The 71342-nt window shown below is 37.3% G+C and overlaps 6 protein-coding genes and 1 pseudogene across 10 annotated transcripts in view; 1 reads left to right on the top strand and 6 right to left on the bottom strand.

The window, feature by feature from the left end:
* Positions 1-4061: 4061 nt before the first annotated feature.
* On the bottom strand, positions 4062-10061 carry LOC116171503 (multidrug resistance-associated protein 4-like). The gene is made up of 11 exons (XM_031488374.1): positions 9031-10061; positions 8839-8930; positions 8157-8402; positions 7677-8107; positions 7463-7619; positions 6120-7415; positions 5582-6066; positions 5300-5530; positions 4674-5246; positions 4247-4623; positions 4062-4197 (listed from the first exon to the last, which is right to left on the bottom strand). The coding sequence occupies exons 2-11, from the start codon at positions 8913-8915 to the stop codon at positions 4162-4164; spliced, it is 3909 nt and encodes a 1302-aa protein (XP_031344234.1). The 5' UTR covers positions 8916-8930; positions 9031-10061; the 3' UTR covers positions 4062-4161.
* A 4697-nt stretch (positions 10062-14758) lies between these two features.
* LOC116171504 lies at positions 14759-22092 on the bottom strand (annotated as a pseudogene).
* Positions 22093-23492: 1400 nt separating this feature from the next.
* LOC116172359 (probable multidrug resistance-associated protein lethal(2)03659) lies at positions 23493-28746 on the bottom strand. Its single transcript, XM_031489566.1, has 11 exons — positions 28350-28746; positions 28175-28281; positions 27875-28120; positions 27394-27824; positions 26887-27043; positions 25562-26830; positions 25042-25514; positions 24762-24992; positions 24144-24713; positions 23720-24096; positions 23493-23671 (listed from the first exon to the last, which is right to left on the bottom strand). Exons 2-11 carry the CDS (start codon positions 28249-28251, stop codon positions 23642-23644), a joined length of 3861 nt encoding a protein of 1286 aa, XP_031345426.1. The 5' UTR covers positions 28252-28281; positions 28350-28746; the 3' UTR covers positions 23493-23641.
* A 1821-nt stretch (positions 28747-30567) lies between these two features.
* Positions 30568-35331, bottom strand: LOC116172009 (probable multidrug resistance-associated protein lethal(2)03659). Its single transcript, XM_031489092.1, has 10 exons — positions 35208-35331; positions 34619-34864; positions 34140-34570; positions 33935-34091; positions 32592-33860; positions 32074-32543; positions 31795-32025; positions 31165-31743; positions 30737-31113; positions 30568-30683 (listed from the first exon to the last, which is right to left on the bottom strand). The coding sequence occupies exons 1-10, from the start codon at positions 35282-35284 to the stop codon at positions 30645-30647; spliced, it is 3876 nt and encodes a 1291-aa protein (XP_031344952.1). The 5' UTR covers positions 35285-35331; the 3' UTR covers positions 30568-30644.
* Positions 35332-38885: 3554 nt separating this feature from the next.
* Positions 38886-58405, bottom strand: LOC116171375 (multidrug resistance-associated protein 4-like). Of its 3 annotated transcripts, XM_031488168.1 has the most exons (12): positions 48805-48821; positions 48526-48749; positions 48381-48471; positions 47635-47865; positions 47156-47586; positions 44212-44368; positions 42915-44159; positions 40373-40836; positions 40095-40325; positions 39479-40051; positions 39052-39428; positions 38886-39003 (listed from the first exon to the last, which is right to left on the bottom strand). In XM_031488168.1, the coding sequence occupies exons 3-12, from the start codon at positions 48455-48457 to the stop codon at positions 38953-38955; spliced, it is 3837 nt and encodes a 1278-aa protein (XP_031344028.1). In that variant the 5' UTR covers positions 48458-48471; positions 48526-48749; positions 48805-48821; the 3' UTR covers positions 38886-38952. The 3 variants fall into 3 exon arrangements, with proteins under 3 accessions (XP_031344028.1, XP_031344026.1, XP_031344027.1); XM_031488166.1 differs by lacking the exons at positions 48526-48749; positions 48805-48821 and adding an exon at positions 58323-58405; XM_031488167.1 differs by lacking the exons at positions 48526-48749; positions 48805-48821 and adding an exon at positions 49361-49485.
* Positions 58406-58407: 2 nt separating this feature from the next.
* LOC116171376 (multidrug resistance-associated protein 4-like) lies at positions 58408-68140 on the top strand. 3 transcript variants are annotated; one of them, XM_031488169.1, is made up of 12 exons: positions 58408-58496; positions 58547-58607; positions 58659-58768; positions 63567-63812; positions 63866-64281; positions 64578-64734; positions 64782-66017; positions 66069-66556; positions 66610-66840; positions 66890-67459; positions 67514-67884; positions 67933-68140. In XM_031488169.1, the coding sequence occupies exons 3-12, from the start codon at positions 58692-58694 to the stop codon at positions 67969-67971; spliced, it is 3831 nt and encodes a 1276-aa protein (XP_031344029.1). In that variant the 5' UTR covers positions 58408-58496; positions 58547-58607; positions 58659-58691; the 3' UTR covers positions 67972-68140. The 3 variants fall into 3 exon arrangements, with proteins under 3 accessions (XP_031344029.1, XP_031344030.1, XP_031344031.1); XM_031488170.1 differs by having other exon boundaries at positions 58487-58607; XM_031488171.1 differs by lacking the exons at positions 58408-58496; positions 58547-58607; positions 58659-58768 and having other exon boundaries at positions 63574-63817.
* Positions 68141-71297: 3157 nt separating this feature from the next.
* LOC116171576 (probable multidrug resistance-associated protein lethal(2)03659) overlaps positions 71298-71342 on the bottom strand; it is a 10206-nt gene continuing 10161 nt past the window's right edge. Inside the window, exon 10 of the mRNA XM_031488496.1 lies at positions 71298-71342. This exon is cut by the window's right edge and continues 74 nt beyond it. The gene's annotated coding sequence lies outside the window, so the exon portion shown is untranslated.

Here is a 71342-nt window from a genome sequence, read left to right as displayed (position 1 = left end):
GTTGATAATTTACGAGTACCTATAAGGCAACGTTAATATAACATCTAGCATCTAGTATAGTGGAAGCCATATTTATATATTGAAAGTTAAATCCCAAGTCATTTATTAAGGTTTTCATGTCAATAACAATAAAGTACCAACACTAAATATTTAATTCTATTTGAATATAATTTACCGATTGCCGTTTTAGTTTTCTCAAAGTCTACGGCACTATAAATCCGAAGATATATTACGTAAGCAGGTAAGTGTAAATTACATAAATAATACTTGTTATTTTGTGACTATTGTTTAAACAAATTCCTCTATTGTTAGTAAAAATACCCACAATTAAAATTACTTAACGTCACAACATGAACGATTTATGGTTACACGTTCTGGCATTAATCTTTGGAATTTACCAATTTTTAAAAATATGCAAGTATTAGTACCAAGAGTAAACGATGAAACTCCCGGAACTCTCTACATCCAAAATGTGTCAGAAAAATATCATAATTCCGCTACTGCAAAGCAAAACTTTCAGATTTGGCGTATTGCCTATTTAGAAAGCGCGTTCATATCTTGAACTTTTTGAAAATTTGTTAGTTTGATCACAGCCACCCCATAGAGCACGTTCATGGTCAACCGATAACCGCCCCTTAAAAACCCGGTCCACGCGAAAAAGACAAATACGAGGCCCGAGAGTGATTAGAGTGGATTGCACTCGATTGGAAAATTAAAAGCTTTATGAATTGAGGAAATTAAGTTAATTACTCGATGTCAATGGCTATTTTCAGTATAAGCATTTAGATGAGATGTCGTTTAGTGAGGTGCAGTAGGTACCTATTTTGGTATTTTGAAAATAACAGATGTAACACACTCCTAAAGTTTAAAAAAATCCGTTTGAAACATGCAAATTCATACCTTTTTCCGGAATTAGCACGTAACAATAAGAACTCGACAATCACAACGATAGCATTTAACTGAATCATCTATTCATTTAACAACTACATTGATGTGTATACACTTGTGACGTACTCGATGACGAGTAAAACAAAGTAAAATTTCCGGCCATGCAATTTTATCAATTTTATGTTATCATTGAACAAAAATAGTGTTTTATTCAATGTTTTATTCAATTATGTTATATAACTTGTCACGAATCGTTGTATATTTTGTATTTTAATTGCAAAAAGCAGGGCCGCCGTTAGCCTCGACGGGCCCCGGGAATATTTTTTGACCGGGCCCCTATAATTGAAATTTTTGTTGTCCATCACCCTTAACTAGAAACTAGACATTTTCAATCTTGACTACCTAGATTTGAAACGAGAACATTTGAATAATTTTCATACAGACACAGTAATTTTCATAATTTATTATGAATTGTTAGAATTCAAATAACCATATTACAATTTGACTCTGCGGATTTTCTTATTAGCAAAAATTAATATCACTCGCTCAAAATTAATTTCTCTAGCAAGTTGAGCTTCAAGAGCTAATGTACCGAGATTGATCTAACGATCTTGACCCATAGTCGATCTCAAACGGTTTTTTACCTAGCGAGCCTTCTGCCACTGTGCCGTAATTAGGAAATTTTGTTCAATGTTATGGTTTTTTAAATTTTCTGCTGTGCATTTTTTTATGTTCTACTCTCTCATATTCCGAATTCTATAAAAGTACAATTAAAAATGTGGCCTGTAGAAACCATAATTTCAAGCAGTTCCAAGATTGGTTCAAAGTTACAGCCCTTTGAATTTTTTTTCGAAATTGGTTTCTAGTCTATAACTTTTGATTGAGAAGTCTGATCGAAAAAGTACGAATTGTTTTGGATTCTACGCACCAAAATTAATAAGAAGTGTCTTCCTGAGAAATTTTGGTGCAGTCGATTTTTGGTAAAAAGGAAGGTTATACACTGCCTTTTTTTGAGTCCCGAAAAAAAAATTGCCTCAGATCGACCCGGAAAAAAATTTTTCTTATAGAACGCGGCCTGTAGAATCCATAATTTCAAACAGTTCCAAGATTGGGCTACTAGTTCAAAAGTTACAGCCCTTTGAATTTTCTTTCGAAATTGGTTTTCTAGTCTATAACTTTTGATTGAGAAGTCTGATCGAAAAAGTACGAATTGTTTTGGATTCTACGCACCAAAATTAATAAGAAAAAGTGTTTTCCGGAGAAATTTTGGTGCAGTCGATTTTTGGTAAAAAAGGAAGGTTATACACTGCCTTTTTTTGAGGCCCGAAGAAAAAATTGTCTCAGATCGACCCGGGAAAAAAATTTTCTTATAGAATGTGGCCTGTAGAATCCATAATTTCAAACAGTTCCAAGATTGGGCTACTAGTTCAAAAGTTACAGTCCTTTGAATTTTCTTTCGAAATTGGTTTCTAGTCTACAACTTTTGATTGAGAAGTCTGATCGAAAAAGTACGAATTGTTTTGGATTCTACGCACCAAAATTAATAAGAAAAAGTGTTTTCCTGAGAAATTTTGGTGTAGTCGATTTTTGGTAAAAAAGGAAGGTTATACACTGCCTTTTTTTGAGCCCCGAAAAAAAAATTGTCTCAGATCGACCCGGAAAAAATTTTCTTATAGAATGTGGCCTGTAGAATCCATAATTTCAAACAGTTCCAAGATTGGGCTACTAGTTCAAAAGTTACAGCCCTTTGAATTTTTTTTTCGAAATTGGTTTCTAGTCTATAACTTTTGATTGAGAAGTCTGATCGAAAAAGTACGAATTGATTTGGATTCTACGCACCCAAATTAATCAGAAAAAGTGTTTTTCCGAGAAATTTTGGTGTAGTCGATTTTTTGGTAAAAAAGGAAGGTTTATACACTGCCTTTTTTTGAGTCCCGAAAAAAAAATTGTCTCAGATCGACCCGGAAAAAAAATTTTCTTATAGAATGTGGCCTGTAGAATCCATAATTTCAAACAGTTTCAAGATTGGGCTACTAGTTCAAAAGTTACAGCCCTTTGAATTTTCTTTCGAAATTGGTTTCTAGTCTATAACTTTTGATTGAGAAGTCTAATCGAAAAAGTACGAAATGTTTTGGATTCTACGCCCCAAAATTAATAAGAAAAAGTGTTTTCCCGAGAAATTTTGGTGTAGTCGATTTTTGGTAAAAAAGGAAGGTTATACACTGCTTTTTTTTGAGCCCCGAAAAAAAAATTGTCTCAGATCGACCCGGAAAAAAAATTTTCTTATAGAATGTGGCCTGTAGAATCCATAATTTCAAACAGTTCCAAGATTGGGCTACTAGTTCAAAAGTTACAGCCCTTTGAATTTTTTTTCGAAATTGGTTTCTAGTCTATAACTTTTGATTGAGAAGTCTGATCGAAAAAGTACGAATTGTTTTGGATTCTAGTTGTAAGTTACGCAATTGAAGATCCATCCATCGATTTAAAAGAGAACGGATGAACCGATTATCCTGAAATTTTGCAGGTGTATTCTTGCGTACAAAAATGATAAGAAAAAGTGTTCTTCCAGTTCGCCTTTGTATCAATACACGTCAGCTATAATTTCTTACTAGAAATTGAAATTAATCTGAAATTTGGTAAAAATACACGTTTTGTGTATTAACTATAGGTACAGATTTCTGTGCTATCTATAGCCACAATATTTAAATCTGTGCTATAGCCAAAGATCCTACTGCGCACACTTCACACTTGACTTTTTTAGGAACAGCGAAAGAATTTGAGAGACTGTTTGTCTGGCATTTAATAGCACTAACATAGCACTAACGCCGTGTGCGTTCGTTATTTCGATAAATAAAAGTTGGGTGTGAAGTTGGGCCCTCCCCGTACTCATATTATGTATCACCACTAATGATAGGCTTTGAGCACCAACGTAGTAAGTAGCACTAACTGTCGACACAATTTTGTCAAATTATTTCATGTGGGCGAGGCCAATTTCACATGAGTCAAGTTCAATTCTTTTAAGGAAACTTTTACAAGTTCAATTGACACAAATGTTTCACCATTTATGCTATTGAACTATAATCCGATGAGAGTTACTATATACCGGGAAGGTAGGTAAATGGTAATCTATTTTTGCAAAATCAGATTCGTGCTGGTATAAATAGTTATAAATAAAAAAGACATAGCTATATGTAATAACTTAGACATACGACTTAACACAGGTATTTGCGATTATCCGACACTACACTAAAAACAGTCTTCGTTACCTTGCAATTAATTTGATTCGTTGGTTAAAGTCCTTTCATAACTCTAAAAATTGCGTGTCTTAATATTTGAAGCATTAATTTACGTAACATACCTCTTTGGCCACTTTGGTTAGAGTTTCCGTCATTGCCGGTCCAGTTTGCAAAACCATACCGTAAAATATCCCCTTTTCATTCTGCAACAGTGTGTAGGGGTGATCAAATTGAACCGCAGTTCCGGCATCCATCACTAGAATCTTATCAGAATCCATGACGGTGTTTAATCGATGAGCTATTGTAAGTACAGTACATTGGGAAAATTGCTTTCTTATCGTTTTCTGTATAAGTGCGTCGGTTTGAGGATCAACATTTGCGGTTGCTTCGTCTAATATCAGCACCTTGTTATTTCTCAAAATGGCTCTTGCTAAGCAGATTAGCTGCCGCTGACCTACGCTGTAATTGGAACCACCTTCGGTCACAACGGAATTTAAACCTAAAATTCACATGATAAGGTGTGATTCTTCCACCACGTATTATATGTACCTAAATTAAGCTCTGCAATCGCACTCTTCAGTTCCACATCTTCCAGCGCCTTCCATAAGGCCTCATCCGAGTACTCGTCAAATGGGTCCAAATTTTTTCTCATATTACCCGAAAAGAGCACGGGTTCCTGAGGGATAATCGATATTTTTGCCCTTAAATCGTGCAGTTTCATTTTTCCTATGTCAATACCGTCAATCAAAATCTGTCCTTCGGTATTAGTAAGTTGAAACAGGGCGTTAATAAGTGAAGACTTTCCCGCTCCAGTCCTACCAACTATCCCAACCTTTTCCAAGGGTTTGATATGGAAGGATAAGTGTTTAAGCACCGGTGGGTCCTCGAGGAAGTAATTCAAATATACGTCGACAAATTTCACTTCGCCTTTTTCGGGCCAGGACTCCGGCAGCTTCTCACTTTTAACCGTTCTCTCGTGCTCTATTTTGTTGTATTCTAACACTCGCTCTACTGCTGTCATTTGGTTTTCCATTTCGGCCGATTGTCTAATGGTCCATTGAAAAATTCCCACTAATCCCAAAGATTGAGTGATCGCCAAACCGACGTTTCCTCCGGAAATGGCTGTAAAACGCATGTTTGATTATTTTGAAGGGGTATAATATGAAGGTACGCACAGTCGTCCATAATCAGAAAGCTGAACGTTACTAAACAGATGTAAATCACACAGATCAGGTCCAACCAGTAAGCGAAGGCTCGAGATGTCGATATAAAGAGAAACCATGCCACACTGTGTAAGTCTTGAAGGTTATCGAATTCCTCAATCAAAGTAGATTCTGCCCTAATGGAACGGATGGTTGTTAGTCCTTGAAGTGTAGCATTCAGGTGACCAAAAACCGGACTTCTAGCTGTAACATTTAGTAAATATCGCGGGCCCTATAAACGAGTGCGATACTTACTGATACCTTCTAAGCGTTTTACACTTCTACTTATGGTCAAATATAACTTCCTAATAAAGTAAAATATGACCCCTATTACTACAGTGGGTATCAAAAGCCAAGGATTAACCGACGAGATAATACCAATAATTCCCAACACCATTAGGGAAAGCTGAACATAATCAAGCATCGCAGTTGGTAGTAATTCGTCAATAGCGCCCATATCCTTTGCGAAACGATTGAGAATCCGTCCAGAAGGGTTTGTATTGAAGAACCTCATTGTCCCCCTAATAATACTATTGAACATGTTATCGTGTAAATTAACCGAAGATCTCATACAGGCGGTAAAGTAAGACATAGAACGTGTCAGTGTTAAAACGACTGTCGCAACCGTTATACCACTATAGGTGTATACATAGGTTTCGGTGGAAAAGCTCCAGAAGTCGTCAGGCTCGCGTGTCTGCGAAGTCGTGGCATTAGTTAAACGACCTTCTTCCGCCGTTACCCTAAAATGACATCTTATTCACGTAACATTTAAAAAGGGAATAGAAGGGCTTACCATTTTGATATGAAAACGTCTCCGAAGCTGGACGACAGTTGTGTAGCTAGGAATAAACCAATAACGCATATAATAAAGAACCAGTTTGCACCAGCACTGATGTAAGATTTGTAAATATCCAAAGAAACTGTTCCTTTAGTAATTTCTTCGGTGCGTGTTGCGAAATCTTGGTTTTCGGTCGATATGACGCTCATGATTGAATTTGATCTATTTATAAAAGCCGGACGTGCCAGTTCTTCTGTTTCCTCTTCTTTCTCATCATCACGTTTTAGTAGCTTGGCAAAATCTAAACCGGACTCTTGCAGTTCGTCAAAAGTTCCTTGTGCCTTCACGGTTCCATTTTCGAGAATAATTATACTATCGACATCTTTCAGAAATTGCAATTGATGGGTTACGAGAAGCACGGTCTTCCCTTTCAAGTATCCATTGATGCATTTATCGAATAAGTCTTTTCCAACATGCGTGTCGACCGCTGAAAGTGGATCGTCTAACAAGTAAATGTCTGCCTCTTCATAAATAGCTCGAGCCAGATTTATTCTCGCACGTTGTCCACCGCTTAGAGACACCCCCCGGTCACCTACTACCGTTTTGTCGCCGTTTGCAAGAAGTGTAAAGTCGCGTATTAGAGAGCACTTATTCACGACATGCTTGTAACGAAATTTATGGTAAGTTTTGTTGAACAGTATATTTTGACGGACGCTTCCCGTGAAAATCCAAGGCTCTTGAGATGCATAACTAACTCTTCCGTCCACCTTTAGGCTCCCTTTCCTTAAAGGCAGCTCCTTTAAGATCAACTGCAGTAAGCTGCTTTTACCACTTCCAACTGGTCCAATTACAGCAACAACAGAACCTGGTTTTATTTTGATGTTGAGATTTTCAAACGTACTTTCGCTGTATGAATCGTTCCATTTCGCTTCACCGTTACACACCTCGATTGCATAATTGGATTCATCCTCAGTTGAAAATTCGTTCGCGTTTCCGTTCTGTTTGGCTTTTTTGCTTACATGTAAAGGCGTTGGTGGTTTTTCGTCACGTACCAAAAACTCATTGAGACGTTTAATTGAGACTTTAGCCTCGGACACTTGGGCCACAGCTTGCGCGAAAAGGTTACACATATTTAAACGTATGACGTTATAAAAGGCGGTGAGCACGAAAACCTTCTTTGCTGTTATTTGTTCCCCAAAGTATATGTAAGCCAAAATTGTAACGAAGAGACATACTTGGCTCGAAAATATGAAGAACGACATAATGATACCACGCAGAAAGGAAACTCCTCGTATAAATTTGATTTCCGCCCTGAAAAGTCTGTGTCATTACCGTCTTATTAAATATTGTAGCCGTACCTGCGAGCCAGCGCGACGAATTTGGCAAATGGTTTCTCCCATGTGTACATTTTAATGACCTGTATACCAGAAACGACCTCATTCATTAAACGTACCCTTTCATCGGTCTTATAGGCAGTTTTGTACCTAAATTTTGCAATAAGTCTCGCTAAACAATCTGTAAATATCAAACAATATTAATTAAAACACTTATATGACGTCAATAGTTACTTACACTGTAAAGGTACAAACAGCAACAAAACGACGACACCTATTACAGCCGAAATGCCAACCTCTTGGTACATAAAGTAAGTTGCTACTATAACTTGTAGTGGGGCCACTACCAGGTATTGGGCGAAGATGATTGAAGTATCAAATCTGTTAACGTCATTCGACAATAAGTTTACCATTTGGCCAATAGTAGTCTCCCCAAGAGCGGATTGGCTCAATTTTAACGCTTTTCGATAAAGCAGCGAGCAACAGGCGACCCTCATTTTCATCCCGATATGGAAAAGCGCCGTCATGTACGGCGTAGTTATCAAGACTTGCAGCAGTGAACATGCTACGACTCCGCCAGCAAATCCATAGGCTTCGGTTTTTGTCATGGAGGTTTGCCCGGGCTTATAGTAATCAACCAATTGTCCCAGCAGTAAGGGTTGTAGTGTTCTAAAGCGGCCATCTTTAATAATCCGACGATATCGTTCGTACTACTCACCTGCCCGCAAATTCCATCACAAGGCAAAATATAAAAAGGAGCACAAAGTCAAACCCAAACATTTTGATTAGCACTCGCTTGAGGGAGGGTTGTTTCTTCGACTTTAAGGCGTATGCTTGCTCCTTTAACCATATTGCTTCGATTTTATCACCAAGTAGCTTTGATTTATGCTTTGAGTAAGTTTGATGCAAGTCGGATACTTCCAGGTCTCTCTTGCGTCCCTTGAGGAATGTTGGTATTGTATACCTGTGATAAGTTAAGAAATGGTAACATCAATGCTTCAAGTTATGTGCGTTATTATCGAGTACTCATGGAAGCTAGATTGATAACCAATTTAGCAGAAGAAAACAACGGTAGTTTACAATTAGAATATAGAAAGGTTTATGGTTTAAACAATCTTATCGACTAAGTATATCAAAAATAGAGATGAGTTACTATAGGGATAGTGGCGATGAGATGCGAGTATCCAATTTCTGCAAGTCACAGCTCAGATAACTCATGCTCCCAATGAAATGTAACTCAGTTCCAAGAAGATCAAATGGGCTACCTAAACTGGCAAAAAAATTATCTTCAACGCCAGCGCCCGATCTTTCCAATTTTTGACATTGCTATCACATGTTACAACTTAAGTGGATTATTATAACATCGACTAAAATTTACCCAAACCATATTAAATACTCACCACATAGTCGCAATTGAAAAAATGCTCGCATCTTCTCTTGGATTTGGTTGAACTGTTTTATAAAGACCCAAATCCATATTACAGGACACTACCTACAACATTTTCAAGTTAATGTATTTGGCAAACTATGAGGAATATTTGAGCTTTGGTATATCAAAGATGAACATTACGCTGATCTTTTTGTTTTCTTACCTAAAGTTGGGTTTTGCTTTTTCTATTCACTATTTAAATTTCCTTTGACTACTTACGTATAACAATTACAAGGTGTAATTATAAAATGTGAGAAGTTTCGATATGGCTTATCGCAAATGAATAGTGGCCTTTGATTGCAATTATCACATTTTTGCGCGATATCGACTGGGAAAGTATTTAAGGGAATCTGATGTTATCAGTGCAGAGCTTGGAGATTAAAGATAGTGATGCCAGTATCTCGTGCAAATTATGCTTGGCAATAATTATAGCGATCAATTTATATAGTTGTCACTCAGAATCCAATGGTAATATCGTTGAAAATGTCGCTAACTGGTGGTTTTTCGGCCACCATAGGCGGTACGAAACTTAGTTCCTTGCCTGGTTAATACTCGTATCAGCTATCATATGGTGAAAACTCTTGAAAACGTACTTTACTAAAGTAAGCTCTTATACAACATGTAGTTCGCTAGTTTTACTTATATTTGTAGTGCTTAAATATACAGTTTCATTTAAATATTTTCATAAATAAAAAAGTTAGCATTGTAAATGCGATAACCCAAATTTTTGACTAAAAAATACCCAGGGTAATCGTGCCAAAAATATCTGTAGGCGCGGGGTCCTTACACCAAGCCCTTTCAAATGGGCCATATCGGTTCAGTCGTGTAGAAGTAGTACGTGTAGCAGACGAACGGATAGACGGACGGACGACAATGTGCAGCCAACATCGATTTTTCACCTTGAGCAAAAAACTCTAAAAAACATTTTATGCAAATGTCAAGCATTGATTGTTGCGCATCTATAGAAGTTGTTTTTGAATGTAGAGGCTGTCCCATTTTTACGGTGTACACAAATTACTTTGTTTAAAATAGAACACTCTGTATATTTTTAGTTGTTTCAATGTCATTGTTAACCTGTACATTGTATGTACTTTTTTTTATTAATGTTGCTTTGATGAATAGATGAATAAATTTGAACAATAATGCAATTACAGTCATCACACATTTTAGATGTCAGTCATTTTTATTTCTTCTAGAAGTCGACGCAGATGTGGTAGCAGCGATCGAATGATTTCTTATCATTATTTTATATAAACATGAATAGTAAATTTTTTTTTGAAACTTGTATTCGCCCTATTAAGGTAAATAGGGTTTTTTTTATTATAAAAAAAATAAAAACTTGTATTCGGAAATGGCATTATTTAAGTATAACCGAACATCAACCGAGGGTTAAACCATTCATTTCAGTAGGGAGTGGAAAGGGTTAACCTGGAACGAGAGGATTAAAAAATGTAAATGTACTCTCTGAGTAACACATCAATCAGCACTACAACGTTAAAATATTCATCCCTTCCAGTAGTGAGTACGAGATGGATGGGTTTTGATTTCAAAATATTAGAAAGCGCAATCTCGCAAGGATTCAAATATACTACTACTAGGGCTTCAAAGATGAATTATTATGCATCCCCTTTGATAGGGGTGCAGGCTGGGGGGATGTATGACACGATATGTTCAAGATATTTTGTCATACGACGCTTAGTTATAGAGATTAAGTATACAATTTCGTTAACATACAAATTTCAGAATTCTTCCAAATATAAGCAACGTTGAAGCTTTTTAAATAAAAAGTTTGCAATATTGCTTTCTAAGGTGAGCCATTAAAATGCTATAATTGAAAAACTAAGGAACCAACCAGTTTGAGGGGTGGTACGGAGGAAACACAAGGGGTGGGGGGTCGAAAACTTGGATTCTCAACCACCAGATTACTGTCTTTGACATACAACAAAAATTGGAATTACTCTTAGAAGTTCAAAGTCTCTTTTCCCTTAATAAGCAGGAGTCGTTTGCGAAGCTGGATCTGGTCCATTATAGATATGGAATTTTATGGGAGCATTTATTTTTCAGTAAATGTTTCCGACCATTAAACTATTTAGTGAAGTATGTAGATGCGGGTAAGGATAGCTACCCAGTACCCACCCCTACAGATCTAAAACAAAAAATATAGTGATTAATTTCAATTGACATCAGTGTCCCTCTAGTGCTACAAATATTAGGAGGAGCTTGTGTTGTAAAAAACTCACATCACGCTTATTTTTAAAAATATAATCCTTAATTTGACAAACTAACATTTTCGTACTGTTCAAGAATAGTACATTATACAATTATATCAAGGTAGAGAAGTACAGTATTATTGCCTGAGCACCAAGATTACATCCCGAGGCGCTTGTGCCGAGGGGTGTATGGTGCGAAGGCAATAATATACTTCTCTACCGTGGTATATACTATTTTTTTCACTACTAGCACTTGAAGTTCTCTAAATTAACATATTATATTGGTAAGAAAGTGAACGGTTGGACAGAATTTTTTGTTTATTAATTTAACATGTCAATCAAGTACGTTGAAGTACAAGTCAAACAGGCCGTATTTTGTTCTGTCATTGAGATACTTTCAAAGAGTAATTTCGTTTGATTTTTATCAAAATGTGATAATTTTAGGTATGTAATTTCTCTGGAAATGGCGGATGGTGGCAATTATTCATTTTAGAGAACTTGTCTAAACGTTTATTGAGCGAAATTTCGGGTTGTGTTTTCTAAAACTGACAATGTGACAGTTCTCATTATTAACTACTAGTTAATAATGTCCACAATATTAACCACTTTGAACAAATGCCGAGAAAGCCTACTTTACAAGTGGAAAAAAGTTTAATAATCATGTCATCAGACGCTAGTAGTGAAAAAAATATATAATTTCCACTTTCACTTCCCTTTTTTATTGTGTTTGTGGTTTTCTGACAAAAGCACCATTGAAAACTCAATATAACACTAAAATTAAAGAATTGGTTTATTTATACTACATCTGCGTTATTATAGCATTGGTTTTTTGAATGTGCAAATCATTATCGCAGTATTGATTACAGAAATGGAGGTTTTGGAGTTTCCAACAATATAGAAAATGACAAGTTCTGTGAGTGTGGCAAGTGTTCTGGTTCTGGACACTTTCACACGTATACACTAAGATCGTGAGCAACGCATCTTAGTGGTGACCACATATCCTCGGAAAAGCTCTTTGCCCGATAAATAAAGAAGTACCTATACTTTTTCATTTTGCGAAATGTAGGTTGCCATTTTTTATGGAAACAGATATAGGTACCTATACGAAGTTATCTATTTTATAAGAACGGAACCGGATATACCTAAATGCTTTGATTTCCAAGAGACTGCATTTAAAGTTACACGTTGCTAAACAAACACGCAATAAGCCATATACTTACCGATTCAAGAGTAATACATTTTGTTAGCACTTTTCAATTAACTAAAAGCTCGCTATGAGTCAACTAATTATAGCTACCTACTTATTAGTAGAGGCTAAACGTATTGTTTTGAAAATCTTTTACGATTTTAAAATAACCCTCACATATTGGGTAGGTTACCTATTCGACCTCGGTTGTATTTTCGTTTCGTTAACATAATTAATAGACAGCCATTATATAAAAATATTTAATTATTATTTAGATATCCCCAAAGTATGGGCGAGAATGTGTCATTAAATTAAATTATAATTAGCCATCCAATTAAAATCCTGCAATATCTGAATATTGATCTGTTGATAGTTTCAAAATGTAGGCACATAATGACGTGAAAATGTGTACCTCTCAGTTAACCCTATGTACTTTTGGACAGAAATAAATTGAAGAATATGTTCGCAGGGATTGTGCATTTCTTCGACATGCTAATGTACTATTCGATTTTACAAAGATTTCGGTGGTGGCACCAGGACCGTATTCAGAGACTCTGAGTGAGGGGGGTGTATATACACTGTTAAAAGTTTTTCGGTGTAAAGCTGAAAATGCAAAGTGTATATTGTTTTCGTGTAAAATGCTACACGAAATCTGGTAAGATTTACACCTTCTTACTGTGAGACGATTGGTAAAAGGCAATTGTGTAGAATTTCTATAAGACTTACACCGTAACTTGTAAAGGTACTCAATGTGGTGTAATTTTTTCGTCAGTGTAAAAAATACGCGGATTCTTCGTTAGATTAACACCAGATTGTGCAAATAGACTCAATATTGTGCAATTATCTCAACTTTGAGTTAGTCACCATTATTACTTCAGTCGGTTGTTCACATCTCTTGTATGACGCCATTGTACCTATACATTCAAATAAGGCAGCAAGTGCAGTATACCTTAGAAGCAGTTAAGTATCTGTATAAGATTTCAATTTTGAATAAATTTTATTGTGCGGTGGTGAAAGTAATATGAACGCAATTAAATTTAACTACAAAAACATTGTGAAGTGGTTAATGGAGGACAGTAGGTACATATGATGTAGTTGCGGCTAAAGGTAATATTATACACCATTTAATTAATTGAAGTTTCATAAAATCTTGCTTTTTAAAAAATACTGTGCAGTTTAGTTGATGTGATGGTACATACAGTGAGTTTTTTTTAAATGCGAACATAGGAGTTTGCATGCAATGTAATTTCCCTATGTTCGATTTAAAAAAAACACATCAATCTATTAGATGTGCGCGGTTCACATTCCCAAAACGCGCAATTTGTGTGACTATGAACAGCAACTCATAGTCTTTATGATGAAGAGCACTCGGTAAGATTCTTTTAATTAAGCCATGTGAGGCCATAGCAACTTTAGGATAAATTTTTCTTAAACTTACGATAACTTGACTTCACATGGCACGCGCTGACATCACAATTCATTGTGAACCAACCTTCAATTATTTGTAGGTCATGTGCACCTGGTATTCTACTAATTTGATCTATTCAATACATAAATGAAGAAAATAAGAAAATAAATACCGAAAACAATTACAATAAATGTTCGAAGTGTCCTCCTTGACATTCTAAGCAATAACTTAACCGATTTCGTAATTAAATTGGACGGCGGTATTTTTAAAAATGTGACAGCTGTCAATTGTATCTACAACTCATTTGAACTACTCAATAGATTGATGTGTTTTTTTTTAAATCGAACATAGGGAAATTACATTGCATACAAACTCCTATGTTCGCATTTAAAAAAAATTCACTGTATATAAATTAGTTATATGTATTTCGGTTGTTTTATATTGTCTATGTATATGTACTATATATATACATATTTGTTTAAATAAATAAGTTTATTTAAAAAGTTCTAGTAGCAAACGTTTTCGCTCACTTCCCTCCACCCTCCTCTATATTCAGAAGAAAGAAACACTGGAGTGCGGGTATAGTAACACGACAATTCGTAGAAATTTCTACACCGCAAATGGTTACCTTGACCGTGATTTTAACGAAAACTGTGTGTAAAGTTTACACATCTTCGTGTGAAAATACCTACTCCAACACGGGGTAAAATTTTACCACTATCATTTGGTAGACTTTACCAAAATGGATATGGTACAGTCTACCATTCCTCGTGTGGTCGTATATCGACCACTTTCCGTGTTGATTTTTACACGAAACTTTTTACAGTGTACTAAAAATGCCACCTTCAATCAATTCAAAATATACACGTACAATATTAAACGATGGCATTTTAACCCTACCCATTGTGACACTATTTTTTCCAAATGTATATTATCTACTATATTATCTTTTTCTGATTTCAGTACCAACAAGGCAGTTGCAATCATCGCCCGTCTCAATGTCTACGTCCTAATATTCGCTCCCTATTGTCCACGTCGCAATGTCTGCGTCCTAATATTCGCTCCCCATTGTCCACGTCGCAATGTCTGCGTCCTAATGTTTGCGGTCCAATGTACGCATCCTACTGTCTCGGCGTCTTGCGTCCCAATGCCATAGCACCAACGTGGCGTTGACAATACAATTTTTCCGTCTGTCGCTATTTTAGTTTGTTAAATTCAACCTTCAGTTAATAATTAATAGATACGTATCGTTAATTATTTATTTACTCAGTGTCACACCGCAACATTACCTATCTTGGCCATTATTTATTAGCGATATTAATACTTAGATGCAGGGGCGGGGGGTTTTAATTTATTGCATGGAGGCAAGAGTCAATTTTCGTGAATAATAGGGATCGTAAATTAGGATCTACTTAATTTTTAAGTACCTAATGCTACAACGAAGAAAGTCGGTGAGTCATGCCATGCTATCCACACCGGCGTTCTGCAAAAATAGTCCATGCGGCGATGGACGTTCATAAGTGTCTGCGTCTCTGTCCATCTCTATCTCGGTGCCTTATTCGATTAGGACGCTGATTGTGAATATGGGTTTAAAAGAAGTAATATAATTTGCATGGCGGCAATGGACCCTTAAGATCACCTTGCATGGGGGCTTCGGCCCCGTTGCCCCCCATAAGTCGCCGCCTCTGCTTAGATGTAATTAATTTCCAGTCTAACGGTACTTCCGTTACATTGAAGAAGCGTAGATCGGGCAACCCTCTTCGTAGGTGCTCTGAAACTTTTTGTCGCAGCATGGTTATTAACTACTGCGATCATATCGTAATATTTAAACTTTAATCTGACAGAATAATAATGTACACCTGATAAGAGTTTCGATGGGTCATTTAATGGCCCCCAATACTGTTTGCTATCTACAGGCAGGTTGACAATCGGGCACCGAGCTAATTTATTTAATGGACCTGTAGGTATCAGACCTCGTTACCATGCCTCCAATCAAGTCTCTTACAACCATTTTCCTGTCTAACTAAGACGTTCTTCGTAGCTCTACAATTTGTGCTGTAAATGACCAAGATATTCCACTTTACCAGTTTACCTTTTCGGCAATTTTTGTTAGTCTATCAGACATTGTAGTTCCAGTTTGTAAAACCGTGCCACGAAAAATGCCATTTTTATTTTGCAATAACGCGTAAGGATGATCAAATTCCACCACGGTACCTGCGTCCATTACCAGCACTTTATCCGAGTCCATAATCGTGTGCAACCGATGGGCAATTGTCAGCACGGTGCATTGAGAAAATTGTCTCCTAATTGTTGTCTGTATCACGGCATCAGTTAGAGGGTCGACATTTGCTGTAGCTTCGTCCAATATTAGTATTTCATTGTTTCTCAAGATGGCACGTGCTAAACAAATCAATTGCCGTTGACCTACACTGTAATTAGAACCGCCCTCCTGTACGGCAGAGTTTAAACCTAGAATTGAATTTTTTTCAGCGGGAACCGAGAAGAATCGCAGTTACCTAAACTTTGCTCGCGAACTGTTTCCGTCAACTGGACGGCAGCAAGAGCTTTCCACAGGGCATCATCAGGATACTCGTCAAATGGGTCTAGGTTAGTTCTCATTGTGCCGGAGAACAGTACGGGTTCCTGCGGAATAATCGACATTCTTGACCTCAAATCTTTTAAACTGATTTCTTTAATGTTGACCGCACCGATTGAAATCAATCCACTGGTATCGGTGAGTTGAAAAAGCGCATTTATTAGTGAGGATTTTCCCGCACCCGTTCGTCCAACCACCCCAACCTTTTCCATTGGTTTTATGCAGAACGATAAATTTGTAAGTACTGGAGGATCGTGAAGAAAATAGTACAGGAAGGCATCTGAAAATGTTATTGCGCACTTGTTCGGCCAATCTTTCGGTGGATGCGTATCCAAGGTGCTTTCTTGTTCGATTTTATTGTAATTAAGGATTCGTTCTACAGATGTCATTTGATTTTCTGTTTCCGCCGATTGCCGTATTGTAAATTGGAATAAGCCTACTAGTGTAATAGACTGCGTAATTGCTAATCCTACGTTTCCCCCAGAGGGTGCTACCGGCCACTTGTTAGATTCGATTAAGCGAATAAAATGTACTTACAGTCGTCAAAAGCAAAGAAACTGAATGTTACTATGCCGATGTAGATGACACATATGATGTCTAACCAGTAAGCAAATGCATAAGTTGTCGATATGAGTAAGTACCACGCTGAACTGTGCAAGTCCTGAAGTTTATCGAATTCAGCGGTTAAAGTGGGTTCTGCTTCAAAAGCTCGAATTGTTGTAAGTCCTTGTAGTGATGCATTAAGATGTCCGAACACAGGGCTTCTCGCTGAAACGTTTCTTTCGAAATTTCTTCAATTAGTTTATGGTACTTACTGACTCCTTCCAAGCGCTTAATGCTACGGCTCGTGGCCAAATAAAACCGTCTAAGACAATATAAAACGGCAGCTATGGGTGCAGTTGGAACTAAAAGCCAGGGATTTACGGATGCAATCACAGAAACTATAGCACAACACGATAGAGAAAGTTGAACATAATCTAAAAACGCATCTGGCAGCAGTTCATCCATCGCTCCCATATCCTTGGAGAAACGATTTAGAATTCTTCCAGAAGGAGTTGTGTTAAAAAATCTCAACGTTGCATGAATGACGTTGTTAAACATGCTGTCGTGCAATTTAACGGAGGATCTCATACAAACAGTAAAAAACAATAGAGATCTAGCTAGCGATAGAGTGATGAGTGTACTTATTGTCCCAGTGTAGATATAAATGTAGGTGTCGGTTGAGAGGTTGTCCCAAAATCTTGGTTGATATTTTGCGTTGGTGATATTTGCAAAACGGTATGGTTCTACCGTGACCCTAACATAACTCCGAGATTAGATCATATTTCTTTTTGAAACTTACCAGCGCGATAACAATACATCTCCAAAACTGGAGATCAATTGTGTCGCAATAAACAGTGCAGCTATGCAGAGTAAAAAGAACCAATGTGCACCAGCAGTTATGTAGCATATATAAGTATCTAAAGACACTGTCCCTTTCGTGGTTTCTTCGCTATTTTCTAGCGTTTGATTGTTCTCGACTGAAAGGTACGACTCGTGAGATTCACTTACAAATGACGTTTCTTCTTCTGCTTTCGTTGTGCTTTCTTGGTTATGTAGAAGTTTAGCGAAGTCTAAGCCAGATTCCTGAAGTTGGGCATAGGTGCCTTGGGCTTTAACAGTACCATCTTCAATAATAATAATATTGTCAACTTCTTTTAAAAACTGTACTTGGTGAGTCACGAGAATTACGGTGTTGTCTCTCATGTATCCGCAAATGCATCTTTCGAACAATTCTCTCCCAACATGGGTATCAACAGCTGATAGTGGGTCGTCTAACAAATAAATGTCAGCATGCCTATAAACTGCTCTTGCTAAGTTGATTCTAGCACGTTGCCCACCGCTGAGTGACACTCCACGGTCCCCCACGATTGTACTATCACCGTTGGAGAGTAGCTCAAAATCGCGAGACAAGGAGCATACACTTACCACTTCTTTGTACCGAACTTTGTTAAATGGTTGGTCGAACAGAATATTTTGACGGACACTTCCAGAAAAAATCCAAGCCTCTTGCGCGGCTAAGCTTACAGTTCCGACTACTTTCAGTCTACCTTCAGTTAAAGGTAGTTCTTTCAATATCAAGTTGAGTAAACTGCTCTTTCCACTGCCAACAGGTCCAATTATAGCGACGGTTGATCCGCGCTTTACTCTAACGTTGAGGTCCACGAAAATATTGCTACTCATCAACTCACTCCACTTCGCAATTGCGTGACTAATTATAATTTGATCTTTACTAGTATTTATTTCGGCTTCATTGCATATGGTTTGTGATTTTTCATCATTTAGCAGAAAATCATTGAGACGACGAAGAGAAACATTTACCTCCGATACTTGTTCGACCGCACGCACAAAGAAACTGCACATGGTTAGACGAATGACGTTATAAAATGCATTTAGTACAAACACCTTTTCGGCTGTTATATGTTTGCCAAATAGAACATATGACAGAAACGTTATAAATAAAGCAAATGGGGTTCCAAACACAAAGAACGAGTTAATTACACCTCGTAAAAGCGAAATACTACGAATAAGTCCAATTTCGTTCCTAAAATGTATAAGCTTGTGAAAAAGCGTGCAAAAGTTGTGACTTAGTTACCTTCGAGCCAACGAGACTAATTTGGTGAACGGCTTTTCCCATGTGTAGGTACATCTTGATAACTTGTATTCCAGAGATAACCTCGTTCATCAAACGAATCCTTTCGTCAGTTTTGTACGCCATCTTAAAGCGGAACTTCGCAATGAGTTTTGCCAGAGTAACTGCAAACCAAACAAATGATTATTTATCTTTTATTATTTATACAACTGAAAATAAACTTATACAATCGTCAATCTTTTCCCCTAATGGGTTAAGAATGGGGGTGCTCCGGGAGCGGGTTAATTACTTGTCTCCTTATATAGGATGAGGGTACACAAAGAGCGGGAGGTCAGGTCAGACTCATTATATGCATGGGGGCACAGAAGAGTTATCTGCTTATGGAAAGGGAGGCTGTTGTAAATATAATTACCCGAAACGTAATGAGATCCTGTCGCGATCGATTCTTTGTGAGCTATTTTACAAACGCTTTTCTTTCTTTCAATAAAAATGGATAACTTTTCTTCTCTTCTCCTAAAATATCAGTGTTTCCGTATCTATCATTTAAAGTGGTCATGACCGCTTTGTAGTTTTCTGCTGTTGGCGGAAAGCCCAAAAACCAATTCCTTGGCTGGTCCTGACACAGTATTTACCAAGAACAAAGAGCCTACCAACCAAGTCAGTTCTTTATGGTCCGGCAAAAATTCTCAGTTACAATTTAGGCAACTTGATCCTTTTACTTTTTTCGTGAATTCTAGAAGGCTACTTTGGAAAGTTCTCTCTTGATATCTCTGAGCCCCTAGGGTTTTTTTTCTTCCAGTTCGTCTTCCGTAGCTCTTTTGTGCTCCCATGCATAAGCAGATAGCTTTTCTGTGCCTCCATGTATACAGAGTGACAATTTGAAAACTTACCACCCCCCATTTCTTAGTGAATAAACGAGATATGTAAAAAAATCAAAATCCGTTTCGGTAATTCGGAGGGGGAATCACAATGACATAGTTGGCGACGCACCCCCTCACACCCCCTGCGTCCTAGCCAACCCAACTTTTAAATCTTAAATAGTGACCCCCCATGTGTGATACGTCGTTGGAAAGCTCTGAAAAAATGCTTTCCAACCATACCAAATAGCATTACATTTAGGTTAGTAATTATCGTGCAAATCAAAAAATAAACTAATATGGTACATTTGAAATCTGTCGTATTTAAAACGCAACCGGTGAACATAGACGAACCAAGACAGAGATTAATTCAAGAATGTCGAAATATTTGCAAAACCGACATTTGAAAAGGTTCGACAAGAGTTTGAGAATAGATTATAACTGGCGATCAAAAATGAGTTGCTGTCGAGTCGGCTTTGGAAATTCAAGTTAAATACGATTTTCCATGTAAACAAAAATTTCAAAGGGCGACTCGACAGCAACTCTTTTTGATCGCATAGTAATACTGACCAATAACGGAAAACATTTTGAACATTTATTGAAATAAAAGCCAACCTTAGAAAATGTGTCATATTAGTTTATTTTTTGATTTGCACGATAATTACTAACCTAAATGTAATGCTATGAAAAAGATGGGGGTTTATTTTTCCAATGTTCCGTCTTTAGTATGCAAAAAATTGAAAACTAATACGATTGATTGGCGTAAAAAATTTTTTTCTACAAAAAACCTTAATACATTTTTGCTCTAAAATAATTTGGGGAGCCAATAATCGCACGTTATGAATTTTACATTGAAATCTCTATGATGCGTTACGCAAGTCACCACCATGTATAGCGCTTATAAGTAACTATAGAGATACTTACATTGCAAAGGAACGTACGACAATAAAACACCAACACCAAATAATGCCGAAACTCCAACCTGTTGGTACATAAAGTAGGTTGCGGCTATTACTTGGATTGGACCGATAATAAGGAAATGCGCAAATCTTATTCCCACGTCAAATCTGTTTACGTCATTTGACAACAGGTTGACCATTTGTCCGACGGTAGTTGTACCTAGGGCCGCTTTGCTCAATCGCAACGTCTTCCTATAAACCAACGAGCAGCACGCAACTCTGATTTTCAAACCCATATGGAGAAGTGATACCATCAAAGGAGATGTCAATAGTATCCGTAGGAATGCACATCCCACAACACCTGCCGCGAATCCATACGCTGCTGATTTGGAAATGGACTCTTGCCCGCCAAAGTACGCTATAAGTTTTCCAAGAAGCAAAGGTTGGAATAACCTACAAACACATCAATTGAGAACAACCTAGGCAGGATCTACTCCAAACATACTTCAATGGAAACTCAACGATCAAAGATATGATTCCACGTACGAGATAATCGCAGGCAAACAACTTAATCAACACACGCTTTAAGGATGGTTTTCTGTTTAATTTCTGAGCAGCTTCCTCCTCCTTCGCCCAAGCGGTTTCAATTCTGTCCCCGAGTACTTTTGATTGATGAGATGAATAGGCGTGGTACAGATCGGATACTTCCAAGTCTTTGGTTCGTCCAAGCAGGAATGTAGGAATCGCATGCCTATGACAAAATACAATTTAATTGAACGTTGCAGATTAAAAATCGAGACCAACAATGAAAATTAAATTAAGGAGTGCGGTCAAATATCCAAAATAGAGCGGGTGCTGGGCCGAATATCCACTTTCTGTGTCAGAACTCGCACTTGGATGGTTCTAAGTGATCTTTCAGGTCACGCTCAAAACCTTGATTCAAATGCTAGCAATACCAGATAACCCTTCATTCATCCTCACGTCCTGGCAACACCCGGATCATCTACTCACCAAATCGTCGCCACTGAGAGTATGTTCGCATTCTCTCTGGGATTCGGTTTAAGGTTTTTGCAAATTTCGAAGTCCATTTCTCAGCTTTCCATATGAAACTTAAGAAATTAGTATGCACTTGTTTCACTAGGCATCTACAGTGTGTACCCACTGGAAGAAAACGTCGCGACTTTAGAATACTCTCTAATCTGTATGTTTATGATGTTTATAATATTTTATTTATTTGAAAATATAGTCTTTAGTATTTTATCACTTTATCGATATCTCCAAACATTCACATTTATACGACGAATCAAAGATACTTTCCCGACACCGACACGTGTTACATAAGAAGATAGTGAACTTATCACCCGGGTAGATACTAATTTTTTTTATATTTTGATCTTAAAATAAACTCGTCACGTACCGCTTTCAATTGTTCATGAATAAAACACTTAATAGTTAATAATAATAGTTTGATAATAAGACTCAATAGGTGTATTCCTTTCAGGTGATTTAGCTAAGTTAAATCAATTATTGTTTTTTCATTACACTCATTTCCCTTGAATAGAAATCACTCAATAAGTGAAGCGCACTCGCCTACTATATGTATGGTTGTTTAGCGCCACAGTTTCTTTACAAATAAATAGAATATTTTAGGGAATACCAAAAGATGCATTTTTATGTGGTTGATTGGTGTTTGTATGATGTATATGATTAACTTGTAGTTAAATGTAACAGTTTTATAAATTTCCTGGAAAATGGAAAATATGTCCGATAGATATCCTCGCACGATTAGGGCGTTTTGTGCGAGTGCATCAGTAACCAGCAACAGTTTTTTGTGTGCAGTACATCAGCGGTATATTGTAGAGCTCAAGCCATCAGAAAGCCTTTTTTGTATCTTGATGTATAAAATTGGAAAAGAAAATAACAACGAAATCGGTAAATTTCGGTTTCACTGGGCATAACTTCGTAAGTACCTAATCGTGATTTTCCTGTTTTCTTTACAATATGATATTAACTCTTTAACTGTGCAGTTTTCCTCTTATTTGACCATCGTCGTAACTTTGGTTTCCGAAATACCCATGATAGATTTTCTTGGATATATTTAATTTATGCGGTGGCTTATACCATTGCTTTAGACCACGGAGATAAGGAAAAACATATGAAAAGCCAGAGAAGTCACTTCGGATAATTTTTCACTCCACTGCACTCCCTCACGCCATCGCCATCCCTAACCATCCCGATCAATAAGGGAAAATCTGGACCAGCGCATACGGAAGTTTGGTTACCATACTTAACCTATAGTAGGTAGGTATTTATAAAAATTAAAGTATAAAAAAAGTGTTTAATTCATACCAAACTTCACAGTTTTAAAAATGGACTTTTTCTATTCGAAACTGAAAAATAAAGGTATTAGTATATCTTAAACGAACTTTTTTTTGTAGGAAGGGAAAATAAATGAAAATTTTTGCAGCTAGGCGTCATTGTGCAACCGGTTTGCATATTAAGGGGGTTGGCCCGCCATTCTTTGAAATACAATCTCCACTTTTCAAAAATGAACTTGAGAATGTTTAGTATTAAGGGTCACTTTACGTGGTTTCCTTTTGAAAGTCTTAGACTGAATGCTTCAAAAATTTTCCAGACTAACCCTTTCTTATTTTTTAATTCTCACCTTTTTCCATACGGCGTCTAATAAGTAAACCATCCTTCTCGAAAAAATACATTGCCGTTTCCCTGTGATGCGTTCTACTTGGGACATACTGTATATACCATACAAAACAGGTTACCTAAGGTTAGTTTAGACGTTGTGAACAGGGTCATATAATGCAAAAAGAAAATCACCCTAAATCAGAAAATCTTTATTTTAGTACAGTTCCAGTTTGAATACAATTCACGCCTACTAATTTCACACTCTAAACGCATTACAGTCTATTGTAAAGCAACCCTTCCAAATAAAAATGTGGAACAGAATCAACAATAGTTTTTGAAGCGGTTAATCTTCTTTTAATGCTTCTTCGTAGCTCTACAAAAACAGATAATAGACATAAAATGTGTTGAATGTATATTTTACCTTTTTGGCAAATTTGGTTAGTGAATCAGCCATAGCAGTACCCGTTTCCGCAACCATGCCGTAAAACACTCCCTTTGGATTTTGCAACAGATTGTAAGGATGATCAAACTCCACCATGGTACCAGCATCCATTACTAATACTTTATCCGAGTCCATAATTGTATTTAACCGATGAGCAATGGTTAAAACAGTGCATTGGCCAAATTTCTGTCTGATTGTTGTTTGTATAACAGTGTCAGTTTGTGGATCCACATTCGCAGTGGCTTCGTCTAATATCAGTATTTTGTTATTTCTCAAGATCGCGCGTGCTAAACAGATTAACTGCCGTTGCCCTACACTGTAATTAGAACCACCCTCTAATACAGCGGAGTTTAAACCTACAATGGCCTTTTTGTAAACCGTGACTGGGAAAAACCCAAATTACCGAGACTTTGCACGCGAACTGTTTCTTTCAATTGGACGTCATCAAGGGCTCTCCACAAGGCATCGTCAGGATACTCATTGAACGGATCTAGGTTAGTTCGCATAGTGCCCGAAAAAAGCACGGGCTCTTGCGGAATGATCGATATTCTTGATCTCAAATCCTTCAGATCTATTTCTTTAATGTTGATACCGTCGATTGTAATCAATCCCGTTGTTTCAGTCAGTTGAAAGAGCGCATTAATTAAGGAAGATTTTCCCGCACCCGTTCGCCCCACTACTCCAATTTTTTCTAGAGGTTTAACATGGAACGACAAATTCTTAAGTACGGGCGGATCTTCAGGAAAATAATTTAAGAAAGCATCAAAGAATTTTATTGCGCCCTTATTTGGCCAACCTTCTGGGGGATGTGCGTTCAATATTTTTTCGTGCTCGACGTTATTGTAGAGTAAAATGCGTTCTACGGATGTCATTTGATTTTCTGTTTCAGCAGATTGTCGAACTGTCCACTGGAATAAACCTATTAGTCCCAAAGATTGCGTAATGGCTAATCCAACATTTCCTCCAGGGAGTGCTGTAAAGCATGACATTATTATTTAACGAGTTACAGCTAGAGACGTACCGTTCTCAATGGCGAAGAAGCTAAATGTCACTATGCAGATGTAGATTACACAGATACAGTCTAGCCAATACGCAAATGCGTGCGATGTTGTTATAAACAAGTACCACGCAGCACTGTGCAAGTCCTGAAGGCCGTCGAATTCGTGGATTAAAATTGGTTCTGCTTCAAAAGCGCGAATTGTGGTCAATCCTTGTAGAGACGCGCTTAGATGTCCGAACACAGGACTTCTTGCTACAGATAGTTAAGATCATGTTGCGTCTTATTACAATATAGTACTTACTGACACCTTCCAAGCGTTTTATACTGCGACTGGTCGCTAAATAGAAACGCCTAATACAATACAAGATACCAGCCAGAGCGGCGGTTGGCAGTAGAAGCCAGGGATTAACGGATGCGATTACACCAACTATCGCAGTACACATCAACGAAAGTTGAACGAAATCCAACATCGCACTAGGCAGCAGCTCGTCCATTGCGCCCATATCCTTCGAAAAACGGTTGAGAATTCTTCCAGAAGGGGTTGTGTTAAAGAATCTCATTGCGCCACAAATAACGCTATTAAACATGTTGTCGTGTAACTTAGCGGAAGATCTCATGCAAACAGTAAAAAATGACACTGACCGAGACAGAGTTAGGATGATAACTGTAACTGTTATTCCAGCGTAGATGTAAATGTAAGTTTCGGTTGAGAAATTCCAAAAGCTATTTTCAACCGCTTCATTTTTGACATTACGATTTTCTTCTACTGTGACCCTAATGTAAACATACTGTAAATACGTGCAAAATACCTTTGTACTTACCAGCGCGATATAAACACGTCTCCAAAACTGGAAGTCAATTGTGCCGCTACAAATAGGGCGCCAATACACAACAAAAAGAACCAGTTTGCACCAGCAGTTACATAGGATTTGTACACATCCAAAGTTACCGTTCCCTTCGTGGTTTCCTCACTACGATATTCAAAAGATTGATGGATATCCTGAAACGAATTTATACTGGAAATCGAGTTTGATCTTAGAAATTCTCTGGCCGGTAGAATTTCTTCCTTTGCTCCTTTTTCCCCTCCTTCGGTCGTTAAAAGTCTGGCAAAGTCTAAACCGGACTGCTGAAGTTCTTCAAAAGTCCCCTGCGCATTAACTCGGCCATTTTCAAGTATAATAATTTGGTCAACGTCTTTCAAAAATTGCACTTGGTGTGTCACGAGGACTACAGTCTTGTCTTTTAAGTAGCCCCATATGCACCTGTCAAACAATTCACGCCCAACGTGGGTATCAACTGCGGAAAGTGGGTCGTCTAACAGATAAATGTCGGCTTCTCTGTAAATTGCTCGGGCCAAGTTAATTCGAGCACGTTGCCCACCACTGAGCGACACTCCACGATCCCCCACTATGGTTTTATCTCCGTTCACGAAGAGTTTAAAGTCGCGAGATAAGGAGCATACCCGTACCACGTCTGTGTATCGTTGTTTATCGAAAGGTTTGCCGAACAAAATGTTTTGGCGAACAGTGCCTGTGAAAATCCATGACTCTTGCGCGGCTAAACTTATACAACCGTCAATCTCTAGTTTGCCCTCAGTCAATGTTAGCTCTTTCAAGATCAAACTCAGCAAACTACTTTTTCCACTTCCAACAGGTCCAATTATTGCAATAGTTGAACCGCGTTTTACCTTAACGTTGAGGTTCTCGAACAGATTGTTACTCATTGACTGGTCCCATTTTGCAACCGCGTCAGTAATACTAATTGAGTGTTCAAGTAAATCGTTACCGAGTTGCGTTTCATGGTTCGAATGAGTTGGTTTTTCATCGTTCAATAAAAAATCGTTAAGACGTTTTATGGAAACATTTGCTTCGGCGATTTGTGCAACGGCTTGCACAAAGAAATTGCACATATTTAAACGAATGACATTGTAAAACGCATTCATCACGAACACTTTTTCAGCCGTTATGTGCTCACCAAACATTATATACGCAAAGATTGATATGAACAATGAGAACTGCGTCCCAAACAAGAAGAAAGAGTAAATCAATCCTCGTAAGTAGGAGACACTTCGGATGAACTTCACTTCGCTCCTAAAAATTCGTTAGTAGGTACCAAAAAGGTAAAAGCAAAGCGACCAACTACCTACCTTCGGGCCAAGGAAACGAATTTGGCGAAAGGCTTTTCCCAAGTGTACATCTTGATTACTTGTATTCCAGAAATAACTTCGTTCATTAAACGAACCCTTTCATCAGTTTTGTATGCCATCTTGTATCGAAATCTTGCAATGAGTTTTGCCAGTATAACTGTAAAAGGTGTTAAAATTTAATTTACGCAGACTATTTTTGGTTAGCAAAAGTTGATGTGCGGATTTATGTATCCAGATAAAAAGATAACATAAAACACATGTGCAAATTGTACATATTATATAATATGGAGTAGATGAAGAATAAAATATTGCTTTCCATCCACTTGGAATTTGCACATGTTTTCAATAAATGGAGTGATTCGATAGAGTAGCAAAGCTTTTTGTGAATTTTTAATCAAAATCTGGGCACAGTAAACAGATCTGTTTAAAGAAAGAGATTGTAGATGGTTTTGAGGAGGTTTATATCGTACTTCTGTTACGGTAGTTTATGTGTCTCTCAAAACTTACATTGTAAAGGCACGAACGATAACAGTGCACAGACCCCTATTATTGCCGCAATTCCAACCTTTCGGTACATAAAATACGTTGCAGCGAGCATTTGGATTGGTCCAACAACCAAATATTGGGCAAAGAGCACGGCCACATCAAATCTGTTTACATCATTCGATAACAAGTTGACCATTCGTCCAATTGTGGTATCACCAAGTGCTGCTTTATTTAACTTCAATGCCTTTCGGTAAACCAACGAGCAACAAGCAATCCTTATTTTCATACCAACGTGCAGAAGTGTCACCATATAAGGAGACATCAACATAACCTGTAAAAGTGCGCATCCTACGATACCCCCCGCGTAACCATACGCTTCCGATTTTGATATGGTATTTCCCTCTGATGCATAGTATGAAATTAGTTTCCCTAAGAGTAACGGCTGAAGCAATCTACCATCACAAATTGTTAACAACGTAAAGAAAGGTCTTTTAAAATTTACCGCGATCCAAATTCAATTATCAAGCACATTATTCCACGTTGAATGTAATCGAAAGCAAACAATTTTATCAGCACTCGCTTCAACGAAGGTTTTCTCTTTGATTTCACAGCGTTGGCCTCCTCTTCTCTCCATGCGGCTTCTATTCTGTCTCCAAGCAGTTTTGATTTATGGCCAGAATAAGCTTGGTACAAATCGGACACCTCCAAATCTTTCTTTCGTCCCACAAGGAACGTTGGAATTGTATGGCTAAAACATGAAGAAATTAAAGCTGACTGTAAGACGATGAAAAACGCTTCTCACCCAATCGTTGCAACTGATAAAATGTTTGCATTCTCTCTCGGATTTGGTTTGAGATCCTTGCATAATCCCAAATCCATTGTTGGGTCACGTTTTTACGAAATTATAACCTACGAAATGAATAATAATTATTGTTGTCTAAGATTACGATGCCAAACAGTGGGGATTTGCAACTTACCTGAAAAGAAACCCTCCCCCTTTCTCAAAAAAGATTTTTTTCTAGTACATCGGTGAATTACGCCTTGTCATTTATGTGTAAAAGATCTATAACTTCCTATCTTGGCACTTCACTAATCTATAATTATATTTATCTCATATATAAAAATCTTGAGTCACGGGGTTTGTGGTCGCATTCCCCCTAAACGGCTCGACTGATTTCTATGTTATTTTTTTTGTTTTTTGGGTATGTATGAGAATAGGTCGTAAAGTAGGCACGTTACATACTGCTAAGTTACTGTATAGTTCGCCGGGCGTATGTCGCATCTAAGAAAACATTGACTGATAGGCGGTATGAAGTTGAGTCATTGTAAGCGTAGAGTACCGTTTCGTGCATATCGAGTGAGACAACCAGAAGTGCCCCTTTCGGACCGCGTCGATATAGGATTCTATTGCGTATGGTGTAATCTCGCTCAATCGTTTGCCACGGAACGCTGGAGAACGTCACATATTTTGAACCACGCACTTGATGAACTCGAAGCCCAAAAACGAATGCCTTGGTCAGTCGCAATGAGATTAACGACGGCTCAAAACCGAATGCTCTAATTCTGTTCGTTCTGGACTAATCCCTACTACTATTTTTAAATTGTTTAGCACGGCCAATAGGTTAACGCATCTTTAACCATGAACGAATCGAATTCGTCCATCTCGACTAATTGGGTTTTCCTCGTTTTTTCAAGAACCTTGAAAATGAACTCCAAACACATTAAAAAATTAGTGGTACTCATTTTTTTGTCAAGAGAAATCGTTGTGATTAGCAAACACGATTTTAAAATGAACGGCGTTTGAAAAGTGTCGAATGACCGCCACGTTGCTGTGACGTCACTACGCACGTTGGCGCTCAGCCGTAGCATTGCGTTTTGACGGAAAAAAGCGTCGAATAATTATTGCATTTGTGCCTGGGTGTGATAGCAGAAGTCATCGCGATCCTAATAAATTGTATATAAACGAACAGGAAATATACGAAAAAAGTTCGACGTGATACCGCGAGTTTGACATCCCATTTGTATTGTTGTGAAGACGATTCTAATTAAAGTACATAATGTCGATTTACTTTCAGTCAGTTATCGACGAAAATCCATCGATATATAATATTGTAATTGTAATTCAGAATATGATTTACTTCGAACTCTGTTCTGGGCATATCTGTGCCCTTACAGTGCACACATTTTTCTCTATTTTCACTTCCACATATCCAACACCCTAATTTTCTCGTTGAAATCCGTAAGGTGCATACTTTCTACACTATACCTTGCACTATACACACAAAACTTGATGTTATACTTCCTATGAACCATAACAGATTTGCTTCTGGGCTTTGACTCCACTCAAACGAGTGGCATGGAAAAACTCACTTTTCGAGAAAAAGGCGGCGACCATTAACACTTCAACCTTTGGCAGACTATCTAACTGCCCCTTTACGAACCAGTCAGAACTCAGTTTATGGCAGATTGCCATAATAAGTCGAATCGAACTCCTATCAGTGTCATGCACTAATATAACTCCCGATCGGCAACCCGCGTAGTGACGTAAGCGACGCTCGGCCAATATCGGCATGTCGTCGGTTGCATGACAAATTTCAAAGTTTTACGATATTATATGTTGTTTATTGACATTCTGCAATTAGGAAAAAAAGTTTTGTATATGAGATGTTTAATTACAGGTTATAAACTTTACAGTAAGACACATAAAAGTTACAATATTTTTTTTCAGGAAGACCCTATTACGCGCGCACTAGGGCTATAAATCAAACCTACGGCCGCCTTTAAAATTGCAAGCCAGCGATTACTTTTATATTAATTTCTTGAATTCTTGAGGACATCGGCGGTTGTTCCTTATTACAGTCCCTTGAATTTTCACAAATCTGCCTTTTGCTCAAATAATTTGGTATTTAAGTATGCCCAGGTATCGACCATAGCTCCAAATCATGACATAGTTGTTCAAGACCTTCATCGTTTTTCTGTAGGATTTTAAAAAATCCATCAATCAACTTATAATTAAAATTCAAAATATATTATCTTCGCGAAAAGGAAATACCTTCCGGGCCGATCTTAATTCGAATGAAATTATGTGCTATATTTAATTAAACTAATTATGCAATAAAGTTGCCGCATAAAACTCCAAAATCAAATCAAAGGGAACCTTAGCGTGTTACTTGCCCTGAAATAGAACACTCCGAATGAGTTATCACAGAATTTATTTCTTATGTTATGTATATTAATAAATTATTAATAAAATCTACGCGATTGAATAGGAACTAATCAGTCTGGTGAATCCCAAACACTCTTTCGTAACTCTAAAAAGAAGAATGTAACAGAACGTGAATCACGTCAAACAGTAGGTACGTACCTCCTTCGCGAGTTTTGTAAGAACCTCACTAATACTTGGCCCGGTTTGTAAAACCATCCTGAACAATATCCCATTCGTATTTTGTAACAGAAGATGAGGATGGTCAAATTCTACCATAGTTCCGGCATCCATTACTAATACTTTGTCAGAATCCATGATGGTGTTCAGACGATGTGCTATTGTAAGGACGGTACATTGAGCAAATTGTTTTCTTATGGTACATTGTATCAGAGCATCGGTTTGTGGATCCACATTTGCAGTTGCCTCATCCAATATCAAAATTTTGTTGTTACGTAGTATGGCTCGAGCTAAACATATAAGTTGTCTCTGACCGACACTGAAATTAGAGCCTCCCTCCTTCACGGCGGAGTGTAAACCTAAAGCTGGCCATTGTATAAACATATTAACACGTGATCGTTTATGATTACCTAAATTAAGTTCAGCGATTGTATGCTTCAATTTCACGTCTTCTAAAGACTTCCAAACAACATCATCGGAATATTCGTCGAATGGATCTAAATTTTTTCTCATAGTCCCCGAGAATAGCACGGGTTCTTGTGGAATGATCGATATTCGCGACCGCAGATCGTCGAGGCCCACCTCTTTCACGTCGATACCATCGATTAAGATCCCCCCGTCGGTGTCGGTAAGTTGGAAGAGAGCGTTGATTAGCGACGATTTTCCAGCACCGGTTCTTCCGACTATTCCGATTTTTTCTAGAGGTTTTATGGTGAACGACAGATTCTTAAGCACTGGAGGATCTTCGGGAAAGTAACTTAGGTATACGTCAACAAACTTCACTTCGCCGTGCTCGGGCCAAACTTTGGGCGGTTTCTTATCTTCTTTCTTTTCCACTCGTTCGTGTTCTATTTTGTTATACTCGAGAACTCGTTCAACTGCCGTCATTTGATTTTCAACTTCAGCGGATTGTCTCACCCCTAATTGGAGGAATCCTAGAAGTCCCATAGATTGCGTTATTGCCAAGCCTACGTTTCCACCGGACGTCGCTGTAATCACGTATGAGATGGAGGAAATAATACTTAAGGGTCAATGCATACAATCTCCAATGATTAGAAAGCTGAATGCCACCAAGGCGACGTAGATAACGCAGACTATATCTAACCAATAGGCAAAGGCACGAGATGTGGCTATAAAAAGGAACCATGTTGTACTATGTAAATCTTGAAGACTATCGAATTCATTAATTAGAACCGATTCTGCCCTAAGAGCGCGAATGGTTGTCAGTCCTTGAAGCGACGCATTTAAATGACCGAAAACGGGACTGCGTGCTACAATTTCTTTTATTTGAAAAGGACGAGGTGAGGGTGAATACTTACTGACCCCTTCTAGGCGCTTTACATTACGACTTGTAGTCAAATATAACCGCCTTAAAAAGTAAAAGATGATTGCTAACACTGCGGTCGGTATAAGAAGCCAAACGTTGGCCGTTATGATTACTATAATTGTACCGATAAGCATCAGGAATATTTGGAAGAAGTCTATCATTGCAATCGGCAGTAGCTCATCAATGGCACCCATATCCTTAGAAAAGCGATTGAAGATCCTGCCCGACGGATTTGTGTTAAAGAAGCGCATGGTCGCTCTGCTAATGCTTTCAAACATATTGTCGTGCAATTTGATGGATGATTTCATACAAACTGTGAAAAACATTAACGATCGCGATATTGCAAATGTTACCGTTGCAGCTATAATTCCTATATAAATGTACGTAAAGGTATCGGTTGAAAAATTCCAGAAGCCTTCAACCCGATCTCCACCATTATATCTGTTTTCTTCTACAGTAACCCTGCGATTGTAATTAACTCAACGGGTTTACCTGCATCTAGATACTTACCACCTTGACAAAAATACGTCACCGAAACTGACTGCCGTCTGCGAAGCAACGAATAAGAAGAGCACGATGAATACAACAAACCAATTTGTTCCTGCATGTATATACGATCTATATACGTCTACGGAAACAGTTCCCTTGGATCGTTGTTCTTCATTTTCTTGTATTGCTTCTTGAATAGTTTCCTCGAAGGACGTTGTGCTGGAAATTGAATTTTGTCTCGCAATTTTTACGCGCTCCGCCTTTTGTTCTTCATCTACATTTAGAAGCTTAGCAAAGTCCAAACCAGATCCTTGTAATTCTTCAAATGTGCCTTCTGCTTTGATCGCGCCTTGTTCTATGATAATTATTTTATCAACATCTTTCAAAAATTGCAGCTGGTGGGTGACTAGGATAACCGTTTTTCCGCGCAAAAACCCGGTAACGCACCTATCGAACAGTTCTCTTGCCACGTGTGTATCAACTGCTGAAAGTGGGTCATCAAGCAAGTAAATGTCTGCGTCTTGATAGACCGCCCTTGCCAGATTTATTCTAGCTCGTTGTCCGCCGCTTAGAGATATACCGCGTTCGCCGACGACGGTTACGTCCCCATGTGGAAGAAGAGAAAGGTCTCTTTTTAAAGAACATTTTTTCACTACGTCTTTGTAACGAGTCCTATTGTAATCGTTGTTAAATAGAATATTTTTACGAACAGTTCCTGTGAAGAGCCAAGGTTCTTGGGATGCATAGCTTATGTTTCCATTTATTTTCAATTGGCCGTCAGATAAAGGTAGTTCCTTCAAAATTAATTGCAATAGGCTACTTTTCCCGCTGCCGACCGGTCCGATTATGGCAACAACCGACCCTTGTTTAACCCTTAAATTTAGATTCTCAAACACATTGTCGCTTGAAAATTCATTCCATTTTGCTATACCATTACCGATCTCGATAGCATCCACCTTTTCAAGGGAGGAGTTCTGAATTTCGCCTGTACGATTGTTGGACAAGAGCGGGATGGATTTCTCACTACGTCTTAAAAATTCATTCAGACGTGTAATCGAGACAAGGGCTTCCGATACTTGGGCGACTGCTTGCGTGAATATGTTGTACATATTGATACGTATAACGTTATATAATGATGTGAGAACAAATACTTTCCTGGCTGAAATATGGTTGCCAAATAGCACGTAGGTCAATATTGATACGAACAGAGAAAATTGAGTTGAAAACAGGAAAAATGAGTACATCATTCCACGTATGTAGGAAGCGCTACGTATGTACTTAATTTCATTTCTGAAAAGATTAAATGATTAACGTCGAACAGATTTATAGAAATTTCACAAACGTCTCGTCCGAGGTTAACCTACCTTCGAATGAACGCCACGAATTTGGCAAATGGTTTTTCCCAAGTGTACATCTTTATCACCTGTATTCCTGTAACAACTTCATTCATTAAACGCACCCTTTCGTCAGTCCTATACGCTGTTTTATTACGAAGTTTTGCAATGAACTTTGCAAACACAACTGTAAAACATGGGGTCATTGTTTATCGCGACTTGTGAAGTTACCTACATTGACCAGCGATGAACAGAAATGAAGCCGATACACCTATCACTGCCGAGATGCCAACTTCCCTGTACATTAAATAAGTTGCAAGACCTGCTTGCAAAGGACCAACCACCAAGTACTGGGCAAATAGGGTCGCCGAGTCAAATCTATTGACATCATTCGACAACAAATTTACCATTTGCCCAACTGTAGTTTCTCCGAGCGCCGTTCTGCTCAGTTTGAGTGCTTTTCGATAAACCAACGAACAACAAGCTACCCTCATCTTCATGCCAATATGGGCAAGCTCTAGTATGTAGGGCGCCAAAATTAGTACCTGCAAGAGTGAACAGGCAACCACGCCACCTGCATACCCGTACGCCTCATTTTTGGTCATCGTAGTTTGACCGGGAGAAAAATACGTTATAAGCTCTCCCAATAGTAGGGGCTGAAAAATTCTGAAACAGAGCCTATTAACAAGCGCAAAAATCACTTAGACAACGCACCTCGCTACGAATTCAATTATAAGACATAGGATCCCTCGTTTGAGGTAGCTCAAACCAAACATACGAACCAAGACACGTCCAAGCGAAGGTTTCCTTTTCGATTTTGAGGCCAATGTCTCTTCCGTTCCCCATAATTCTTCTATTCGATCTCCTAACGCTTGTGACTGGTGTCCAGAAAATGTTTCGTACAAGTCTGATACTTCTATATCCTTTTTATATCCAAGGCTAAACGTAGGTATCGTATACCTGTAGATAAAAGTAAAATATTAGACTTTTCTACTGTTCAAATAATTTTCTTGTAGCATTTCCAGGGAATGTGTTAATTAATCAAAACGTGGGCATAGTGATTTGCGAATTTAAGCGGCACCATGGATAAGAAGATGACTGTGAATGCTAATTTGATAACACCACTGCCTACATTATTTTTATTAAAACATAAGCATAGTATAATTTTATTATCTTTAAGATCCAACGGAAGGTCACAACAGTTATTACGGAAAATTAAAAGTTGCGAGTGCAGTTAGTTTATATATGTGGCGATTGGTTACGAACTTTTACAGTGATAAACATGAAGTAACTTGGTACTCACGATATCGTTGCGATGGATAAAATATTAGCTCTTTCCCTTGGATTAGGTTTGCTCTTTTTGGAAAGACCCAAGTCCATTTCTCGTCATTCAATTTTCCTATGTACAGAGCAATTTACACTACGATAATAAAGTTCCTGAAATACCTACTTGTTCCAATCGTTCGCGCTTATCAATTGCGTAGTACGAGTACTTTCAATAGTGTTTAAGGTGATAAACAAACCCGTTGTCAATTAGGCACGCCAACGTGCATTATTAAATAGATAGGGGCATTTTTAATCCAACTTGAACACTCATTTGTTGATGTTGTGTTTGTCAACTTTATACCAAGAATTGCAAAACAATGCTACTTCTTATGATCTTCCTAGGTCTTTTATTACTTCAGAGGTCTCAAGCCTTCTTCAACTGCTTGTATTTATAACTCATCGACTCTGTAGTGAAATAAGTCCTCTTGAGTAAATAGCTTTGATCTGTTTCTACAGAACCCCATGTGTAATTATTATGAGTTACGACTGACGACGGTGGTTGCCTCCACTGCCTTCTGCCATTATCTCCCCACAACTCTTCCTATATTTGCCTCCATAGACATTCCCTCGACTTGTTGCTATTTGTATCGTCTACTATTTTACCTTTGAATTTGAATTTTTTTCCTACAACGTACTTTTTCTCTTCCATTTTAGATCCATTCCCTCGTTGTTGCTATTTGTATTCGCATCATACTATTTTCCAACCTTTGAATTTGAATTTTTTTCCTACAACGTACTTTTTCTCTTCCATTTTCGACAAAATCGATCCTGTAGTAACCCTGTATATGCCTCAAAAGTAGGTTCTATGCTTTTTTCGTCATAAAGGTTTAATTTTGGATTTAAATTTTTAGCGTTTTTGAGAGAGATAGGTAAAGTAGAATTTCTAGAGATTAGGTATTTAAGGGTCCGTGAAGTTAGCAGCACATTGAAGGCACAAATGTCGAGACTAGGTGGGTTGGTTAGTGATTCGTTTGTGCCGGTTTGTGCCGTAAAAAGTTTGCCAGCAAAACATACCGTTTGGAAATTATTTCGATTTTTAGATGTGCTGCTAACTTCGCACACTTTTGTCGGCACAAATCACAAGACTGGGTGGATTGGTTAGTGCTTCGTTTTGATAAAATACGCGCCATTGGTTATTAAAAATTTCTGCTTTTCTACGCAAAGGCTAACTTTAGTGGAAATATGCTAACTACATTTGTTGTAGGAAATTTTCGTCTCTTTAATTTTGCTAACCACATATTTTCTCGTAAAATGCACAGTTTTGGAGATATCGGTGGAAAACCGCTTTTGACGGCCATCTTGGTAAGATGGCGGCCCCGGCGGCAAGTTTAGAATTGTGCATTTTATGAATTTTAGTTCTACGCACTCAAGCATACAATTTCTGTACTTCCCGAGTTACTTACAGGTAAAAATCCTCAATGACTGGCCTATTAGCAGAACCTCTAAAAATCGAAATAATTTCCAAACCGTATGTTTTGCTGGCAAACTTTTTACGGCACAAACGAAGCACTAACCAATCCACCCAGTTCTGAGATTTTTACCGACAAAAGTGTGCGAAGTTAGCAGCACATCTAAAAATCGAAATAATTTTCAAACGGTATGTTTTGCTGGCAAACTTTTTACGGCACAAACCGGCACAAACGCAACAAACTTTTGTCGAAGCACGTTTTGATAAAATACGCGCCATTGGTTATTAAAAATTTCTGCTTTTCTACGCAAAGGCTAACTTTAGTGGAAATATGCTTCTGATTTTGCTAACCACATATTTTCTCGTAAAATGCACAGTTTTGGAGATATCGGTGGAAAACCGCTTTTGACGGCCATCTTGGTAAGATGGCGGCCCCGGCGGCAAGTTTAGAATTGTGCATTTTATGAATTTTAGTTCTACGCACTCAAGCATACAATTTCTGTACTTCCCGAGTTATCGAAATAATTTTCTAAAAATCGGTATGTTTTGCTGGCAAACTTTTTACGGCACAAACCGGCACAAACGAATCACTAACCAACCCACCTAGTCTCGACATTTGTGCCTTCAATGTGCTGCTAACTTCACGGACCCGGTATTTAAGTGTGCGCATTGTTGCATGGGTGAAAAAAATAGAGTGTTGATTTTTCCTAATAAATTCTACGATGGGTGCAATTGTAAACAAAGTGAGTACTGGAATTAACAACCATCCTTTTTTGCGTATTGTGATTTCTATGCAGTATGGTTTCATTAATGGGTTCCGGAATTTTTAGGATCCAGTGATTTGGAGATAAAAGACCTAATCTTATCTCAGGAGGGTGTCTGTTGCAAAAATAGCTTACATAGAATGACGAGGCACTAAGATTATTCCCTTACGCATTGTTATAATGCAAAATTCAGAGCGTAAGTTTTTAAGAACAACCTCAAGCTCATGGTACCTCTAATAAAATTGGCTCTTGAATTGAATCAATTAGATAAAATTTTGCATTGCGTATTATATCGCTAAAGTGGACCAATTACGATGAAATTTGGCAAGGGGATTCTTGATCAAATCTGTAGAGCGTAAATCGAGCTTTGGCAATATAGACAAAAAATAGAGACTGCTTCTTTGACATCTCCGTTAGTTTTGAACCGAATTGCATGAAATTTAATAAGGGCATAGTTTTAGATGCATAGTGTTTAACTTTTGCAAGCAAATTAGAAAAAGTAGTTTTTGAAGTCAATTTTCAGAGAGAAAACGAATTATTTCCAGTAAGGAAGTGTGTTAGATGCTAGCGGTTGGCCAATTAATTTTTTTGTTAAGGAATTCTAAAGTTCACATAGAAAGTCAAAATTTTAATTTAAAAAAAGAGGTTGAACCCCCCTTATATGCAACCCTGTTGCAGGCTTCATTTTTTGTTTCCATGAAATGGTGCTAGTCAGCATAAATCATTATAGAAAGTCACATATTTTGGTTCACTTCAGAAGTTAACCCTGAATAATTCATAACTAAATGCATTTTTGCCCTAGGGCTACGGAATTTTAAAACAGAGGCCTTATTTTTTGTTGGTTTCTATAGGACTCGGTTGATAATGGGTTCATATAACGGATAGGTAGAGTTGGCGCTGTTTTCCTCAAATCCGCCACATAAGCGGCCAATTAGCTCAGGGTTAAACACAAAATAAGAACTTGAGAATCTACCACAGCGGTAGTTCGTTCTGGGTAAACTGATCTTCTTAACATCGGTGCACTTGTCAAGGGTTGAGCGCCACTCAATTTTTAACTTAACTCTCCTCGTATGAAATAATTGTAGTAGTAATAAGCATACGTAACTAAAGAAAGTAAAATATTTAGTGCACTGCATAAGGTACCCCTACAATTTTAGGTCCAGTTTCAACTAACCCAAAGTAGATACGAAAAGACGAAAAAATAAGATCTTTTGACAAACGATTGTAAGAATGCTTCAGATTTTGGCTGCATAATACAATAAAAAAATAAAAAAAGTAACAGGGAAAATTGTGTCCCACGGTATCTTAAAAACGTAGCTAAAAATTCTTAATTTAAAAAAGGAGGAAGTTCTACTTTATAAAGGTATAGGTAATCAAGAAGATGGAGTTTATTTTCTTACCTACATGCAATACTCTGCACTTGCATTTCTAATTTAAAATAAGTATTGCATTTTTTTAGCTCATAACTACCAACAAATTTCTGTAACACTAAATTTATTGCTTACAATCTCGGCTACTACACGAAACACTGTATAATATACCTACTAATTCTAAATTCGTCTATCTTCTGGTAAATGACTGGTGTTGTAGTTGTGATAGTTCTGAAAAGAAGGTTTGAGTTGAATTGCCTACGAGCACACAACAACCACCTCTTTAATAATGTTGGTAATTGTCTGAGCCATCGCCGGCCCCGTTTGCATAACCATGCCGTGGAATATGCCATTGGTATTTTGCAACAAATGATAAGGATGATCGAATTCAACGATGGTACCGGCGTCCATTACGAGCACTTTATCGGAGTCTAAAATTGTGTTCAAACGGTGCGCCACAGTGAGGACAGTGCACTGGGCAAACTTTTCCCTAATTGTGTTTTGAATATGCGCGTCAGTTTGAGGATCAATGTTTGCGGTGGCTTCGTCCAATACTAACAACTTGTTGTTTCGTAGAATGGCGCGTGCTAAGCAGATGAGTTGTCGCTGACCAATGCTAAAATTTGAACCTCCCTCAAGCACCATTGAATTTAAGCCTAAAATTGGTGTAGTTGTAGGTGCTGTGATTATATAAGTGGGGACTAACCTAAGCTAAGCTCTTTAACTAGATGTTTTAACTCTACGTCTTCAAGTGCCTTCCATAGGTTTTCGTCTAAAAACTCATTAAACGGATCAAGATTTTTTCGCAATGTACCTGAGAAAAGCACAGGTTCTTGAGGTATAATTGATATTTTTGATCGTAAGTTCCACAATTTGATATCGGTGATGTCGATTCCATCAATTAAAATTGATCCCTTTGTGTTGGACAGTTGAAACAGTGCGTTGATTATAGAGGATTTCCCAGCGCCGGTTCTACCGACTATTCCAATCTTTTCTCGTGCTTTTATGATGAAGCTCAGATCTTTGAGGACGGGAGGATCTTCTGGAACGTAATGTAAGGAGAGTTTGACGAATTCAAGCTCCCCTTCCTGAGGCCACGAGTCGGGTGGCTCTGTGGTTCGATTCGTTCCTTCCTGTTCAATGTTGTTGTACTGAAGTATACGTTCTACGGAAGTCATGTGATTTTCAACTTCGGCAGATTGCCAAGCACCCCACTGCAGCAATCCAATAACGCTCAAACATTGAGTAACCACCAAACCAACGTCTCCTCCATTGGTAGCTGTAAAAATTCTTGAAAGGGATGATTCGTGCGAGATACGTACAATTTTCGAACGCGAAGAAGCTAAACGTAATTAGTGTGGTATACAACGCGCAGATTAGATCTAGGCAATAGCCAAACGCGCGAGTTGTTGATAGGAAGATAAACCACGCGGAACTATGTACATCTTGATGGGTGTCAAATTCGTCCATAAGGACAGATTCCGCTCCAAAAGCTCGAATAGTACTCAACCCTTGTAGAGACGCATTTAAATGCGTAAATACAGGACTTCTTGCTGTAATAAGTACATAAAACAGCGTTATATCGTAATATAGTACTCACTTAAGCCTTCCAAACGTTTCACACTCCGACTGGTAGCCATATAAAATGTTCTCATCGCGTAAAACAAGCACGCCATTATTACTGCGGGTATCAAAAACCAAACGTTAACGGTGGCATTTAATATAATAACGCCAACTAAGATGAGAAATATTTGTAGAGTATCCAACATTGCTACCGGTAGCATTTCATCCACAAGACCCATATCCTTTGAAAATCTATTTAGAATCCTTCCCGATGGAGTAGTACTGAAAAACCGCATTGTGGCTTGAAGAACATTTGAAAGCATCTGATTATGCAGTTGCAGTGACGAATTCATGCAAACGATAAAGAACGAAGAAGATCGTGGTATTGTTACCAATACCAAAGATGTGATGGTTCCAATATATATGTACATCCAGGTTTCGGTGGAAAAATTCCAAAACCCAGTAGGGTCTGCCTTGTAGCGATTTTCTTCTACGGTTGCCCTGAAAAATGACCAATTATCGTTCTTTGTGATAGGTGGATTACAATCAGTTTTAGGTAGTTAGTTTGGATAGCCATCGGATCTCTTACAACAAATGCCTCGCCTTTTTAAGACAGACCACCCCAATTCACCACGGAATAATGAAATGATTAAAATCTCACTTTATGATACTTACCACTGATCTTCCTAAACGCATTTGCTCCGCAAGTTGAAATTTGTTTTCTATACGCATGGAAACACGCAGGGAGACTGACCTATATAATAAACCAGAGGGAGCGTCCGAGGATATCCCTCAACATATTACAGATCACCGAGCCGCAACAACACCCCAAACCACGCTATCTCCAGCGCTGAGCAGAAGAGGAAAAACCAGGACAGGCTGACCAAAATGGGTCCAACATTCATCCCCCAAACCATCCACCTCCCGTAACCCAGCCCTGATCAGTAGCAAGCTGACGAAAGGCAACTTAAAGTAGCGATTATAAATACCAATAACCCTCTGAGTAGGCCAACGGCTAACCACGGGGGTATGATACAAAATCACCTGGCCAAGGTCCTTGACCAACATCTGTTCGCCTGAAAAGGCACCACACTAGCACCCACGTTTAGGGGTTGGAGGTACTCGGGCGAGATCCTAAGGATTTCGTGCGAGCACAAATGAGGCATTGACTACCTCCCACAATACTGCAAGACTGTCCTCCTAGGGTCCGCAAGGCTGCCATCTAAGTCAAGGGGAACTTGCCGATCTGGGGCCGATCAAGCGGCGTGGCGCTTGGAGGTGCCGAATTCCTGGGCAAAGGTAGACAGCTGGTGTCTCTTCCACACAGCCTTGAAGGATCAACCTCTAGGGAGGCTAATGTTTTCGGCATAGTTACGGGTTTTCCCCTTTAAAGAAGGTTAGTAACCCTGCCCTTATTTAAGAACCCTGAGTTGTTTTAAATTAATAGTTTCTGGTGTTGGGTGCACAATTGGAACCGTTTGCTATGATACACGGCAAGAAAAACCTAGAACATGTATTTATGTTCTTAGCCCCAGAGTTGTTACTGGGTTACGTGGGACATGATGTTAAATTATACGGTATGACGCATTCCGGCATTGGCAGCTAAATAAAGATGAGAAATGTTTGTTTTCGTTTATTTTACAACAATTTTCTTCGATTTTGTTCTCCTTCTTTAATTCATTGATGTAGGTAATGATTCCGAGAGGTACCTAATTAATTGTAATCTGGGGTAATTATCAAGAAGAAGTTCTAGTAAGCCTGAATATCGCAAATTTGTTTCTATCATATTGACTAAATTATTTTATAACTGTAAGCAATTAAGATTTCTTTACTGAATTGTCTGTCAAACGCTTGCGTTCGGGGTATGTGTAAAAACAAGCTCTAAACGCCTTTCTTTCTTTCAGCGTCTTGTTTAATTTTGTTTTTTGTCTTTTTCAATGAAACTCTGTGTTTAATTGAACCCAAAGTGCGACCCAGATAGAGTTTTCATACCAGACTTTTCTATTCGTGCTCAAGGTTACGTCAAGTGTTAATTAAAATTGTTGTAGTTAATTCTTTGAAATTTTCAGGAGTTGATGGAGGCTACTGAGTCTTCCATAGCAATATTGTTTGGTAGATTAAGGATTCAAACTTCATAGAAAGCTGATGATGTAAAAAATATTAGGAAATAAATAATACTGTACACTTTGTGCCTTAGCAAAACTATTATGACCTGTCTAAATCTGTCTTGCACAAAATCACAAACTGCTTCACTTTACTTGATCTTTATTACAAAAGAAAATAAGTGATCCAACTATCATATACATTTAAAAAAACGGCCCTAATTGTTTTTTCCGAGGAGAGCTACGACCAAAATAACGAAATAGAATGTAGTGCATTGGAACCTCTTCCCAAATTCCTCAATTTTTATCTGGTTTTCAGTTAAAAAAAAACATCTTTTACCTAACAAAAAATCTATATACTGTTGAGTATTATGTGAGAGGAATGGGCGAATTATCCACTATATTTAATTGGCGTTAACACTGCCACCTCTTTGGTATGCAAGCTCTAAACTAACGAAATGAAAATAAGTTACTTACCATAGCGAAATGAAAACGTCTGAGAAGCTGTACACAAGTTGTGTAACGAAAAACAAACAGAACACACAAAGAATTGGCAACCAATGCGTTCCGATGTTAAAGTAGGATTTATAAACGTCGAAAGAGAGCTTGCCTTTAACTTGGTCCTCCTTGTTAATATTTTCCAAACTGACGTTAGTATTCTCCAATAATGAATTTGAATCAGATTCGCTCTTAGTACGGATACGTTGAACTTCAGTATCTGTTTCATTTTCAATATTTAAAAGTTTAGCAAAATCCGAAGTGGACTCTTGCAGTTCATCAAACCTTCCGTGGGCTTTGACTGTTCCATCGCCTAATACGAAAATCTGGTCGAAATCCTTCAAAAAGTGCAACTGGTGTGTGACTAAGACAACAGTTTTCTCTTTCAAGAACGTAATAATGCAATCGTCCAATAACTGTCTTCCAACGTGAGTATCGACCGCCGAAAGTGGATCATCCAACAAATAAATATCCGCTTCCTGGTAAACTGCACGGGCTAGGTTTATTCTCGCACGTTGGCCTCCGCTTAGTGATACTCCTCGTTCACCAACTAAAGTCATATCTCCATCCGGGAGAAGTGCCAGGTCCCTTTTTAGTGAGCAGTTTGCAATCACCTTTGAGAACCGGTCGCTATCGAACGGTTTGTTAAAAATTATGTTTTGACGAACAGTTCCGATAAATATCCAGGGTTCCTGGGATGCGTAACTTATGGTGCCATTCACTGCCAATTTGCCCTCGCTGAAAGGAAGTTCTTTCAGAATGACTTGCAGTAAGCTGCTCTTTCCACTTCCAACGGGACCAATGATGGCGTTAACCGATTTTGGTTTGATGCAAATACTGATATTGTTAAGTATACTGCTGGTAGCAGCGGCATCCCATTTAGCGACAACATGATCAACTTTAATTGAGTACTTCTTGTCACTATCTGTAGAAACACTATCCGTAGTCGATTTTTCTCCAAGCATTAGGAAATTGTGTAAACGCTTAATGGACACATTACACTCCACCACTCGCATGACAGCCACTTGAAAGGAGTAATGAATAGTCATACGTAACAGGTCATAGTATGCGTATAAAACGAAAACCTTCTTCGCGGTAATAGCTTCTCCTGAAAGCACCGTAGTTAAAATTGCAATAAATAGGCTCAGCTTTGAGGAGAATAAAAAAAATGACGCCATTATGCCACGAAGATAAAGATTTCGTCGTATGAATCGAATTTCATTTCTGAAAAACTATTATTATTATATCTGATAAAGTACTTACATACATTGATTACCTCCGCACGAAGGAAATAAACTTTGCTAATGGCTTTTCCCAAGCGTACATTTTGATTACTTGGATGCCGTAGATGACTTCATTTGTCAAACGAATCCTTTCATCAGTTTTGAGTGCGGTTTTGCATCGGAATTTCGCTACCAGCTTTGCTACGCCATCTTGAAATAAATAAATAAAGTGCTACACAAATCAAAAGCTTTTAAGAAACCAAAAAAAAGGTTAAGGTCACTATTTTCCTCGTATCAAATTACCTAAATTGTTGTAACTTGACAAAACACACGCATCCATTGACATTTGTGTACGATCTAACGAGCATATTATAAATAGGTACCTAGTTTATTATAAAATCATTTTTAGCGCATTTTTAAGAATTAAAAAAAATTTTTCATGTTTCATAAAAAGACATGGTGTTTAATAACTGTTTTGAATTGTCCAATTCCACTGTATTGGGTGCTCAAAAATCACTCTTTATTTAAATTGCAACAATGGGGGTTTACAGTATAGTTGAATTCCGCAGTTCTAATTTAATAAGCGTGTACCTGAAACCATAAAACATTTTTTTGGACAGTAAAAGTTTATTTAAAATAGAGGCTGATTAGCAAAAAAATAATGAACGTGTGCGGTTTTCAAGGTTTATTCAAAACGATATGATTGTGGCGGGCTCTGTGACGTAATAAGCCCGACCAATCAGCTCCTAGAACCATTCAGATGACATAACGACTTGGCAATATTGCAGGAGAATGGCATTTATAACTTGCGTCATCTGTCACAGGCACTTGTCACTTTCGTGCTAGATGCAACATCCCTCTCAAAACGTGACAAACGTCAGACCCTCGCGTAAGGTTGCCAGCTCACTTCTACGTGATTGGTTGTAGGTTTGTGACGTATTTAGTCTGAAGCGTTTCAAATTCGGACTAAAAACACAGCTTTTCAATAATTTATTTTGGGTTTATTTTACTCGCAAATAAAAATTGAGGACACACGGGTCTTTTTATTTTTAATGTACCTACTTTGTGGATCAGAAATAAAAAATGAACAGAAAGGCTTTGCAAAGCTCTATATCATGGCAGAAAATAGTAGATTGTGTATCTAGTAGTAGAAGCAATACTTTCCCGAACGACAATGTAAATTGTTGGCCGATGCGTTTAGCTTGAAGTCCGAGAATGTGCTTTTACTAAGAGGTACACATACTATTTTTTCTGAAAGCGCATTCAAAATCGTCATAAATTAAGGAATTTTGATTAATACATAACAATTTTTGGTTACCATCTTATCACCTATGAAATCGTTTCCTTGACAACTGTTTGACATAATATTTTGATGGCGTGAGCAGGCAAAAATTATCGCAGACTCGTTTCGGTCCGGGATAGTTCGTTGCTTAGTAACCGTCTAAAGTACTGGATTGGCGTATTTTGAGGTCTGAATTTGCTTCGAAAAAGTAGGAATTCTTGAGCGATTTCAGAAAAATATCAAAACGTTAAATTTGTAATAATGGGGGATGTCAATTGCCGGATGGGTGAGCAACAGGCAGTGCCTACTTAGAAAAGTGTACGTTATTTACAATGTGGGGACAATCTAAAGATAAAGTTGGTAGTTATAACCACAATGGGAAACAGTTTTTAACATTTCCGACGGAATCTAACCCAGTAATTTTAAATTGAAGAGTGATTGGTGACAGTAACGTTGACATTTATTGGAAAAGATTGTTTTAGGGTTAAACTATGTATTAAAAAAATTGGGAACGCTCTTATGGTCCCCCAGTTTGAAAGACAAAACATCCCTTCTTGTTTATTTAATTTTGTCATATTGTTTTGTTATCAAAAGAAGTTATTAAATACGGATTTTCAAAAAGATCGGATGAATTTTACTTGGTAATAACAAACTGTTAATTTTAGAGATTAATTTTTCACGTTTTTCCATAAAAAACAATAACAATTGAAAATAAGCGTTCCGGACCAAATGTATCTTATAGAAAATTTTATTCTAAACAAGTTCATTTCTGTTCATTGTTTTCCTCAGAGCATTTTTTCTTCGTTTTTTGTTAATAACAATATGTTCCGGCGGTTTCCGGCCAGGGGGACTATGATTTTCGGATTCAGAGGATATTATTACATAGGATACGCTTGGTTTCGTTGAGTGAAATGACAACATCCAGCCCAAACCGTAATTTGACTGGACTAATATAGGAATGTGCGGCAAACAAAACTTGCATATACCTATGGAGACTACTTCTGCAGTATGGCGTCAAGAGGGCTGACTGAATCGTTTCAATCCTCGATGGAACTAAAACTCCGAAAGTTTTTGCCATCAATGATATAGAGAAGTATGGAAGCTGGGGGAATTAAAATTGGAGAGGTTAACATTAAATTCCTCGATTATGTTGCAGATCTACCTAGTAGCTACTATTAGCAACAGAGGCGTTGGCTTTATAAAAAATGATACGCATATGATAGGAGTGATAGGAGTAAATTTTTAAAGGCATTTCAAGGATCATTTCAGAAGTGGCCAAATTCTCAGGTCATTTTTTAACATTACAGGTTTTGTCGTCGCCTCCGGATCCGGACTTAGTCCATTTGAAAATTTGAAATGGTGCAACACTTGCAGCAGTTGTTTTGGACGCGTTGGAAAACATTTGCATCAGAAAAGTCATTGGGCTATTGATAGAAATATCGTACCGGTCGATATTGAAACCTTAGTTTTGATTAAAAATGAAACCACGCCTCCGTTAAAGTAGAGACTTGGTCGCATTGAAACCATTTCCATACTCAAACCCGGATTCGAGCATCTTAGCATTTTGGCATTTATCTGGTACCATATGAACAACAATCGCACAAAATAAGCATTGTACTGTCAGAAATATTCACTTTTGTCAAAAGACTTGCAGTAGATAATCTGATTAGAGTACAACAGGGGCAGGGGTTATGGATAATATGTAAGCTACTTACATTGTACTGCAACTAAGGCTAGGGATACACAAGCACCATATATCGCCGGCGGTCCTGCAATGCTGTGCATGAAGTATACAGCAACCGCAAGCTGAATTGGAGCGACCCAAAGAAGTTGAGCGAATAATGCTGCAAAATCAAATCTGTTGACATCATTCGATAATAAATTGACCATTTGCCCAATTGTCGTCCCACATAATGCGGTTTGGCTTAATCTCAGTGCCTTCCTATAAATTAAGGAACAGCAGGCCACTCTCATCTTCATACCTATGTGCGATACCGCCATTTGATAGGGCGCAGATAGTAGACTTCTTAACACAGCACAAGCCACCATACCACCAGCATATCCGTATGCCACGTTTTGAGAATCACTGGTCTGTTCTGTAGTGAAATGTGCTATAACTTCGCCCAAAAGTAAAGGTTCTGATAACCTGTAATGCAAATGGATGACTAAAATGCAACATGCCGCGCTCACTTACCTTAAAATAACTTCAACTGTCAGAAGAATTAACCCCGCCAGTAAATAGCTGACCCCATAGATTTTAAACAGCACACGTCTTAGGGAAGGTTTTTTTCGTCGCAGCTCTTCCTGCCACACCTTCTCGATTTGGTCACCCAGTAACTTTGACTGATGGCCCGTGTAGGTTTTGTACAAATCGGATACTTCGAGATCCTTTTTGTAACCCGCAATAAATGTCGGGATGCTGTACCTATTCCAAAAAAAGTGAACAATCACAATATGCAGCGGTGTTATTCTTCCAGTGTAGAATGGATCAGCAAGTCCTGAGAATTGATTAATATAAGCGATCCGGAATGCCCCCCTCCCCACCCCAGTAATAATGTCGAATACTAAATTCTCGCGATTTTTAGCCTTAAAAACAGTGCGCAATCAAATGGGGCAATGATTAGATTGATTTTAAACCACTAGTAATAAACTGTTAGCAGGTAGTAGCGGAGTATCTATAACAGCAATCACAGTGAAGATTCATTAGTCAACCCCTATTGAAATCCACCGCCAGTTGACCTTGTGTATGGAGAAAAATATGGTCATAAAATATGTGCGTTCGCAAAAGGCCGTACAAACATGACCACCGAGGTCGGCGGCGAACGTCCGTCAGTTTCAGACGAGACTGACGAATTTAGATGTAATTAACTTATTAACAAGCAATATAACACTTCATTTCGCAGGATCGTGAAAAGTTTCTTTTGACATGAATCAACTTACCATATCGTTAAAATCGAAAAAATATTTGCGCCTTGTCTTGGATTGGACTTTTCACTTTTTGAGAGCCCTAAATCCATTTCGTAAAGGTTACCTGTAAAAAAAACAAAATTTTACTAACGTCTTCATTGTCCTTTATTGCAATTACACGCCTACGAAGATAATGGATGAAGCAGCCAAGTTAGCTCTGGTAAGGATGTGTATGTAGTGTACACAGGTAAATACCACGTTATTTTTTGGTCTTATCAATGTTTTTCCTTTGCCAAAAGACACATTTCAGTACATAATCCTGTAGATTTAGATTAATGAAACGTGTGTAATCAATTAGATATAATTGTCAACTGCTTCCTTATTTATTTAATCTTTCATCATCTACAAAAAAGAAAGCAGTTATGGCACACAATTACTAGCTTTGAAAAGATTTTACAAATGTAGTAGTAATCGCGTTTCCACAATATTCTTTTTTCCGAACCTCAAACAAATTTGTTTCAGTCTTTTAACCCAACAAATTTCGGAAAAATCCGCCTGAAAGTAAAAAGGTTGGCTTTATCCGCAACTTTAACATCCATCCACTGCAAAATTAACAAGTAACAACACAAACATTTAGCCTAATCGCTCTGGAGTATACTATTTGTCTCTATACTTCATGGCTACTCCAAAGCAATTAAATCTAAAAATGAAGGGAAATAGAAATTAGATGTTTAAGGTAAAAAACATTAAACAAAATATGTTGTTTTTAAACACTATTTTCATTGATAATTTTTTAATTGCTCATTTCCTTGTACTAAATTGCTTCATTGCCAACCATCGTTTTAAGTGAGTTTATTGAATGCAAATGATAGATACAACAAAGGATAATTAAGCAACTTCAATAAGTAATGTATGTATATACTTGATTAGTTTATAAAATAATAATATCTATAATAGTTAAACAAACCACTTAATTATATTTCTTAAAGCAAAAAATAAAGTTGCGATCATACCTGCAGTTGATGTAGTAGCCGCTCTTCATACAGTACACAATACTCTGAGGCAGTTTCCTCGACTCACTCAAATATACTACTGTCCTCACTATTGTGCTGTCTCGTGACAATAATTAATACTGTTCCTTAATTGTTGCATGTCAATTATAAATGAATGGTGTGTGCGAAGAGTAACTTTGTGTCCGATGGTTTAAAAAACATTATCAAAGTCCTCGGGTGAGGTTGAACGAACTTCAGCGCATTTTTGTGTGGCAGATCAGTATTCTATTAGTCAGTTTTGACTCCACCATCAATAAAATCTTGTCGGGGGTAACCACATTTTTTTGTCGGTACCCACCTCCTACATCACGTTCACCCGTAATTCGCGTTTGAAGTTTTGACTCCACCGTCAGTAAGATCTTATCGGGGGATACCACATTCCCTTGGTTGGTAGCCAGTTCCGGCGTCCCGTTCACCCGTTTTGGTAGATTTCGCTAAAAATCGTTCCTAAAATAGCTCTAATTTTGGGCCACTTCTCATAGGTCGAGTTGCTATTGGCGACACAAAAATGAGAGATCGTGGTTCGAGCTTTAGGAAACTTTAAACCGCGTGACAAAATTCACATTATAATGATTTTTTTGTTTAGTTTTCCTCTTTCCTGATAGCGTTGGCTATTGTGCCCATCAATAGGTATGTTGGTAAGTACGAATTACATTATCCCTAGATGTCCAATGTACGTGTGTGATATTATTATTATTATTATTATTTTTTTTTTAAATGACCCTACATAACTTCACCAGACACAGACACAGACACTAATCGTTACTTGATTTTAATCCGTGCGATTAGTTAACCAGGCTAGACCTGAGTTCTCACAAGAAACACCGATAATAATAATAATAATAATAATAATATATAGTGACGAGTTGGTGAACAGGCGGCCGCTCGTCGGGATACCCGAAACCTCTACAGCCGAAAGAAGACTACGAAGAGGACAACGACCACCTGAAGAGGACCGCCATGAAGAGACCTTTGTGCCTGCTTCTCAACCGCTTGTGGATGGGACCAGCGCAAAGGATACCTCCAAAAGACGTATGAAATGGGACGAAGGGATGAATCGCTTCATTTTCGGTACGTATCTGGAGATCACGAAGATGGAAACGGACAGGACAGCATACAGAGGTAAACTTTATCACGCGTTCATTACACAATACCCACATTTAGCACACTTAACAGAACAACGCATTGCAGACCAACGTAGAGTTATTATTAAAAATACACTCCTTACATTAGACACACAGGAACAAATCAGGCACGAAATTGAAGCACTACTCAACACAAACAACACACTCACCGTACAAGATAATACATCCGTTCTAAACAACTCTGAAATACAGACATTTGCGACACTGCAGCCATCGATAGATACAAATAATCACACGAACCAAACACTCACATCCCTTCAAAAAGAATTCGACAATGCATTGTTAGAATTCTCAAACACTGACCCAACACAAAGACCACGAATACCTAAACAAAGTCACACTACAAAATTACGCACACTCTCAAAAACACTAAATGATCACATTTTACCAAATTACATTAACGATAACACAAGCTTACATCAACTACACTTTGTTGTGTATTGCGGTGCGGTTGCAGTTTCTAGATGTAACGGTGCAAGAATAGCAATAAACAAACAACAGCACACAACAAAAAAACGCTCACCCCCGGCCTGGGAAAAACGCCTGATAAATCGCATCGATGACATCAGACGTGACTTGGGTCGAATTACACAATACATACAAGGAACTCGTTCTTCAAAATTAACACGACAAGTACAACACATAACTACAAAACTAAACAATCACACGACACGAGAACAAAATACAAACTATAACGAACATAGAGATACACTCACACAAAAACTATCAATATACACAAACCGTTTAAAACGCTATAGGGAAACTGCAGACACAAAGCGCCATAACACACAATTTAAACATAACGAAAAACTATTTTACAGATCACTAACACAAAACAGCACTAATGAAAAACTCATTCCACCATCTCTACACTCACTTCAGCAATACTGGTTTGACTTATGGACCAAAGACATTAAACACAATCCACACGCCCCGTGGATTACCACAGAAACCACACGCACTGAATACATTACCCCTATGAATAACACAAACATCACTACAACAGACATCATTCAAACTATTAATCACTTACATAACTGGAAAAGTCCAGGCATTGATAACATTCACAACTTTTGGTGGAAATATTTTACCTACACTCACTCTTACCTTGCGCAACAATTTACTGAACTTCTTAATTCACCAGATCGCACTCCTGCATTCTTTACACAAGGTATCACTTACATGCTCCCAAAAGACAACAATACACAAGACCCATCTAAATATAGACCAGTTACATGCCTTCCTACAATATACAAAATCCTTACATCATGCATTACCAACAAAATATACCAACACTGTACTGATAACAACATTTTATACGAAGAACAAAAAGGGTGTACCAAGTGTTCCAGAGGCTGTAAAGAGCAACTCATTATAGATTCTGTAATACTTGAACAATCCAGACATAACAAACGAAACATACACACTGCATACATTGATTACAAAAAAGCATTCGATTCAGTACCACACTCTTGGTTACAACAAGTACTCTCAATATACAAAGTCAGCAACAATATTACACAATTCCTCAATTACATAATGTCATGTTGGAACACTACGTTAACACTTACACTAAACGACACAAAACTTATTACTGACCCAATACAAATTAAAAGAGGCATTTTTCAAGGCGATTCTTTAAGTCCGCTTTGGTTTTGTCTTGCTCTTAATCCACTTTCATATTTGTTAAACACTACTAACTTTGGGTACAATATTAAACACAACCACGAAATACATCACAACATTACACACCTGTTTTACATGGACGATCTTAAATTATACTCTTCCACAAGCATAAAACTTAATCACCTTCTACACATTACCGATACATTCTCACGTGACATACAAATGGACTTTGGAATTGATAAATGTAAAACACAACACATCACAGCTGGTAAAAGACAACTTTTAGATTATGAGCTCGAACAGGGTAATTTAATAAATTCCATGGACGAGAATGAAACTTATAAGTATCTTGGTTTTCAGCAAAACACACACATTAAACATACGAGTATAAAACAAACACTTATCACACAATACCTACAAAGAGTACGCAGTATACTTACAACAAAATTACACGGTAGAAATACAATCAAAGCTATTAACACTTATGCCATACCAGTGCTTACATACTCTTTCGGGATTATACGTTGGACAAATACAGATTTAGAACAAATACAGAGAAACACACGTACACTATTAACAAAACACCATATACATCACCCTCTCTCCTCCACTATACGACTTTACCTTCCTCGTTCGGAAGGAGATAGAGGACTTACAGATATAAAACTATTACACCAAACACAAATACACAATTTACGACAATACTTTTATAACAAATCAGATACTTCAGTCTTACACAAAACAGTAACATATGCAGACAAATCTAACACACCACTTAACCTACACGAAACTAATGTACTCCCACCCACATCCAAACTTACATACATCACAAATAACATACAGACATGGAACCAAAAGCCTTTACATGGACGATTTCCACAAGAGGTTGGCCAGGATTGTGTTGACCCTATAGCAACGCACAGTTGGTTGTCTGAATGTGATGTCTTTCCGGAGACTGAGGGTTTCATGTTAGCAATACAAGACCAGGTCATTAACACACGCAACTATAAAAAACACATACATAAAGATAAAACAGTGACAAATGATTCTTGTCGACTTTGTTCACAAACATCAGAAACAATCGAACATATAATATCGGCATGCACACGACTTGCACAAACTGAATACAAACATCGACACGATCAGGTAGCTAAAATCATACATCAAAAATTAGCACTTAAACACAATCTCATAACAGATACGAGACCATACTACAAATACACGCCACAGATCATACTCGAAAACAACACACACAAATTATATTGGGACAGGACACTACTCACAGACAAAACTATCCACAATAATAGACCAGACATTACACTTATAGATAAAACACAAAAATCCATTTGTATTATAGACATTGCCATCCCCAACACTAACAACTTAACTAAAACACATGTAGAAAAACACCGCAAATACACCGATATAGCTATCGAGCTTAAGACGCAATGGAGAATGAAATCTACTGTTATAGTTCCCATTATTCTTAGTGCTACCGGAGTTATACCAAAGACAATACAGCACAATTTACAACTATTAGGTTTAGACAAAAACACATACAAACATTTACAAAAAGCAGTCATTATCAACACATGCCATATTGTTCGTAAATTTCTAAACATAACACAAAATACTACATACACAAATGATCCACAACGTATACATGTAAACAACAGTACTCGCTCACAACACGGTACACAACATACTGTAATATCTCCACCTCTAACCCAAACAAACACACAAATACAACTTACTGAACAAACAAGTACAACAAATGATACAACATATACTACAATCAGAGATTCACCTCTGAAGCAAACCACATTATCACCACCCATTAGTATTCAACCCAAACGCAAAAGCCTAAACAGCACTTTAAACTCACAACATGACACACAACATACTGTAATATCTCCACCCTTAACTCAACCAACCACACAAACACAACTTCCTGAACAAACAAACGCAATAAATACAAGTAACGCAACACGCACTACAAAGACGCCCTCACCCACACGGCCTAGCACAGCTAAAAAACACAATACTCTTTCTTCTCAGAAACACACCACGTTATCACAAACACAACTCACTCGTACTCAACCCAAACGCAACAACCTTAACAGCACTACAGGCTCACAAAATACTGTAATGTCTCCACCAATAACCCATGCAACAACAGAAATACAACTTCAAGAACAAAGAAACACCATAAATACAAGTAACGCAACATACACTACAAAGACAGGTCCATCCAATAAAGTTACACGCCCTAGCACATTTAAAAAACACAAAACTCCTTCTTCACAGAAACGCACCACATTTTCACAACCCACTCGTATTCAACCGAAACGCAAAAACCTTAACAGAACTACAGGCTCACAACATACTAAAATATCTCCACCAAAAACCCAAGCAATTTCACAAATACAACCTCAAGAACAAAGAAACATCATAAACACAAGTAACGCAACATGTACTACAAAGACAGGTCCATCCAATAAAGTTACACGCCCTAGCACAGTTAAAAAACACTTCTCAGAAACAACCCACTCGTATACAACCGAAACGCAAAAACCTTAACAGCACCACAGGCTCACAAAATACTGCAATATCTCCACCAAAAACCCAAGTAACCTCACAAACACGACCTCAGGAACAAAGAAACACCATAAATACAATTAAAAAACACAAAACTCCTTCTTCACAGAAACACACCACGTTATCACAACCCACTCGTATTCAACCGAAACGCGAAAACCTTAACAGAACTACACGCTCACAACATACTGTAATATCTCCACCAAAAATCCAAGCAACCACACAAATACAACGTCAAGAACAAAGAAACACCATAAATACAAGTAACGCAACATGCACTACAAAGACAGGTCCACCCAATAAAGTTACACGCCCTAGCACAGTTAAAAAACACAATACTCCTTCTTCTCAGAAACAACCCACTCGTATACAACCGAAACACAAAAACCTTAACACAGGCTCACAAAATACTGCAATATCTCCACCAAAAACCCAAGCAACCTCACAAATACGACCTCAGGAACAAAGAAACACCATAAATACAATTAAAAAACACAAAACTCCTTCTTCACAGAAGCACACCACGTTATCACAACCCACTCGTATTCAACCCAAACGCAAAGCCAAAGAAACACTTACACAATAAACTCCATTTAATAAAATTACAGGAATTATTATAATGATTTTTTTTTTGTTTTGTTTTGTTTTCCTCTTTCCTGATAGCGTTGGCTATTGTGCCCATCAATAGGTATGTTGGTAAGTACGAATTACATAGTATCCCTAGATGTCCAATGTACGTGTGTGATTTTTATTTTTTTTTTTTAAGGACCCTACATAACTTCACCAGGCACAGACACAGACACTAATCGTTACTTGATTTTAATCCGTGCGATTAGTTAACCAGGCTAGACCTGAGTTCTCACAAGATACACCGACAATAATAATAATAATAACCATTTATTTACATTCTTGTTGTAACAGAAACCTATAACCTATGTATAAATGTAAATGTAAAAAATGTCCAAAATGAAAATAACTAAAATATCATTTGTAACGTCCTTAGGTGTAACGACTAAGTAAACTTGTTGTCACTACACCCCAAGGTGTACGTAGATAACGCTTTTTGAACCGATCATAAGTTGAGAGTGATAAAAAACAAAGAGTTAGGGTAGAGTATCCGTTAAAATAAACAAATCTGTGATTCAAGATGGGAGAAATTATTGTGGAGAAGTTCTTTAATAAATTTGATAAACGCATGATATGAAATTGTTAAAGGGAAAGACAAATTTGTGTAGATTAATAGGTAATTATATAGCTTTTGTGTATAATACAAGAAGTAAGATTGACCAACTTTTTTCCGTATTTTTAAATTATACGCCAAATTCTTTATTTTTGTCCTTGTATCGTAATTGTGTTGGGGAAAATTTAACTTAAGCCTATTAATATTTTTATATATAAATCGAGATACCGAGAGAAGATATAGTTGATTTATTGTAAAAAGGTTGGTGTCCTTGAATAACAATTGAGAAGGGTAACGTGCATGCTTTTTAGCCATAATTTTGATTATTAGCTTCTGTGCCACCTCTAACTTATTTAAGTATTTGTGAGCTGCCCCACCCCACGCTAACAAACCATATCCCAGCACAGATTGCACAACGCCGTAATAAACAATTTTTAATGAATTTTCATTGCAGAACCGTTTTAACTTTCTAAACAGATAAACATATCTCTTTAGTTTAATCACAAGTTGTGTAATATGATGGTCCCATCTTAGGTGTTTGTCAATGGTAACACCAAGATATTTGATGTGGTCCCTTTGAGATATACTTAGCTTTAAGCTAGTAGCAAAAAGTAAATGGTAACTAGTTGCCTTAATAATTAGGTTTTACTGTAATACAATTATTGTGCTAAATAACGCTGTGTACAATTTGGAGGAACGGTTGGTAATCGTACAATCAGTAAAGTGAAAGACATATCGAACATTTACGTTAACCACTGGTAGACATAAGAATTCAGAAATCGATTTCATTTCACATTCTGTTGTTTACTTAGTTTGTTAAATATACCTACATAATAATCTGAAATACATCCTTTACCTACTTTTTGATAACCTTGTACTTTATTGAAAAATTAAGGTTTTTTTTAAACATGGCCGCTATTGATGTAAGTACCTAATAGTGAAGCGTAGGTACACAAATATACCTACGCGAATTTTGAAACTGGTGTTATAGTTTTAGTTTTATGCCAAGTTATTAGTTTTATTTTTCTGCGAAGCACCTATACCTACATATGAAAGTTCATTTAAATAACTTCGTCAATAGGAAAGCATTGCCTACCACGATGTTTTGAAAAAAAAATTCCCAGGGGCTTTTGTTAAACAATCGTGCTATAAATATCGGTACGCATTTCGCCCAAATCGGTTCAGTCGTATAGAAATAGTGCGTGTGACGTACGTACGGACTAACGGACGGACAATTAAGTGCAGCCAATAGCCTTTTTTTACTTTGAAGTAATGACATGTCCAAAAACAAAATTATAATTTACTACAACCATCAACTACTAAGGAGGATAGTTGAATTATCAGCTCTGATAAAATGGTATATTTTTGCGTAGATAACCTAGTGTGTTTGTTAATTAGTGACTACTAACTAAAAAAAATTCCTTTATGCGCTTATCACTGTAAATAATTTTAAAAAATTACCGGCTGTACCCTTGGCTGGTATGTATATTTGCCTTTAGGTATATAACATAATGACGTTTGTTAATTAATTGAAATCACTACCAAGCAAACAAGTGAAAAAGTTATTATGCAAGCATAAATGACGAGAGGGTATTTCCCTCCTAATAATATTAATGCTAGGACCTGGAAAAAATACCGGTAGGCACTAGATTTTTACCCCATTCTCCTTCAAATGAGCCGCCTATCGTCGAAGTCTAATACAGGTTATTGAAAATAGTGGAGCGTATAAATTTATTGATTTATACAAATATGTAGGTATAAACAAATTTTGAAATGGGAATTAGTTTTACTTTTATTCGAAATGTCTACATAAGAAATTTCATTTAAATGCTTTCATAAATAGGAAAATTGGCATTGCACATGGTCACACCGTCCAGTTAAAAATTTAGCCATAATGTTGGCTTTGGCCACAAGATTCGACGATATTTAAGCATTATAAGAACGTAGAAAACGAAAGAACCCGACTTTTCAATGATACCTTCCAAATATGTCAGATACTAAAAACGCTCCCGCACTTCTTAGATTTTGGATTGAAAAGGACTATAATAAATTATACACTTTCGAGAATTTCAAATTACAAAATTTGCATGTTCCATGATCTAAAATTTTGGTTTGTGTTTACACCTTAAACAAATTATTGAATTTTGCGAAATTAAATTTTTGTTAATATGCAATGTTCATGTAAATTTGAAATCTGGATGTCCGCCCAAAATCCAGCTGCTAATATTTCAGCTCCAAAACGTCAAAATGGGTACCATTAAACGTATGGATTCTGGATAGGTATAATAATAATATACCTATAACCGGCCGTGTGGTAGGGAAAGCCAAGGTTCTTGGAATATGGTAATCTATATATTTAAATCTACATACATACCGCAAAAATAATTGAAGATTCAAGGTTATGTAGCAGACAAGGAATTGTGGCCCCATCATTCAGTAGTAGTTGAAATGTTGTAGGTATACCTAGCAGAAATGGGAATAGTCAAAAAAACATACTACATAGATACTAAAGCTTAATTGGGTACCTATGCCGTTTAATTACTTCATTGTAAGCAAATTTCTGTATTGATGAATTGTTTTCTGTTATTGACGTTCAAGGAAATTCCATTGTCTTGTCTCGAAAGCATTATAGTGGGGAATGTTTTGAGAAAATCGCTAGGTATAATACAGCCAGACAGACATACAAGATTGCTATTTTCTAAATTGTTAGGTATGTAGTATAGGTGCTCTTTCCTTACCTGATATGGATTCCGAACTGTACAAAAGTGATAACCTGCACCCTAGAGAAAATGCAAATATAATCTCAATTTTAACGTTTTGGTAAGTGCTTAAAGTTGCGTTTCTAATTTAACTAAGTAAATGGTCAATGAGTTTGTAACAGGGGGTAATCACTAGACCTAAAATTTGTACAATACTTCCCCTTCGGGGGAAGTCTCTTAACTTCCCTATACTTCCCCGTACTTCCCTTTATACTTCCTCATACTTCCCCGTACTTCTCAGTACTTCCTTGTACTTCCCCCAAACTTCCCTTGTACTTTCCCGAAATTCTACTGTAAGTAGACATTGATATAGACTTTAGATTTGCTTCTTGAGTGTTATACGTAGTAACGCTTATAACGTGTCCACGAAAATGCATTATATGCGAAATGCGAATGGATGTGAAATGCATACTATACATGAAATGAAAAATTAGATAAGTGTTAATCATTATTTATTTTCACACTTACCTATTTAATATTTACCTTTGTATTTACATGAGGTTTGAAAGAATTTTTAATATGAAAGAAATTAAGACATAAATAATTGTCCTGCCAGCATTTATTCCAAAATTTTATAATGAAAACATATGTACGGAACAATAATTTATAGATGGATACTAATTTATCGGTAATCACGCAAACCGTTACCTAAAAGTATTCCGACTCCCATTAATAATTGAAATCTGAAAATGTGCATACTAATATATTTTTCCATGATCTATCGAAAGAAAATATTATCATCATTGTGTCACTTCCAGTTTTAACGGATGTGGATAGCTTTTAAATAGAACACCCTATATTTTATTTCCGTCATCTACATGAAGATCTACGTCGTTTGATGCCACATTTCCCTATACCCAGCATCAAAGGTTTTCAAGGTATTCAAGATTTTTCAAAATTTCTGTTTAAATCATTATTAGGTTAGGGGTTGATATTATTGATATTTTATGTGATTATGTAATAGTACATTATATACCAAGGTAGAGAAGTCTAGTATTATTGCCTAAGCACGAAGATTACACTCCGAGGCGCTTGCGCCGAGGGATGTAAGGTGCGTAACAGACTTCTCTATCGTGGTGTCTTAAATTGAGTAGGATAACATGGCTATCTTTGTTATTATTATACTTACAAAGTCGGTTAAATTGGCAAAGTTTACGTGTAGTCTTTGATGTTGATGCATATTCCGATGCGATATTTTGAAAAAAATAATTCGTTTCGTAGTAGATAATTGGAAAAATGTCAAAATCGTTTCAAATAAAAGTTGCAAGATTCGATCGGATAAATTCAACGGATATTCAATAGAATTTTTTTTCAAAATGGCGGTTTTCGAGATATTGACATCAACTTCCTTGTTTTGAATGGACGCCATATTGGATTTTTAAGTCACTCCATAGAGAAAAAATTACAAAACCAGTGATACTAAACACTTAGTAATTCATTTGGTAATCAACTTTGCATTTTTGCCTCGAAGTTTACAATGTATTTCTTATGGCAATAATTCCATGGCCGATTGTGATTGAAACCAAATTCGTTCGTTAGTTGTCTCGCTAGCTAGCTCTGTTTGTTACTAAAATATTTGAATTTTTTAAAAATGGCGATTTTTCATTTTTTATCAATTACCTACGAAACCATTTATTTTTTCAAAATCTCGCATCGGAATCGGAATATCCATTAGCATCAAAAACTATACAACTGTTCCAATTTAACCAAATCTGTAAGTATAATAATAACAAAGATGGCCATGTAAGGTATCTACTCAATTTAAGACATCCTGTATACTACTTCTTCCACTACTAGTAACGGGCGATCCAAAATGAGTTACTATCGAGTCGCCTTTGGAAATTCAAGTTAAGTACGATTTACCATGTAAACAAAAATTCCAAAGGCGACTCGACAGCAACTCATTTTTGATCGCATAGTGCTTGAAGTCCTCTAAATTAACAGATCTATATTGTTAAAAAAGTGAACGGTTGAACAGAATTTTTGGTTTATTAATTTAATATGTCAATTACGTGGGTGGAAGTAACAGTCAAGGAGGCCGTATTTTCTTCTGCTATTGAGATATTTTCAAAGAGTAGTTTCGTTCGAATTTTTTCGAAATGTGATAATTGTATGTAATTTCTCTTGAAATGGGGGATGGTGGCAATTATTCATTTTAGAGAACTTATCTGAACGTTTATTGAGCGAAATTTCAGGTTGTGATTTCTAAAATTGACAGTGTGACAGTTCTCATTATTGACTACTGGTTAATAATGACCACATTATTAACTACTTTGAACAACTGGCGAGAAAGCCTGCTTTACAAGTGGAAAAAAGGTTAATAATTATGTTATCAGACGCTAGTAGTGAAACAACAGGTTTTGATTTTAGGTACCTATCTATATAGATAATCACAATCATAGGTGTTGACTTTTTTGGAACGAGGCGGGATTTATGCACTCAGAAATAACTACTTTATTACTTTTTAAGTGTTTACCAGATTTTACCTCTCCGGTCACCTTCTGTCACATTACGCATCATATGAACAAATTAGTACTTCCTCGTTACTTCCCCGTACTTCCCTGTACTTCCTCATAACTTCCTCCATTCTGTACAATTACTTCCCCTGGTGTTTACCCCCTGGTTTGTAATAACATTCAAAGCATGCTAAAAGTTTAATACTAATTTGTGTTGACATGTGCTACTAAGATCTTCATGCATTATGCATCAACTTCTGTACTGGAGAACCCAGTCTGACTATCGCGATTACTTAGAGAATTTATACATTATTTAAATTCAAACTGATGAAGCAAAAGAGCTGTTTTTCCCTGACTTTACAATTACATTGTTAAGCACGAAGATTATTCACACAAAATATTCCGGAATAGAAATCGACGGGATAAAAAAACACTGGAAGAGGCAACGTTTTCAATACACATAACGGATAATGGGGGTCCAAAACCTGCGTAATTTATTGACGGCATCTCTAACTAGACATTACACAACATGTTGAAGCACCAAGTTCAATCTCTCGATTATTTCCACCAAAAGCTTTCCACTAATGACCCAATTAAGTACAAGAAACTTTCCATAGCAAGTTCAAAATTCAAGTCTTGATTTGACTTCTCGTTTCTATTAGAATTATTTGAATTACGTCCGTTATTATGTGTCAAGAGCTGGACATTGAGTATCCGAAACACATGAGACACCAGTGGGATTACCACCGATCTAAAAAACCCAGCTAAGAGTAGGTACTATATTATGATTTCATGATTATAAGGATAAGGTAAGGTTACAGGTTTGCATAGATTGGGTAGGTACATGTAACGAAAAAAACGGAAAGCTGGACAATAATATTTTTTCGTCTAGAAATACAGAATATAGCAGTAACGAATTGATAGAGGAGGTCATTACAATAAGTTGAGGCAGTTGGTTGGAAATAGGAACGAAAAGCTTTTTAGTGTATTCCGTCACACGTACTCCTTGTACACCACTAAACCGATTTGGGCGATATAGGGCTCATTTGAAAGGGCTTCACCTTTATTATCCCCTTACACTATTTATTACATCAAGTCATTGAATAAAAAATTAATTTTTTATTGAAAGATCAAGTGTATTCTTGCGCATTCTTACCAACAGTGCTTATAGCATTGAATTTATAGTTATAAATTCAATGCTTATAGTAATAATGAATATGAGAAGCAAGGTGATTATAAGGGAGTCGTTTGCCCAAAAGGGCCCAAATTTCCGCTTTTTTATAATCCTACCGTATCGAAATATGAAGGTTCGCTCCCTAAAATATCAGACATGAAAAAAATTGTATGCTCGAAATCTTAGTGAAAAAACGAAAGAGGGGATCCTGTACACTAATCTTTATCACATATACATTTACAACTTGTGAAACCGAAAATTATGCCTTACTTAAGTTTCCTTGGCAAGCCTCTGGCCGTGAAATCCGATTAGGTATAGTTGACGCCAAATTAAGTTGGGTATGACTCATCGCTATGTATTGCAATAATTAGCGTATGGAACGGTGCCTCTCACACAGATTGACGGTTGCTAGAGAAGGATAGAAATTCGTAACTTGAGTCTGCTGTACAATTCACACGGGCGGTCTAAAACGTATGTCGCGCATTCCTCAGCTTTTCTTCTGTCATTTCGTGTTTACCTGATTAACATTTATTTTTACGTTTTTACTTCAATACATCAAGAAACAGTTTTTTTAAAAAACTACTTTGCACTTGTGGAGAGTTTAATCGGTAAATTGTAACAACTTGCATATGAAATTGTGAAAACCATTGACGTAACTTTATAATTATCTTGTAGCATCTAAACTAGAACTGAACATCTGTTATAAGTATAACGAAATTGTTTTTGACTTCTTCTTGACATAATCTCATAAGCTGAAGCACGATATGTACAGATACAGATGTCTCGTTACGAAATCACCTTTGCCGAAAGAAGAGGACTGTATACGATATTGTGAAACCTTGCTCGTAGCTAATGTTCAACATTTTAGAATAACGCATTTGATTTGCCAGTTTTCTGCCTGAAATGCATGTTATAAATGAATGCAGAGGATCGGTGTGTTTACCTACATTAAGTATAGGTTCAAATAAGTGGAGATAATTATAACAACCATTTCTTCTATTTTAATAATTCACTACTATAAATAGTAACAGTTCCCTAAACGTCGATTTAGATACGACTGACGTTGCTTGAATCTTAATCCGTACAATTTTAAGAATGAGTCATACCCAACTTAATTTGGCGTCAGCTATACTAGCGATTATCTACTAAGGGCCAGTTTTTCATTTTTCCGTTAGCTCTATCTGATATGTATTTAATTTCTATGGAGACAAATTCACAAATTTTTTTAGGTACGCATGGCCCGTATTTCTGAAAAACCGAAAAACAGAATTAGAAGTATCAGATTTGCATAAAACACTTTCTTCTCACAACTCGAAACGACTAGGAGACCAAATTGAGGAACTGTGGCGATTAGAGACCGCTAAAGCTTTAAAATGGAACAGAAAACCTTCTCTTGCAAGAGTACTTTTGAAAATGTTCGGTGTACAGATAACGGGGAACCTAATTGTGACAATGCTCGCCGAATTGGGAGCAGTGTAAGGTATACGTAACGGGCGTATCTACGATTACTGACAGTTGAGTATTTCAGACTGTCACAGCCTATTTTGTTAGGTGAACTTTTAGGATATTATTCGTCACAGCGGTCCAAATCCTATTTATATGCAATAGGTTTGATATTATGCACCGCATTTTCATGTTTGACGACAACACCTACCACTTTGCGATATATGGAGATAGGAATGAAAGTAAGGGTGGCGTGTACGTCTCTGATTTACCGAAAAGCAATTCGATTAAGTAAAACAGGTCTGGGAAAGACGACCGTTGGTCAAATGATAAACTTGGCCTCGAATGATGTCGCCCGATTTGACGTGTTCTGTCAATTCTCAACCTATCTTCTCACTACTCCTTTACAAGTGATTATTGGATCGTACCTCATGTACAAAGAGGTGGGAATTTCGGCAATTTGTGGGGTAGCTGTTATAATTTTCTACATACCTATACAATGTAAGAAAAGTCACAATTCGCGATATTTTGCAAGCTAGTAAATCGTTAACAATTTACAGCATACTACTCTAATGTATATCTACTATTGATTTGCTAAGATGACAATTAAACCCCTTCAGGTTGATTGTTTTAGAATTTTGGAGTTTGAAACGTTAATATGTCGCATATATCACATACTTAGGTTGTACATTTGTATAGTCCCTTTTTCTTCTGTACATTCTGTGTTAATGGTATGCTTTTCCTAGCTTGCAATATCAGAAATTGGGAGTAGGTATAAAAGTAGAGCACTGTTACAGTATTCTCTTCAAAAATTGTTGCAAAATTGCGTATCAAAGCTACACAAAAAACAGACGAAAGGATACGTTTGATGAATGAGATCATATCTGGTATACAACTTGTAAAGATGTACGCTTGGGAAAAACCGTTTGCCAAATTTGTATCAACTGCACGAAGGTAAGGTCGCGATTGCCCATCTCACCTGTAAACCTCTCTTTTTGTAGACATGAAATTAAGTTAATCAAAGCAGCGTCCTGTGTACGAATCGCTGTTTTGGCTATGAACCCAATTTCGCCTCTACTCTGCCTCCTGGTCTCGGTTCTAGCTTGCATTGCACTTAACGAAAGTGTGACAGCAAAGAAGATCTATGTTTTGATCTCCTATTTTGGAATTCTTCGTAAAAGTGCTTGCACTATCTTCCCACAAGCTGCATTCCAAACGGCGGAAATTACTGTTGTTTTCAAACGACTGAATCGATTTTTAAGTCTTGAAGAAAGGATGCCGGTTTCTCTCATGAATCAGAATTCAAATCAAACAGTACAGACCAAAGATGTAATTTTCATTCAAAATGGCTTAGCCAGATGGAACGAATCACCCACGAGCTTTGAATTGAAAGACGTTAACATTAAAATAAAGCCCCGTGCAACTGTTGCCATAATTGGTCCGGTGGGGAGCGGTAAGAGCAGCACATTGCAACTTTTGCTGCAAGAACTGCCACTAGCAGAAGGTCGCCTGCAAATACATGGTAGTTTAAGTTATGCGTCTCAGGATCCATGGGTATTCAATGGTACGATTCGACAAAACATTTTATTTAATCATCCATACTCGAAAGAGCGTTATGAAAATGTTATCAGTAAATGTTCCTTGAAAACGGACTTTGCGCAATTCGAAAATGCAGATATGACTATTGTCGGTGAACGAGGTATTACTTTAAGTGGAGGGCAACGTGCCAGAATCAGTTTAGCAAGAGCTATTTATCGGGACGCGGACATTTATTTACTGGATGACCCTCTAGCAGCAGTAGACGCAGAAGTTGGACGAGAAATATTCAAAAACTGCATTACTGACTTCTTGCAAAAAAAGACTGTCATCCTCGTGACGAATCATCTGCAACTTTTGCAAGACGTAGACAGCATTATAATTCTGGAGAACGGCCGCGTGAAAGCACAGGATACATTTTCCAAACTGCAAGAGTCTGGCTTAGAATTTGCCAAACTTCTCCAACTCCACGGCAAGGAAGAAGAAAAGGCATTGACAAAGTCAAACGTTGTAAAACCACTAAGTGTCCATAAACTGATCACCAGTACCGATGAAAACAAATCGACGGGTGCTATTTCGAGACATGTTTACAGAAAGTACATATGCGCCGGATCACATTTGCTTGTTGTGGTTTTTGTATTATCGTTATTTGTAGTTTTGCAATCCATTATAAGCTTTTCGGAAGTTTTTATGGCGCACTGGTAAGAGTCCTTAGATTTTGCGACGGTAGCTTTAATCCCTTTTGTTCGCAGGGTGATTACCGCTGAAAAAAGTTCCGATCGATACGAAAACTACCCCAGCAACGAAACTACCAGAGACTTTTGGAATTTTTCTAGATCAACCTACATATACAGTTACACGGGAATTATTATTCTGGTCATAATCGTGGCAATTACTCGCAATCTCTCTTTTGTCATACTATGCGTGAGATCATCAACAAGACTACACTATAATATGTTTAATAGTATCCTCAGGGGAACAATGAGATTCTTTAATCTGAACTCGTCCGGGAGGATTTTAAATCGCTTTTCAAAGGATATGGGAACGATCGATGACACGTTACCAAGCATAACCATGCACGCGATACATATGATCTTTACGTTAATTGGAACGATTATCGTTATTTCGTCTGCTACTCCCTGGTTTTTGGTTCCAATTGCAGTATTAATTTTCCTTTTCTTATCACTAGCTTCTTTGTACCTGCTGACTAGCCGGAAAGCCAAGCGTTTGGAAGGAATTAGTAAGTATTGATGGTAAATTGCAACATATTAGGATCATCGTTGTTTGTTACAGCCAAAAGTTCAGTTTTTGGACACATTAATTCATCTATTCAAGGATTAACTACAATTCGCGCATTTACAGCTGAGTCTAAATTGATAGACGAATTTGACAAACATCAAGACTTGCACAGTGCTGCATGGTTTTTATTCATATCGTCTTCGCAGGCTTTTGGATATTACTTAGACGTAGTTTGTTTAATTTTCGTGTGCACAATTATATTCGGTAGCATGTACTTCGTAAGCTGTACGTAGCTAGTATGCAGAGTAATAGCGAATTACAGGATAACTTTCAGTTATACATGGGGCAACGGTCGGTTTGGTAATCACTCAAGCATTAGGTTTTGTAAATCTGTTCCAGTGGGCAACGCGACAAAACGTGGAAATGGAAAACCAAATGATTGCAGTGGAACGAATACTGGAATATAATGATATAGAACACGAACGAGCTTCAGAAGGTGTACCCCCAGACACTTGGCCCAGTAGCGGTAAAATCGAATTTGTTAATGTGAACCTGTACTATTTCCCCGATGAGCCCCCTGTACTGAAAAATTTGTCATTCACAATCGAACCACTAGACAAAGTGGGGATAGTTGGCAGAACTGGTGCAGGAAAGTCATCACTCATCAATGCACTCTTTCAACTCGCCGATACTAGTGGATTAATTACGATTGACGGACTCGACGTTAAAGAAATGAACTTACAAGATTTTCGATCCAAGTTATCCATAATACCTCAAGAACCAGTCCTCTTCCTAGGTACTCTTCGAAGAAATCTTGATCCGCTTGACAAGTATACAGATGACGCCCTGTGGAAATCACTGGAGGACGTGGAATTAAAAAAAGTAATTGAAGATTTAGGTTTTGGTAAAAAGAAGGTTAATTCCACGACTATTACCGTAATGGCCCTCTTGATTTTAGGCTTAAACTCTTTGGTGTCGGCGGAAGGTTCAAACTTGAGTGTAGGTCAGCGACAACTCATTTGTTTAGCCCGTGCAATTTTAAATTATAATAAGCTGCTGGTAATTGACGAGGCCACCGCGAATGTGGATCCCTGCACCGACTCGCTCATCCAAAAGACCATTCGGAAGCAATTTTCCCAATGCACAGTACTGACAATCGCACACAGATTAAATACCATCATAGACTCGGATAAAATCATGGTCATACATGAAGGTACTGTAAGTGAATTTGGTCATCCACACATTCTTCTACAAAATCCAAGCGGGGCATTTTATCAGATGGTTTCGCAAACCGGTATGGCAAAGGCTCTTTTCGAGCAAGCGGAGGAGGTGAGATGTGTACGTTTTTATTTCTGATTACCTAGAATATTGTTGCAGAACTACAATCGGATGGAAGAACGTACTAGTAAAATGTAATTTGAAATTCCGTTACATTAAATTCGTGGTGTACGGTTCAGCGTTTTTTACGGACATACGAGACATTAGAGACAAGACTGTCAATTACTGTAATCTGTTGTAATCTGTAATTTTGTCGGAAAAACGGAAAAAAAAGTGACATAATACACAGAAATTAATTTTTTTGTCATACTCCAATTTTGGTTAAGTTGGTATAGAGAAAAATCTTCATATTGTATCAGGGAACCTGCTAACCACATTGCTTTGACTCAAAGGAGTTAAATATTGCGCTCTCTCTGTCATACCATCAAGTTGGTAGAGCAAATTTTCAATTCCTTACCAATTTCATCAAGGAAACGGCAAACTACATTACCTTGACACCCAAAATAATGAACTTATATGCTCTTTCTGTCTTGGTCAATTTTTGGGCAATTAATTAATAATAATGCGATTATGGGCGAAAATACTCGTACCTATATCCCATTTGGATCGTTCATCATCAACAATTATAAAATTGCAACGGAAGCTGGCGAAAAATTATGTAAAAATATACATGTGAAAAGTCTTTTATTACCGTCTTTTTTAATGATGTAACATATAATAGTATATTAAAAAACAGCGGAAAATATAGCGGAGTACTTTTAAAAGTTGCAAGTGCTTTAAAGACCAATTGTACACGCGTTTCTTATATTATTTTTTATTATTCCTGCAATATATAATTTAAAAATTAGGCAAATAAAATAATAGTTATTTGTGTACCAAGGCCGTAAAAGTGATCTTTTTTGGCCGAAGCTGCTGTTCAGATGAGGCCTAACAAATCACTTTTGGCCAAGTTGCACACAACATTTTTTAGGCGATCATCAAAAAAGAATTCAAAAATTTGCTCATAAACATATTTTTTCTGAAAATCATAGTTATCTTAGACAATTAAAAACAAAGCATTTCCTGTCTTATGTAATTATAATTAGCATCTTTGCGTGTGTGCGTATCAAAATGGGTGATAGCGACAGTTCAGATACCCCAAATGAAATTTTGGAAGCTGGAAGCGTTGCGACCCTAAGTCATATACGTATGATATAAGAGCAGGCGTTTGAGAGTAAAAGTACAATCGCAACTTCCTCCGTTGCACAAGATTTTAATAATGTCAAATGCAATAGGTTCTTCGTAACTGTAGCTTCCAAGACCTTATAGTTAACATGCTGTACAATTATTGGAAACCTGATTACCTACTTTGATGGTAGGTATAGATAGCTACTTGTGTTCTCGGTTAATTGCTGGTGATTCTTCGTATAATAATGTAAGCAATAACATCTTCCTCATGTTTTGGTTCTACCTACACTTCAAAAAGTTCTCCAAGCAGCAAAGATTGAAACGTCAAACTATAATTTTAAATGTGAACATTGTGATTATGCAAAATAGTGTGAAACATTCCTATACAAGTCCGAAAATGAAAAAAACGCACGTAGATGACCCAATCCTTGATGGGGCTAGACCAGATAGACGCTTTGTATGAAACAGGTTACTGTTTCTCACACATCAGTTTCAAATAAGTACAGTTTGACAGATGTGTACACTAAAGTAAAGCTTGACAGAAGCGTACAATAAAGTGAAACTTTATGGCCGCAAAAGCGACCACAAAATCAACGTTTTTGTGATGATAGCCTAAAAAATCATATTTACACACATTAAGTGGGCTTATCATTCACAATTCCATGATTGTCATGGAAATGTCACTTGACGTTTGCTTATAAAGTCGTTGTAAGTAAAACGACTTCGGTTGAAGTCCATTCAGTGGCATTGTTGCACTTGCAGAAGCAGAAAAAGTTGGTACCTGCAAAATCCAAATGCAAAAGCTTGTTATAAAGAAAATGAAAAGCGGTTCAGTCAGTCAGGTGACAAACCCGATTACCGTAAGTTTCATAGTAATTGATTAATTAAATATACAAATTAAAAAAGGAATGCTTTGTCTTTCAAAGTGAGGGACTACAAGAGCGTTCCCAATTTTCTTATACATAGTTTAACCCGAGGTTTAACCCTAAAACAATCTTTTCCAATAATTGTCCCGATGATTCTTGCAAATCGACGGACTGTAAAATTTTTTTTCGGAATTCGAAGATGGAATACTCTCGCAATATAACAAAAAAAACAAAAAATGTAACTCTATAATAGGTGAAAAAAAATACGTACAAATCCGATTAACAGTTCACGAGAAATCAGCCTTTGACTTTGAAGCCAGTTTTCGAAACAACCAAAAATGATTTTGCAAATCGGGTCGCACCGATCGATTCTTTAAAGCGTGAACTTTTTTATGCTTGTATTTCACCAAAATGAATGATTTGTATTAATTCGAGTTAAACTGTGTATAAAAAAATTGAGAACTCTCTTGTAGTACCCAGTTTGAAAAACAAAGCATCCTTTTTTTACTTGTTTATTCAATTAATAAATTACTAGGAAACCTACGGTGATCTGATTTGTCATATCATATTGTTTTGTTATCAAAAATTTAAGCGGAGCTTAGCTTAAGCGTAGCTTAAAATCCATGGCAACCATTGTCTCAATAATCGTCGCCATGGATTTTAAGCTACGCTTAAGCTAACCTCCACTTAAATTTGTCGGTGCAAACGGCCATAAATCTTATAGAAAATTTTATTCTAAAAAGTTCATTTCTATTCATTCTTTCCCTCATAACAACAGTTAACGAGATATTCGAAGTCAAATGCGAAAAAACACATCTCCTCATTTTTTCTTCGTTTTTTGTTAATAACAATATGTTCCGGCCGTTTCCGGCCAGGGGGGCTATGATTTTCGGATTTAGCGGATTTTTTTACATCGAATACGCTTGGTTTCGTTTAGTGCAGTGACAACATCGAGCCCAAACCGTAATTTGACTGGACTATTATATTATTATATTAGTAATACAAAGTAATAATTGCGGTTAGAAGTGTAATTTCATTTCACATGTAAATAAATAGGATCATAAATAATTATTAATGGCTGTTTGCTTAAGCTAAGTTCCGCTTAAATTTGTCGGTGCAAACGGCCATTATTGTAATAAAATATCCGGAAGGAGAGATACGTCTGTTCAGTACCGAGCCGTGCCTTTTTAAAAGCAAATCTTCTTCGATGCGATACCCAGAAGAACGAAATTACGCCGAGACCCAGCTTACGCCTTACCGCCAAAAAAAATTTTGGGCAGCACCTTCGAGAAGTGAGTGATATGTTCGGGAATTCCCACGACATAACAATCATAACATATCGCCTGGCGATTCCGTTATCGGTCCGTGAAGAACGCAGTTTCATCCCCACATTTTCCTTTAGTTGGAATACAGTTGTAAAATTTTACCAGATGGATTTATTAGTTTATTGAATACATCACTTCACTGACAAAAATA

This window comes from Photinus pyralis, unplaced genomic scaffold (genome assembly GCF_008802855.1).
Source record: "Photinus pyralis isolate 1611_PpyrPB1 unplaced genomic scaffold, Ppyr1.3 Ppyr1.4_LG5, whole genome shotgun sequence".
Taxonomy (NCBI): domain Eukaryota; kingdom Metazoa; phylum Arthropoda; class Insecta; order Coleoptera; family Lampyridae; genus Photinus; species Photinus pyralis.
This window is presented reverse-complemented; position numbering and strand designations above follow the sequence as displayed.

Bases quoted from the DNA above. Each gene is read 5' to 3' on its own strand.
- LOC116171503 (XM_031488374.1), bottom strand. From the start codon at position 8,915: ATGGATTTGGGTCTTTATAAAACAGTTCAACCAAATCCAAGAGAAGAT. The intron at 8,403-8,838 runs GTGAGTATTTAA...AACTTATCACAG, and splicing joins TTTTCAATTGCGACTATGTG to GTATACAATACCAACATTCC. The intron at 4,198-4,246 runs GTATGTTACGTA...CGCAATTTTTAG, and splicing joins TAACCAAAGTGGCCAAAGAG to AGTTATGAAAGGACTTTAAC.
- LOC116172359 (XM_031489566.1), bottom strand. From the start codon at position 28,251: ATGGATTTGGGATTATGCAAGGATCTCAAACCAAATCCGAGAGAGAAT. The intron at 27,044-27,393 runs GTAAGTTTTGAG...CACCTTTTACAG, and splicing joins ATCGTTCGTGCCTTTACAAT to TTATACTGGCAAAACTCATT. The intron at 24,097-24,143 runs GTAATTTGGGTT...AGGCCATTGTAG, and splicing joins AGTTCGCGTGCAAAGTCTCG to GTTTAAACTCCGCTGTATTA.
- LOC116172009 (XM_031489092.1), bottom strand. From the start codon at position 35,284: ATGGACTTGGGTCTTTCCAAAAAGAGCAAACCTAATCCAAGGGAAAGA. The intron at 34,865-35,207 runs GTGAGTACCAAG...TTTTATCTACAG, and splicing joins TTATCCATCGCAACGATATC to GTATACGATACCTACGTTTA. The intron at 32,026-32,073 runs GTAAGTATTCAC...AAGAAATTGTAG, and splicing joins AAAGCGCCTAGAAGGGGTCA to CACGCAGTCCCGTTTTCGGT.
- LOC116171375 (XM_031488166.1), bottom strand. From the start codon at position 48,457: ATGGATTTAGGGCTCTCAAAAAGTGAAAAGTCCAATCCAAGACAAGGC. The intron at 44,160-44,211 runs GTAATCAATGTA...ATAGTTTTTCAG, and splicing joins TTTATTTCCTTCGTGCGGAG to AAATGAAATTCGATTCATAC. The intron at 40,837-42,914 runs GTAAGTAACTTA...GTCATTTTTCAG, and splicing joins GACGTTTTCATTTCGCTATG to GGCAACCGTAGAAGAAAATC.
- LOC116171376 (XM_031488169.1), top strand. From the start codon at position 58,692: ATGGATTCCGAACTGTACAAAAGTGATAACCTGCACCCTAGAGAAAAT. The intron at 64,282-64,577 runs GTAAGAAAAGTC...GCACTGTTACAG, and splicing joins TTTCTACATACCTATACAAT to TATTCTCTTCAAAAATTGTT. The intron at 64,735-64,781 runs GTAAGGTCGCGA...CTCTTTTTGTAG, and splicing joins TTTGTATCAACTGCACGAAG to ACATGAAATTAAGTTAATCA.